The 72,089-nt window shown below is 37.7% G+C and overlaps 2 protein-coding genes and 1 pseudogene across 2 annotated transcripts; 1 reads left to right on the top strand and 2 right to left on the bottom strand.

Annotated features, from left to right (window-relative positions):
* Positions 1-33,960: 33,960 nt before the first annotated feature.
* Positions 33,961-34,783, bottom strand: LOC113283446 (the record flags this gene model as incomplete). Its single annotated transcript, XM_026532715.1, has 2 exons — positions 34,490-34,783; positions 33,961-34,077 (listed from the first exon to the last, which is right to left on the bottom strand). Coding segments are annotated over exons 1-2 (411 nt in total), but the record flags the coding sequence as incomplete, so codon positions are not given.
* A 5,899-nt stretch (positions 34,784-40,682) lies between these two features.
* On the top strand, positions 40,683-42,751 carry LOC113279291 (annotated as a pseudogene).
* A 3,585-nt stretch (positions 42,752-46,336) lies between these two features.
* On the bottom strand, positions 46,337-57,471 carry LOC113279290. The gene is made up of 11 exons (XM_026527991.1): positions 56,985-57,471; positions 56,617-56,799; positions 56,318-56,491; positions 55,826-56,217; positions 55,379-55,711; positions 54,959-55,009; positions 54,766-54,849; positions 47,222-47,861; positions 46,983-47,117; positions 46,632-46,922; positions 46,337-46,488 (listed from the first exon to the last, which is right to left on the bottom strand). Exons 1-11 carry the CDS (start codon positions 57,469-57,471, stop codon positions 46,337-46,339), a joined length of 2,922 nt encoding a protein of 973 aa, XP_026383776.1.
* Between the last annotated feature and the right edge of the window lie 14,618 nt (positions 57,472-72,089).

The following is a 72,089-nucleotide window of genomic DNA, read 5'->3' as shown; positions in this document are numbered from 1 at the left end:
ATTTTTTATTAAGTCTAAAAATTATTTCCTTCACAAGTCTGAAAAGAACCCAGTTTTTACCACAACTACAACATCATTTGAAAAATACATCATACATATGGAATACAAAAAAGATAAAGAAACCTTAGTAGCTCCTATTCCACATGTCTAATATTCAACATTCCTCGAAATCTTCATCACTTCCAAGTACTCCAATGATCCCAAAGGTTGTAAGTTTAGCATCACCGCTGTTGAAGATCCGTAGATATAACAATGAGAAAACATAGTTCTCGATCATTGTTATACGGTGTCATAGTATTATTACACAACGTCAAAGTTCAATTGTATCACAACTTCAACAATAATACTATGGTGATATGTATCACTCCCCCTTAGTCAATACTCCATCTCACATGGAAACCACTCCCCCTTACACAATGATCCGAAAACCATATGTATTTGTAGTGTGAACTACATATTAATTCTCCCCCCTTTTTGTCAATAAAATTGGCAAAGGTACAAGAACGGGATCATAATGAAATTTCCGAGAGAGACATTTCATGACTAAAAGAAAAAATTCATACCAACTAATTTAGATGCAATCATAAAGCTGAAGCTAAATGCATTCATCAAGGAGTTTAAAGATACAAGACAACCCATCTAAAATTCCACAGCCGCACACCCCCTCAAGATATGACCATTAAGCACAAGTTCAAAAGAACTCTCCCCCATTTGATGTCATTCCTGAAAGAACAACAAGAGCGACCTTAATTTCGAAAGAAAAGAATGACTTTTTATTGGACACCAAAAACCATAAGACTGGTTTCCTATATCCAAAAACTCAATCAAATTAATCACAAGTAAACCCATGATTAATTTAATCGGAATACACAATCAAATTAACCACAAAAAGTGATCAATTCAATTGATTATGCTTAACGTAAGAGAACTTATGGATACATGAAAAAACTCAACTAGATTAATTAATTACAAGAGAGCCCATAATTAATCTAATTGGAATATACAATCAAACTAATCACAAAAGTAATCAATTTAATTGTCATTTGTTTTGCTCGACATAAGAAAACCTAAGGAGCATAGCTAAATAACCAAACAAGATGATTAATTTAGTTCAATATGCTCGACATAAAATATCTCACGGAACAACAACTAAGATAAAAATAATCAACTTGGTTGTATAGGGCTCAACATAAGATACATTACGGAGCCTCAGTAATACATAGAATATGGATCAGGGATGATCAATACTGCGGAATACACAAGGATTCATTCTATTTTTCATCACTATTTGCATAACGATATTTAATAGACATAATCCTTGATAACAAAAGATTTTAACCTATCTTCCATCAAATATTGACAACATAGGCTTAACTTTTGTATTTTTCAAAAGTCCATTCATTCTTTTATCAATACGTGAATACCGATCACGAACGACTTTACTTTTGACAAAGTATGGGACAAATATAGTTCACGGTGTAAACCCCAATATCCCATGACAAGTTGTAATATAACAAATCATAAAGATTAATACTACAAAATATCATCCTCCAAATAGTTTTAGAATTTAAACCAATAAACCTAAAAAAGAAGATGAAAAATAATAGCTATGTGTAGTCACAACCATTGTTATTCAAAGCACTAGTTATTCTTCCAACTAAACCAAAAAGAAGACATACTAGGCACAAAAAAGAAAACAAATTACTCATCTTATTCCTCATCGGAGATACTCCAAGATGCTTGAATTGCGTTCAAATCTTCATTGAGCTCGGGAAACTTGGTCGCAATCAAAGACAATTGTTCTTGAACACACTTTACCCTTGAATCAACCTTACACACACCTTTATGAATTTTTTGAAGAAAGCTCACGGTGGTAGGGTTACTGAAATCAAGAGAAGCGATTCTTTGTCGTTTGCAAGCATTTTCCCTTATGCGCCTGAAGGTACAAGGACGAACCGGTTTGGGAACTCCAAGAGAGTTGCCAATTGTATCAACCCCACGGTAATGGAAAATTTGACTGATCAAGCAAGGGTAACCTAACATCTTGACGGGTGAAGTCATCGAAATCATTTGAAGGATAATAAAACCACAAATATCAAGACTTGGAATACCCGATTCAAGGAAATAAACCAATTCTGCAAACTCATAACTCCACCTATAATTTTCAATTGTGGAGGGACAAAGATTGGGGATACCAAGTTTTCCAAACGCCATCAAAGCAATACTAAGATCATTAGTAGGAAACTTTCCTTGACTCCAAACTACCTTTTTACCACAAAGTCCAATTGAGATATCATCACAAGAAGGACTTTCATCACTTGGTCTAGGAAGCCGTACGTTCCCCATCGGTATTTTGGTAATCCTTGAAATTAATTTTCTATCAACAAGAAACCTTTCTCTACTTATCATGGTTTTGAATTCCATCTTGTTGTAATCAACATCATGAATGTTGGCATAGAAAATTCTTGTAAGAGAATCAAACCCTTGACCAAGACCATCAAAAATTCTTCCAAGATTGTATTTTTTAAAGCAAACCAAATCCTCTTCATGTCTACTAGAGAAATCCAATTTCTTTTCTAGAATGAAACCTTTTGAAGCAATCTTATCAAACATTCTATCACAAGAATCATTCACAAACTTAATTCTAAGAGAATTTTGGTCACAGAGAGAGTTCAAGCTAGAGGATTTTGGGCTTATAGAACTCCTTTTTTTGCTTCTAGGATTCATCATAGACCTAGAAATATGAAAGGATCAAAAGAGATTTACTTACCTAGAGTGAATCTTGAACACCCTTTCCTCCAATTTCTTCAAGGAGGCTTCAATGGTGAAAACACACAAAACCCTAGAGGTTCACGTACGCGTACTGTTTAAGAAGATGAAGGCGTCCGCGAACTTCTTTTATATACCCTACATGGGCTTTGACTTGTGCACTAACCGTGACCCATTTGAGAAGTAGGATTTAAGAATACAAACAACAAGAAAAAATACTTTCAGACAAAGCTCTTATCATAAAAAAAAGTGATTAAAACAAAATCAACCTGTTACTTGCCCCATTTCAAGTTATGTACAAATGGGGTAGAGCCAATCCTGAAATCAGGTGTTGGAAACTGCATAGACTTTCTCATGCAATTTTTTTGGTTGATATTTGTACCCAGAGTCATGAGTATAATCATAATGATAATACTTAGAGTCATGTGGGTCCTTTTTCTTATGACACAGAGATGACTTTTTCTGACAAATGGTTCCTCTGCACAATTCAGATGATTCCTTTTTATCGGCTTCTCTTGAATCGGTGTTGAGAACAGTTTGTGCATCATTAGAGAATGATTTGACCGGCACATCACTCTTGTCAGAACAATTCAAAGTCTCTATGGAATTAAGCTTTTATAAGAATTGCAAAACACTTTCAAATGCTCTGAACAGCTCCTCGTCAATGGAACCTTTATGGTAGTATTCCTCAAAGAGATTAAGAGTAATTCTTGTGAGAGTCCATACCCTTGAGCGTTGACCAAGTTTTCTTTGACAATTCTTTTTATTATTTTCCTTAGATCGTTTCTTCACCTCTAGATTTTATGTCATGCTAGAAGGTATAGAATTATCATATGCACCCATATGAATGAACTGTGATAATCTATGAACAACCTTTAAGGAGATCTGGTGTGCGTTACAGATGCCACGAGCAAGTCTCCCGAAAACATTTCCCATAGAAAAAGACTTTTGAGGATCGAAAAAACACAAACTTATAAGGTTTGAGGTGTTTGCCTGCTCTGATACCAATTGAAAAAGCGGGGGTCTAACAACGCCACCCAATATTTCGGTTAGCAATCTGTATGGACAAACTCGAATATACTTTTAAGAGAACCAACAAGACTCAATCAATTAAAAGTATATCAACGAGTTAATATCTCTCTTATTGATTTGATTTACTCAAGCAAGGACTGCGAGTTCTAATCAAATACAAGGTATAACTTGGATGGTACCAAAGACCAATATCCAAGGATCAATCAACAACCAAAGGTCGGATTTCCAATTGATTGATTCAAACACACAACCTGTATTATTTCAATTATAAAAAAAATATAATGCGGAAATACAAATAACAGACACCAGAAATTTTGTTAACGAGGAAACCGCAAATGCAGAAAAACCCCGGGACCTAGTCCAGATTGAACACATATTGTATTAAGCTGCTACAGACACTAGCCTACTCCAAGCTAACTTCGGACTGAACTGTAGTTGAACCCCAATCAATCTCTCACTAATCCAAGGTACAATTGTACTCCCTACGCCTCTGATCCCAGCAGGATACTGCACACTTGATTCCCTTAGCTGATCTCACCCACAACTAAGAGTTGCTACGACCCAAAGTCGAAGACTTGACAATAAACAAATCTGTCTCGCACAAACAAGTCTATCAAATAATCAATATGTCTCCCACAGATAAACCCTAAAAGGTTTTGTTCTGTCTTTTTATTATCAAGGTGAACATGAACCAATTGATAACCCGGTCTTATATTCCCGAAGAACGGCCTTGAGTTATCAATCACCTCACAACAATCTTAATCGTATGGTAGCGAAACAAGATGTTGCGGAATCACAAACAATGAGACGAAGCTGTTTGTGATTACTTTTTATATCTTGCCTATCGGAGATATCAATCTCAAGCCAATAAATCTGATTGTACTCGTACGGTAGAAGATGCAAGATCATATCACACAACTACGATACAAGTAGTATCGGTCTGGCTTTACAATCCCAATGAAGTCTTTAAGTCGTTAACCTGGTTTTAGAAGAAGAAAACCAAAGTTTAAAGGAGAACCGACTCTAGTATGCAAACTAGTATCACACGTGACGTGTGAGGATTAGTCTTGCACAGATACTATAATTCCCCTTATACAGTCTTTCAAATCAGCGTTTGCATTTAAGTTACCTTGGGAACAAAGCAATCAATATTCATCGTTAGATGAAAACCTGATTTAGATTCAAGATAATATTTCTCAACCGTTAGATCGAAAACTTAGCTTGTTACACACAATTGACAATGCACGCTTCTAGGTTTGTTAATTGTACCCAAACGTATGCACTTTTTGGTTCAACAATAGTTAACCAAATGGTTAGCCATATGAGCATTCCATATCAACCATGTTCTTATTCACCATAACTAGTTCGAATGATTTCAAAAGAACTAGTTAGAGAGTTTTTCAATGGCAAGGAAATCTTATGTACTACAAAAGACACAATTAAAGCAAAGATAATTTGATTCACTCGAATCAGTTCATGAACTTTTATAGCCACGGTTTGCAAACTGTATTCCTTAGTCTTTTTAAGTTTAAGTTCAGGAATCATCTTCAGATATATAACCTTCTCAAGTTCGCAGACTAGGTTCGCGGACTTAAGTTACCAGTCAGAGTTTACAAACTCCAGCAGAAATTCTCGGGAATGAGAACTTCGCCGGTTCGCGGACTTAGTTTCATGCAGACAGTTTGTCAACTCCAGCAGAAATTCTCGGGTTTGAGAACTTCGGCAGTTCGCGGACTTGGCTCACGCCATTCTTCCGGTTCTCTTGATCAAAAAAGTTTGCAAACTTTGGTTCAAGGAATAGGACTTATACATAAATGTATTTACACAACAATGCTTATGTCCACCATTGGTTATGTAATCTAAACTCTCATTTCAATCATTGAAACATTCTTAGAGGACGTTATATAGTTGTTACACTATTTCTCGTCAAAGAAATTTTCAAGATGATTGAAACATATCATGACTTTCGTCACATGGCAAAGATAAACTTGGTTAAAGCGAAAAGCTTACCAACTCATATTTCGAGATATAGATAGGCGAGGTATACTCGGCTGGAAATACCAAATGTGTATATTCTAAGTCTATATATATAGCATACGACTTCTTGTCTCAAAGAGTAGGAGATAGAGTAGATAGACTTTTGAGTGATAGATAAGTTCAAGTCTTCACATACCTTTTTGTCGAGAAGTTCCACCGGTTCCTTGAGTAGTTCTTCTACTTGTATGATGAATCTCCATGAAGTCCTTGAGCTCAACTACACTTTTTATCCTAGTCCGAGACTTAGATATAGTTTTGATCACTAATATTGACAAACATGCTTGAGATAGCAACGCATGTGAGTTCGACCGAACAATGCTCTAACACAAATGCATTATTAGTCGTCAAGGTATTAGTTCCATAACCTGCCGACTAAAGTATAGTCTTCAAGGTATAAGATGAATATAGTGACGACCCTGTAAATGATAATTTCAGAGACGAAAAGTCGTCACGATATTCAACCTATACTGATAACGACTAATACTATTCGGCAAGGTCTACAAAAAAATACCCTGCCGACTAATACAAGTTGGTAAGGTCGACAAAAGGAAACCCTGCTGACTTTTGATAAAAACGAAGTCATACGGGATTTGAGGTTGGGTATGATTTTGCACCCAATCTCAAATACAAATTTTCTCTTCTCGTTTTTTTTTTTATTCATCATGTATAGTTAGAGTTTTGAAGAAAGATTTTGAAAATTATTTGGATAGGTTTTAGTCGGCATGTCTTTTTTTGGATAGTTTGGTCTTTTAACACCTTTTAGACACCCCTTAGCACACTAGCTTAGATGGGTTTAAATTTGGTAACTCCAATTAATCTGTGTTTTTTAACTTTCGTTTCTCCTTTTTACGTTCTTCTTATTTCTGTTTATCAGATTCATGATCAATATTTTTAAAATCAATGATGGATTTTTTTTTTCTGATTGAGATTGTCTAATTAAATTTTCTTAAGATTTAAATGAATAAATTTGAGAACCTTTAGTATGGTGACGTCAAATCCTACGTGATTAAAGCAAAAATATTATCAAACTCAGTATCACCTTGTGACCACAGCTTAATTATTCACTTTTTCTCAAAAAAAATATCAGGAGGTAGAAGAAACTATAGCTTAGTTTAATACTCCTTTCAAACTAATTTAGATGCCTAAATAGGATTTTGCATCTAGTACCCGTGGCTACAACAACGTCGATTTTTCCCCCAAAATGGAAGCAATTTGTCACAAAATGACATTTGATAACCCCATAACAACCAACAAGGAAGTACAGCAGCGCCATTAAAGCTGAACTAGTAGCCCATTTTTCTTCACCCCCAGCTCCGTATAAAAGGATTATCCCCGGAGCACTTTGTAAACCAACAAATGTTGGTGCAGTGGGTTGCCATGCGTTGTCGCCTTTGTTCAACCAGATAGGGCTTGCGTCAGTGGTAAGGTTTGATGGGTAGTCTTTATAGTTTTCCATTGTCTCCTTTTTCTTTCTTGCAAAACTAGAGAGAGCGAGTGAGACAGATTCGGTACAAAGCTGCTTGTCCAGCAATGAATTTAATGAAATGGTTCAGTATGCTAATAATCAATCGGTCATCAAGACTAGTTGTCAACATTTTTTTGTGTCTGTATCTTCATCTTTGGACTCTTCGCTTCAACCAGTGGTGGAGCCAACTCATGACAAGGGTAGGCAGTTGCCTACCCTGCCGGGCTGGCTCCCAGCCTAATTTTGCATATCCTAAGTCATTTTTTCGACGTCTCAAGCCTATGTTTTTCCTTTTATCTACCTCAACTATTTTTGCCTCCCCTTAGGCAAATTTCAGGCTCCGCCGCTGGCTTCAACAATGTTTAACTTTTTTGGCGGATGTTCCAAGTTCCAAAAACGGCTGTTCTAAGGTATCTATGGTGTTTTGTTCTACATGGACACTTCCTCTGGTGCTTAATGGTGTCCAAACCAAATGCGACAAGAAAAAATCTAGTGAAAAATATTGTAACCCCCTTCTATATGGGTTCAACATATAGAAGCACCACTAAATGGATCATACACTGTCAACTCTATACTTTTAGAAAATGATATTGCTAGGCCGAAAATATCGAATTTTAATAATGATAACACTACTCTTTAGAGCAATTCATATGGGATGAAAAAACTCAGAGTTGGTTCATTTTGCTCCCATTATGGAATGAACAAACACAGAAAATGAATGTTCAAATGAACAAATCTGTTCATTTGAACATCGAGTCGCAACATCAGATGCGCGATCCTAGGTAAATCGCGCGAGCCAAGAAAAAACGCGGGCGTCACTAGCACAATCGCGAGCGTTCCTTCCAAAATCTCTAATGTTTCTACCATGAACGCCCACTGCAAATTCGGATATTTTACTAATATTTTTCTCACTTTATCCTATTTTATCTCACTTTTATCCTATTTTATCTCACCAAAATATTGTATTTTATATTTTAACTCTATCCCACAAAGCATTTTATATTAAAAAGAAATACTAGTGGGGCCCTAGAAAACCAAATCTTTTCATTTTGCCTTGCTTTACTGTAACACCCCGTGTTTTTAGCATGGCGCATGCTAAAAGATGTGTCATTGCTCGAGAGGAAGCTTCATCCAAAGCTTCCGTTGCATGTGAGATGCATTTGGCCTAGGGCCAATATCCGGTGCCAAGTAAGGCACATCGCGTATGCATATTGGCTAAGGACAATATGGCATTAGTTGGAGGTTACATTGGCCAAGAGCCAGTCTTGCATCAAATGATGCATTAGGCCAGTTGGGTGGATGGCCTTGAATATGTGCAGCCAACATGGCTGGACATTGGGTGGAAAATGTACAACCAACATGGCTGGACATCGAGTTGGCAGTGGACAACCAACATGGCTGGAGATCGAGTTGGAAATGTACAACCATCACGACTGGGCGTAGGAGTGGCCTACGGGCCAAAAATATAATACATCCATCCTGGATGAACACCTACAGACCGTAGTTCATCCTCGAATGGACAGAAACTTAATCCAACTCGTTTGCTAGGTCATGGCCAAGCAATAGTGGTAATGGCCTAGTCCGTATAGGCTGTTCCGTCAAATACATCCAAGTGATGCATCATCGAGTCCGTGGAATGGCATAGTGATGCCTCAGCATCATATGCTCCATTCGTAAGGCTACGCAACTTAGAATGAGCCTTAGGCATCATTCATAGCGTTTCGGCTAAGCTGTGAAGCTTACTTGGTACATGGTCCGCATATGCACCTTCATCCAACTATCCCTCCCTATATATGTTAATTTGACATTTTTAGAACTCAAATTGGGGGAGGAAAAATCATTCATCAACTCCCCACTTTTACTATTCACGGCCGTTGCCATGTATTTTCCTGAATAACCGGCCAAGATGGTTGTACATTCAGTTCTGGCTCACATGCCAGTTCTTATGCCCGGCCAGGATGACTGAACACTTCTTGAGACAAACCCGATGAAGGGCCGTGATGGTTGTATTTCCGACTTTGGCCCATAGGACTCAAATGTAAACTCGGTGTTCACCCAGGATGGTTGTATTATAGCTTTGGCCCGTAGGCCACTCCTATGCCCAGGCGTGATGGTTGTACATTTCCAACTCGATGGCCAGCCATGTTGGATGTCCACTGCCAACTCAATGTCCAACCATGTTGGTTGTACATTTTCCACCCGATGTCCAGCCATGTTGGCTGTACATATTCAAGGCCATCCACCCAACTGGCATAATGCATCATTTGATGCAAGACTGGCTCTTGGCCAATGTATCCTCCAACTAATGTCATATTGGCCTTAGCCAATATGCATACGCGATGTGCCTTACTTGGCACCGGATATTGGCCCTGGGCCAAATGCATCTCACATGCAACGGAAGCTTGGATGAAGCTTCCTCTCGAGCAATGGCGCATCTTTTAGCATGCGCCATGCTAAAAATACGGGGTGTTACACTCTTCACCCCTTCAAAGAATTTCGTCCCCGAAATTCAAAACCAAAACTATTGTGGACAATCTCTTCGGTTTGGATTTCCTGAGCAAAATTCTCATGCCAGATGCTCAGAAATCACGGGTTTCTTCAAGTTGTTATGAACAAAAATTTAGACCTTCTGAGCACATGTCCCATACCTCCTGCCCAGGAATCCAAAAGTGCCCACAATAATACGAAGAATCGCAATTGGCCAGTGCCAAGAGGATATCTCGACCAGGTATCCTGAATGACGTCCCATTCCACCATCCAAGAATCCCTAAAGTTCACAAGGTTGAAGATATCATCGAAATGACAAGATTTTAGCGCAACACTGTGTGGAACAGTTTCCACTTGCCCACCGTCCCTGACGGTCACCCAGGTTGCCACTCGTAAGTGGGATGCTAGTCGGGCCTGACAACGCACACCATTGGCCAGTTGCCAATGTGTGGGGATGATCAGTCCCATTGTCTACCCACCGTCCCAGACGGCCTTCCGGATATCCACTGGTAAGTGAGGTGCCACTTAGGCCAGGCAAACTCACAACACTCGTCCAAGCTCCACTCGAATTGCATAGTAACTGGCAGTTCCAGTCACAAATTCTTTCCGCGCAAAAGTTGGCCTACTCTCCAACTTCAAATTTCCATTAAGGAAAATACTCGCCAATGAGTCCACTCCGCACAAGTCCCTAGAGTTTTCTCGGAACTTGCTTCGGTACCAACTGTGACGGACCGGAAAATTACGCCTTTGGCGCGTTGCCCCGCAGACCGTAACTCCCCCGGTGCGCCATGATGAAGCTACGATCCGGGCCTTAAGGTTGGGCAAATGCACGTTCATTTGCCCTTGCAGACATGCTCGACGAGCATGATGCAACTAACTTAGATTCCACATCGTTCCAAAGTCACCCTTGTCCGCAAAAGGGTATATGGCCATAAGGTCGTTGCCAAGAGTTCAAGCCATAGAGGATATGGCCAATGCGTATTACACGCATCATCGGATCTACCACAACGTAGGGAATTCATCACTGAATTTCCTATCTAGATGAGCAATCGTTAGCATCCGAGTCATATCCAGACTTAAGGCATAAGCCGTGGATTTAGGCATAGGCCGCTCTAAGCCTATTGCCATTCTCTTACTCCGCTTTACCGACTCTTCGTATCTTGATAGGAAGTATGAGCATCCACTTGCTGGCATGCAACATTCCTCATAAAGTCTGGCCGCAATCATCTCTTGCATCGAGCTACCGAGCTTAGATGATATGAGGGGCCAACGTGCTGGACCGGCAATGCTGCAAATCATTGCGGCTACCTACGTATCCTTCCCTACTCTAAAGGAATCAAGCACATACCGTAGTTCATCCTCGAAGGGACAGAAACTTATGCCAACTCGTTTGCATGGCTGTGGCCAAGCAATAGTGGTAATGTCCTAGTCCGTGTAGGCCGTTCCGTCAAATGCATCCAAGTGATGCATCATCGAGTATGTGGAATGGCATAGTGATGCCTCAGCATCATATGCTCCATTCGTAAGGCTACGCAACTTAGAATGATCCTTAGGAATCATTCATAGCGTTCTGGCTAAGCTGTGAAGCTTACTTAGTACATGGTCTGCTTATGCACCTTCAACCAACTATCCCTCCCTATATATGTTAACTTGACATTTTTACAAGTTGAATTGGGGGATGAAAAATTATTCATCAACTCCCCACTTTTACTATTCATGGTCGTTGCCATGTATTTTCCTGAAGAACCGGCCAAGATGGTTGTACATTCAGTTATGGCTCACATGCCAGTTCATATGCCCGGCCAGGATGGCTGAACACTTCCTGAGCCAAACCCGATGAAGGGTCTTGATGGCTGTATTTCCGACTTTGTCCCATAGTCCATTCAAATGGCAACTCGATGTTCATCCATGTTGGCTGTCCACTGCCAACTCGATGTTGCCTGTCCACTTCCATCCTGGCCGGGCATATGAACTGGCATGTGAGCCAGAACTGAATGTATAGCCATCTTGGCCGGTTATTCAGGAAAATACATGGCAATGGCCATGAATATTAAAAGTGGGGAGTTGATGAATGATTTTTCCTCCCCCAATTCAACTTGTAAAAATGTCAAGTTAACATATATATGGAGGGATAGTTGGTTGAAGGTGCATAAGCGGACCATGTACCAAGTAAGCTTCACAGCTTAGCCGGAACGCTATGAGTGATGCCTAAATCTCATTCTAAGTTGCCTAGCCTTACGAATGGAGCATATGATGCTGAGGCATCACTATGTCATTCCACATACTCGATGATGCATCACTTGGATGCATTTGACGGAACGACCTACACGGACTAGGCTATTACCACTATTGCTTGGCCACGACCATGCAAACGAGTTGTCATAAGTTTCTGTCCCTTCGAGGATGAACTACGGTCTGTGCTTGATTCCTTTAGAGTAGGGAAGGATACGTAGGCAGCCGCAATGAGTTGCAGCATTGCCGGTCCAGCACGTTGGCCCCTCATATCATCTAAGCTCGGTAGCTCGATGCAAGAGATGATTGCGGCTAGACTTGATGAGGAATGTTGCATGCCAGCAAGTGGATTCTCATACTTCCGATCAAGCTACGAAGAGTCGGTAAAGCGGAGTAAGAGAATGGAAATAGGCTTAGAGCGGCCTATGCCTAAATACACGGCTTATGCCTTAAGTCTGGATATGACTCGGATGCTGACGATTGCTCATCTAGATATGAAATTCAGTGATGAATTCCCTACGTTGTGGCAGAGCCAATGTTGCGTGCAATATGCATTGGCCATAGCCTCTATGGCTTGAACTCTTGGCAACGACCTTATGGTCATATACCCTTCTGCGGACAAGGGTGAATTTGGAACGGTGTGGAAGCTAAGTTAGCTGCATCATGCTCGTCGAGCATGCCTGCAAGGGAAAATGAACGTGCATTTTCCTAGCCTTAAGGCCCGGATCGTAGATTCATCAACGGCGCACCGGGGGAGTTACGGCCTGCGGGGCAACGTGCAAAGGCGTAATTTTCCGGTCCGTCACATTTACCATAGTAGAGAAACCCGCTTGATCATCCACGCGGCTCAACAAAATTTTGAGTTTGAACATTACCATAGGAACTGCTCTTAGTATATATACAAGAGGAGCATCATAATATATTTTCACTTTTCTATTTTCTTTCTCTCTCTTATCTTTATCTCTCTCTGTTGTAGAAAAATAGTGTCTAGGGTTTCTGAGATTCACTTTTCGTCGTCTTCATCCAAGTCTTCGACTGCAACAACAAATACCGATTGCATCTTCTCCTTCTATTCCTCTGTAATTTCAGTTTTATTTTCATTTTCATTTTTAATTTCACTTTCTCTCTTTGCTAGTGAAACATACAGAGAAATACAGTTTCTAATGGAATTTTTTTGCGGAAAGACTATCTCAAAACGTAATTCTAAGATCTACGAAACAAAGATCGGTTGATCTGAAGATCTCAAAACCTAATTTCAACATCAATGTCACTTGTTCTTGAAGATTCAATAGAAAAAAATGGAAAAGGTCTACGAGAATCAGCAAATAAATCTGAAGATTCACCTAGAAAGTTTAGTTGAAGAGATAAGTTTCATTATCTTTAATATTTCAATTCAATAAGTAAATTTAATTCTTCGATTTGAATTTTTACATTTGAAAGTTTGATTTAGGTTCAATTCTCTTATTTGAACTCATAATCATTAGATCTATTATAATCGCACTCTAATCCATGTGTCGTTGAAGATTTTTGGAGATTTGATGGAAAGAGTTTATGAGAATTATCATCAATGAATGAATCTAAAGATTTTGTAATGAAATGAAACTGAAAGATAACTCTAACCTTTTTTTTTGCTCTAATTCGATCACAGATGTTAACTTCTCTTACTCGATTTTAGATTTCAAAAAAATAGAATCAATTTCTAAAACCTAAAAATTGTGATTTCAGTTCAAAATTATGATCCGATTTACAATCAGAGTTCAGATTTGGGTTCATCTAATCTTTATCCTTGTTTTGAACTCAAAATTTAGGATAAATTTTACCAAATATGTGTTAGGGATTTTTTTTTGAAATTTGAATTATCTCTCTACCTTTAATCTCAATTAGAAATATAAGTTCGGATTTGAAATTTGTGTACCTAAATATGCATTACCCGTCAACTCGTTTGTAATTTGATATTTCTGACCTAACTTGAACTGATGTGAACTTGTGTTTGTTCTTTTAGAATGCGTTAAACAATAACTAGACTTATATTAGTTGTTCAAAATACAAAAAAATATATAATTTAACTTCAAGACCTTGACTATATATCTAATCAAAAATTTAATTCTAATTTCATTGTTAATTCATTCTACGGAATATTGGTTACTGGTGATTGTGTTTTCCGACTCACAACAAATGGGAGGCTAATTAAGAGGTTGTTAAATGGTTGCAGAGCAAGCTCCTTTTGTAGAAGATATTGTCGTGATCGACATTGAAAGGTCAAATAAGCTTACTTATGAACTCAAGGTAATCTATGCCAATCTCTTTCTTCTTATGAATTTGTAAGTTCTCTCTACCCAATTTTGGGGTGTCATTCAGTACTTTTCACTGCATCGATTTCTTTTTAGTATGTTTCAGTTCTTAAGGATTATCAAGTTGTTGTTTATTACATTAAGCCTGGAAATCTTATAGTTAGTGATTGCAGTGAGGATGCTACAGGTTAATGATTTTGTGATGTCTAACGTTTCAACCGTTTCTACTATAGAAGAGCGACTGTGGAGCATAGTCACGTCCAACTCATTAGACTTCAATGCTTGGACTGCACTAATTGAAGATACAGGTGGAAAAGGTATGTTTATTCTTAAATCAGACTCTAGAAATTAGCATGTGTAACTCTTAGTTACACAATTCAGATGCATGTGTAGCTGCAAGTTACATTGTATGGATGTGTAGCTGCAAGTTACACATGCTAAATGAATGTGTAGCTTATAGTTACACATTCTAATTTACACATGATACGCTAATTGAAATCAAGTAAATTAGTTATTAATATTGATTAGGATTAGTATTTGCTAATTACACAAGGAATATATTTATTGATTAGGATTAGTATTTATTTTGTGAATCAAGAGAAGGGACAAAGACCGATCTTAACTCATTCAAATTAAGGATTTCTCATCAACATCTTGAAGATAATTGAAAGATAAAAATAATGAGGTCATTCCGAGTTCGGAAGAAGAAGTTGTGACCAAAACAAGCTTTTATCGAATACCGAAGACGGTAAAGTATGCAAACGGGTGCGCACACTTAATTTCCAAAATTTTCTGCTGGAATTTGAGGTACGCATACCGGTACACATACTTAAGGAGTATAAAAACGTGTATGTATACTTGTGAAGGCCTAAGGGCATGTTTGCAGTCGTTATTTCGTGTTTTCGGGTCGGGTTCTTGAACCAGACTTAATACGTGAAAACCAAGCGATGTAAACCTATAAAAAGGTGTTAGGTTATGTAAAATGATATCATATCAAGGGATCACGAAATTGTAAGCTTGGAGAGGAGAAACATCACACGGATCGAAATCTAGGGTTTCAGAGCGATTCATCAATCGTAACGATATCTCTAAACTTTTCTCATATGTATATCATGGATGTTTCTACATCCATGAGTAGCTAAACACCTATTGATTGAGGATGAATTCTAAGTTTTAAACAAGATTTGAGTTATTATATTAATCTACTTTGAAGTTTCTCATATGATTATCATTTGTTTATACTATTACGAATATTTATGATTGATTGATAGATTGTTTAGGTGGCCAACTAAATTGATTTGTTGATTCAGTCTATTGCTAGTATTGAGTTAGGAGATACGTAATCGTCGAATAACTTGTACACAAGTAGAGAACACAAAACCTTGCAGAGGGATTCTGTAGAGCAATTGTGTGTATAAGCAACACTAAAAAGTGGACCTTGATCTAAGAGTCTAAATAGTAGGATCAACCTATAAATTCACAAAAGATAAATCTTTCGACTAAATTACACCTTGAGTGATCTACTACTAGGTGGTTTAGGTGAATATAATCTGGTAGGCGAGAACTTTGTATCCAGTGATATAAGGAATTTAGGGGATAACACTGATCTAGCTGTTATCCATGGTTGGTGATAATCTATGATTAACGACGAGTAGGCAACTATAATGACTCATTGACGGTCTATTAACGAAGAAGGATTCCTCGATCATATCTCTCTCTATTGATTACAATACAACTTTATTTGCTTTGATTATTTACTTTGCTCACAATCTAAAACAAAATCCCCCTTTGTGACACTTTGACAACTAAAACTCACTGCTCTTCGTGGGAACAATCCTTACTTCCATTATATTACCAGTTAATTGTGTGGAAATAAGATTATTAATTTGTTGCATTAACGACGCGCACCAAATTTTGGCGCCGCTGCCGGGAGCAGTCGGTAGCTTTAGTTGTTATTTTTCTTAGTTTTATTCTCAGTTTTTATATTTTCTTGTTAGTTTTTAATTTCGTTTTCTAGATTTTTGGTTTCAGGTACTTAATCTCTGGCACCGAAAGACTGGGATTATTTGAGGTGCGGTATTCAAACTCGTAAGGGAACGGTACTACAAGCACGCCATCAATTGCAACAAGAACCCTCTACAGAAAAGATGGTTAATACATACAACGAGAGAAATCCTCCACCACCTCCTCCTCCCAGGAGAATTCTCAAAGATCTAACATCTCCATCGTTTGATCAACAAAAGCTTTGCATCAACTTAGATGATTCGATTGAACTTAAATCTCAATTGATACATTGGTTACCGAAGTTTAAAGGGATACCTGGAGATGATCCTAATAAACACTTGCAACTATTTCAACATAGGTTGACAAGTTTGAAGCCAACTGGAACTGACAATGGCAGAGCTTTACTCACAGCTTTTCCATTTTCTTTGACAGATTCTGCAGAAGAATAGTTTTACAACCTTCCACAAGGAAGTATTACATCATGGAATGACACGCAGAAAGTGTTTTTATAAAAGTACTTTCCCTCTTCCAAAGCAGCAACTATTCGTAAAGCAATAAGTGAAATTGAGCAAGTTGTTGGTGAAACTCTTTAGGATTACTGGGAACGATACAAGAAATTATTGTCTAGCTGTCAACACCACCAAATCAGTGAGAAACTCATAGTGCAGTATTTTTATGATGGGATGCTTCAATCGGAGAGAAATCTCATAGATGCGGCTAGTGGTGGTGCATTAACTAAAAAAACCATTGATGAAGCCACGAAACTGATCGAGAACATGGATGCAAACACGCAACAATTTAATACAAGAGGTGCATCGATGGCTAGGAGGATAAACGAAGTTAGTTCTTCTTCACACTTAGAGGATAGAATGGGTAATATGGAGAAGATAATGCAACAAATGGCAGCTATGCTCATTCCTGCTTATGATGAAGAGGCCGAACATGTGAACGTTGTGTTTCCAAATCAGAGACAAAGGTATGATATCTACTCTAATACTCATAATCCTGGCTGGAAAGATCATCCTAATTTTAGTTATAAAAACAAGCAAGCTGCAGTTTCCAACCCCGTTTTCGGACAACAAGGTGGTTTTCAACAATCACAATTCCAACCACAACATCAAAAGCAAAATCAAAGCTTAAGTTTAGAAGAGATGATGAAAGCCATGATGCAGAAACAAGATACAATATTGCAACAGAACGCACATTATCAACAAAAGAACGATGCTACTGTCAAAGACCTATAATTACAAATGGGGCAAATGGCAACTTATGTGAATTTACTGAAGGCACAAGCTTCAAAAAAGTTGCCATCACAACCTTTCGTAAACCCAAGAGAGCACGTCAATGCAGTAACTTTAAGAAGTGGAAGGCAAGTAGATGATTTTAATCTAGATACATGAGCAGTACGTGTACCAAATGACGATATTGAAAAGGAAGTAGAGGCGGAAACCGTACCAAGGGAAAATCCAACCTCAACCGGCCACACGGTTCCCACTTTTACCATACCACCTCCTTTTCCTAGTCGTTTTTCCAAATCCAAGAAAGAAGCTCAAGACAAGGAAATCATGGATATTTTCAACAAGATACACATCAACATTCCATTTATTGAGGCCATCATAATCGTACCCAGGTATGCCAAGGTTTTGAAGGATTTATGTACAAGGAATGATAAGTTGATTGCTAATGAGATCACTCAAGTGGGCGAAAGTGATACAACTATGTTACTGAAGAAGATGCCTGCAAAGTGTGAAGATCCTGGCGGTTTCACAGTACCCGTTACTATTGGTAACCGACGATTCAAGCATGCTTTGCTTGATTTGGGAACATCCATAAGTGTTATGTCAGCCGATGTTTATGATTCTTTGAATCCGTACCTTTAAAAGAGGCAAAGATCACTATTCAATTGGCTAACAAGTCCAATATATATCCTAAGGGAGTCATGGAGGACGTGTTAGTTCAAGTGAATCAGTTAATCTGTCCGATTTATTTTTACATTGTGGATATGCACAATGGAGATAATTTTTCATCTACTTCGTTACTTCTTGGAAGACCGTTCATGAAAACTGCAAAGACGAAGATTGATGTTGATAGTGGTGCACTCCCTATGGAATTTGATAAGGACATCATACGGTTCAAGATTTTTGAAACCATGCGCTATCCTAGTGATGTTCACTCAGCTTTCTCCATTGATTTTATTGGTTCGTTAGCGCAACAAATGTTTGAGTTAAACAATGAAGATGAACTTGGAGTTGTGCTACGAAATAGCATTGATTTGGATGTTCATGGGAATCCGAACATGGACATTGATATATCCAAAGAACTGGTGGAGACGTGTGGTGCCCTAACAACACTACAAGAAGCTAAACAGGGTAATATTTCTTATATTTATTTACCCATAACTAATGAGGTTCCTTTACCTTCTATTGTGCAGGCACCGAAACTAGAATTGAAGCCGCTTTCAGACCACTTAAAGTACGCGTACTTAGGTGATAAAGAAGAACATCCGGTGATCATTTCAAAGAACCTCACCCCAATACAAGAAGAACATCTACTTAGGGTTCTGAAAGAGCACAAAAAGGCTATTGGTTGGACAATTGCTGATATTAAAGGAATTAGTCCATCCATGTGCATGCATAAAATCCTAAAGGAAGATGATTTTAAGCCTGTACGTGATGCTCAACGTAGGCTTAACCCCCCCAATGATGGAGGTCGTGAAGAAAGAGATCCTCAAATTACTAAGTGTGGGGGTGCTTTACCCAATTTCTGACAGCAAATGGGTTAGTCCGGTTCAGGTGGTACCTAAGAAAGCAGGTGTCACTTTTGTTAGAAATCAATATGATGAACTTGTTCCTATAAGAGTTCAAACAGGATGGAGAGTGTGCATAGACTACAGAAAGCTTAATGCTGCAACCCGAAAGGATCACTTTCCTTTCATTTTCATTGATCAGATATTAGAGAGGTTAGCGGGACATTCACAGTATTGCTTTTTAGACGGTTATTCGGGGTACAATCAGATTGTTAGTGCACCAGAGTATCAAGAGAAGACTACTTTCACTTGTCCTTTTGGTACGTTTGCCTATAGACAAATGCCCTTTGGTCTTTGCAATGCGCCTGCCACTTTTCAGAGGTGTATGGTTAGTATATTTTCTGACTACGTGGAGCGCATAATTGAGGTATTTATGGATGATTTTAGTGTTTATGGTGATTCATTTGATTTTTGTTTACAAAATCTTGAACTTGTGCTTAAAAGGTGCATAGACACTAATATTGTTTTAAATTGGGAGAAATGTCACTTTATGGTAAACCATGGTATAGTACTCGGTCACAATGTGTCCTCTCGAGGGCTCGAAGTTGACAAAGCAAAGATAGACTTAATAAGAAACTTACAATACCCCACTTCAGCGAGGGAGATTCGTTCTTTTCTTGGTCATGCAGGTTTTTACAGGAGGTTTATCAAGGATTTCTCCAAAATCTCAATGCCGATGTGCAAATTATTGCAAAAAGAGGTTATTTTTGACTTCAACAAGGAGTGCAAGGATGCATTTTGATAAATTGAAAGAATTGTTTACAACTGCACCAATTATCAAGTCACCGGGTTGAAGTTTACATTTGAATTAATGTGTGATGCAAGTGACTATGCAGTTGGAGGCGTTTTGGGTCAAAGAGTAGACAAGCTGTCTCATGTGATTTATTATGCATCTAGGACCTTAAACGATGCACAAATAAACTATTCCACCACCGAGAAAGAATTTTTGGCTATAGTGTTTGTACTAGAAAAATTTAGATCTTATTTGGTGGATTCAAAAGTGGTTGTGTATTCCGATCACGCAGCACTTAGGTACCTATTAAAGAAGAAAGAAGCTAAGCCAAGACTTATATGGTGGATACTACTATTGCAAGAATTTGATTATGAAATAAAGGATAAAAGAGGTGTTGAAAATACTGTTGCTGATCACCTTAGTAGACTTGTTGTTTCCGAATAAGAACTTCCTTTACAAGATCGTTTTCAAGGCGAACAACTTTTCTCAATTGAAGATTCAACACCTTGGTACACGGATATAGTGAACTACTTGGTTACAAGACAAGTACCTAGTACAATGTCTAATTTTCAAAAGCTTAAGCTTAAGAAAATAGCCAAGCAGTATGTGTGGGATGAGCCCTACTTGTGGAAATATGATTCTGATCAAATCATCCGCAGGTGCATACCTAATTCTGAATTTCAGTGTATTCTTACTTTTTGTCACACATATACATGTGGTGGTCACCTTGGTTCTAAACGTACCGCTTTCAAAGTACTTGAAAGTGTATTTTATTGGCCTACCCTATTTGAGGATGCATATATTTTTTGCAAATCTTGTGATAGATGTCAAAGAACGGGCAATCTAGGTGCTCGAAATCAAATGCCACTCCCACCAATTCTCGCTGTAAAAGTATTTGATGTGTGGAGAATTGATTTTATGGGTCCTTTTGTCAATTCTAACGGAAAATTTTATACAATTCTTGCTGTGGATTATGTTTCTAAATGGTGGAAGCTAAAGCCACCCCTACTAATGATTCTCAAGTTGTTTGTGAGTTTGTGAAGGAATATATTTTCTCTAGACATGGTACACCAAGAGTGGTTATCAGTGATGGATGTTCACATTTTCAGAAATCCTTTCATGCTCTACTCAAGAAGTACAACATAACACACAAGGTTGGTACACCATATCACCCACAAACTAGTGGCGAAGCCGAAATCTCAAACCGTGAGATTAAATCCATTCTTGAGAAAACCGTAAACACTACATGGAAAGATTGGAGTTATAGGCTTAACGATGCGCTTTGGGCATATAGAATGGCGTGCAAAAAACCGATTGGTATGTCTCTATATCGGTTGGTTTATGGAAAAGCTTGTCATCTTCCGGTTGAACTTGAACACAAGGCATATTGGGCGATAAATATGTGCAACATGGATTATGACAATGCGGGGAAACAAAGGAGGTTACAACTTAACGAGCTAGAGGAGATACGTAATGATGCTTATGAGAGTTCTCGTATTTACAAAGAAAAGACGAAACTTTTCCATGACAAGATGATTTCTCAAAAGAATTTTGATGTGGCTCAAAAAGTTATTTTATTTTATTCTCGTCTTAAACTATTTCCTGGTAAGCTAAGTTCCAAATGGATTGGACCATATGTTGTTACTAATGTTTATTCTCATGACGCAGTTGAAATTTCTAGTCTTAGAGATGGAACAAATTTAAAGGTGAACGACCATAGATTGAAGTCATATTATGAAATCATTGCTTATGTGGATATGGATGTGCAAGAATTTCGTGATTATCTCCCTCTGGAGGAGTAACTGAAAGGATGCCAAGTCGGGATGAGGACATTAAACTAAGCGCTAAATGGGAGGAAACCCATCGGTTTTGTATCTCCATCACTTTTGTTTTTATTTTTCTTAGTTTTTCATATCATATCTTGCATTCCCATCTTAGATTTTACAAGTCCTATATCTATAATAAAAGTTTTGACGAATTCTCGTCAGAAAATTTTGACTGCACACTTGTCATGAAAACAGCTCTCGAGACTTCATATGGAATATGATTTGAGTGGTTGACCCCAAATTTTAAAGAAAACAGAAATACCTTTCTTTTACAAAAAGAAAATCTGAATTCAGAATCTGTTCAGTTGGACCGATTGTCCTGGACATTTGAGTTTCAGAATTTTTCCAGAACTTTTTCAGATTGCATAACTATCAGTCTAGAGGCCATAAAAGTCAGACCATTTATCAAAACGATGTGCCCTTTTGACACGATATGGAAAATACATAGGCGAACAACTTTTGTTTAGGATGTTTTTCCTAGTTCCCTATTTGGTACAGTTTTGAGTTTTTCAGGGCTGTTATGTTAGAAATCAGAATTTTCGGTTTTGAACATTAAGGGCAATGTTGGGTTTAAGTGTGGGGGAGCATTTAGTATCATACTTTTTGTATATACATATAAAATAATAATACTCTTTGATTTCTTGCATTATTGAGACTTCATCTTTTGAAGTTAATTATGAGCTATTTAGGATGACATTCTAAACCATTTTAGGTTAAAACAGTTCTTACAACTGTAGATTAAGTTCCATTTTGTCATTATACAATTTTTAAATATATATGTTCATAATTGAATGCGAAACTCATCTATGGTAGTCGTTTGAAAGATTCATCCTCGCAATTAATTATTACTGAATCACTTTCTTTTTATTTTTGCAGTTATATGTTTCTCTAAAGTGATTTGGTGGGATCCTGATACTGTCGTGGATGTTGTAGCAAGGTAATCATTGGTTGAGTTTATATAAAATCCCCATAAGACAATTGTCTTACACTCATAAAGAGTGAGCCGAAAAAGAAAAAAAAACATATATATAATGCTCCTCTTCATTTATCGACACTAATAAATGATAGGTCCGGAATTGCGGACTAATCATGTAGTCGATGAAACAAAAACCATATCATCATTATATAGCAAGTAAAAAATACTATTGATGAGGTTCTCGACACTTGGATAACATTATGTGTGAAACGTTGTCCCTCTCTCCGTCGCCTAAACAAGCGTGGAACGCAGGATCCAATGCAACTATCACATACTTGCTGAAAAGGAACATGCGCTTAGAGTATCTAATCATGTGGTCGAGTTAAATGGGTGCCTCTCTCAACTATTATGCTATAAATAAGAATCCTTTCACTAGGACAAATATGGGCTTTGGTGACGGTTTGAGATTTTATACCATGACAGTTTTATAAAAAAGCGTCAGAATACATTGATGGTCATGCATAGATGATGGTTCCCTAGCATAACCGTCATTAAAAGTCTTTACAATCGTGATGGCTATCTAAACTGTCACAGCAAACATCTACTGTGACGTTATATTCTAGAAAGTGGCACAATAGAACTATCATACAATGACAGTTATGGACTGCCACGTATACATGATATTTAGTAACGCTTGAGCTAGTTCAATATATATAATGACGCTTGGTGATAACCGTTACACTAGCTCGTAAATATACTAACATTTTGTGGGTGGAATGTCACAAGAACTCACCATATCTAATAACGGTCCGATGATAAATAATCCCACCAGCTCATAATATAGAAAGAAAAGGTGTGGGTCATTTGATAAAACGTTAGCTGGGCTTGGACTTGGACATGGAATTACAAGCTGTCGTCCGCTAATCAAAACCACTGCAACATTAGTTTTTGTGGATCCAACCGCCAATATTGATGCAAATTTTTTTAATCCAAGGGTTTATAAGCAAAACCTAAAATATATAGTCTCTGGACTCTCCACCATCCCACTACTCACCGCCTCCCTTTATATTCCCTTTTTCTCGTCTTTTTCTCCTATCGACTACCATGTCGTCCTCTCTGTCTACTTAGGGTAATCATATCGTCAAACCCCTAAATCAGTTTGATTCTTCCAGTATTCTTGTTTTATTATATTCAAAAATTTAATAAAGGGTTGGCTTGTAATTGTAAGACAGATTTTATATACTCTCGATCGATTTAACACGAGTTTTTCTTTTGTGTAGATTTGATTTTTGGCATTATCGAGGGCGTCATTGACTGGAAATTATCTACGACAAGAATCCATGGGAAACCAAAGTGTTAGAGCATAGCTCGGTCAACCTCGCATGCGTTGCTATCTCAAGCATGTTTGTCAATGTTAGTGATCAAAACTATAAGTCTTGATTTCTAGCCTACATAGTTAAGTCTCGGAATAGGATAGAATAATGTAGTTGAGCTCAAGGACTTCATGACGATTCATCATACAACGACGAATATCTATACAAGGAACCGTGGAAATTCATCAACAAAAAGGTATGTGGAGACTTGAACTTATCTATCACTCAAAAGTCTATCTCTTATATCTCCTACTTCTTATGAGACAAAAGTTGTATGCTATATAAACTAGATCATACACATTTGACATTTCGAGCTGAGCATTCATTGCTTATATTTTATCTCGAAATCGTGTGTTATTAAAGCATTTTGCTTTGATCAAATTTATCTTCACCTAGTGACGAAAGTCATGAAAAGTTTCAATCACTTTGAGAATTGCTCTGACGTGAATCGGTCTGTGAATAACGGCTACATAGCGTCCTCTGAGAATGTCTCAATGATTGAAATGAGAGTTTAGATTACATAACCATGTATTACTTGAACCGAAGTTTTCAAACTTTGTTGATCAAGAGAAATCGGGAGGATTGTGGAATTGGCTTGCCAAGTCCGCGAAGCCAGTCCGCAGACTCGGTCCGCAAACTGTCGAAAGTTCTCGACCGAGAATTTCTGCTGGGATTTTCCGAAACTCGTTTGTGTGCTTAGTCCGCGAACTCAGTCCACGAACCCAGTCCGCGAACTGGCGGAAGTTCTCTTTCCGAGAATTTCTGCTAAGTTTGGAAAACTTAACCGATTAACTTAAGTCCGCGAAATTATTTGTGAACTTAAGAGGTTATGATCTAAAGATGTGTTCTGAACATGAAACATTAAATTACTAAGGAATGCTTTATGAAAACCGTGGCTATAATGTTCATGAGCCGATTCAATCGAATCGAATCATCTTTGTTTCAATTGTGTCTTGTGTAGTTACATAAGATCTCATAGCAATTGAAAAACTCTTTAACTAGTTCATTTGAGTCACTTGAACTAGTTATGGTGAAGAAGAACAAGGTTAGTATGAGATGCTCATATGGTTAAACTTTTGGGTTACTATGTTGAACCAACATACACGTACACGTTTGGGCATGGTTTTCACGAACCCAGTAAACGTCTACCCAAGTGTGTGTGACAAGCTAAGTTTTCGATCTAGAGGTTGAGAAATATTAGCTTGAATCTAAATCAAGTAATCATCTAACAGTGAAGGATTGCTTTGTAACTAAGGAAAAACCCTGATTTGATGGCTATATGAAGGAGACATCTAGCATTGTGCAAAACTAATCCCCACACGTCTGTGTGCTACTAGTGCGCTGATAAGCATGTAAATTCTACATTTTATACCCATATTTATATTAGCTAGAATTCAATATTTTAGTTACTAATACTATTTTAGTGCTTTTGTAGAAAGTACAAGTGAATTCGATCATCCAACGAATAAACAGCAAAATGTGAGACTTAATGGTGTTTGCGACGAAAATGGAAAATATGTTGGCATGGTATTTCTATATATCAGCAACACTTATTATGCTGGCCTGGTATTTCTATATATCAGCAGCACTTATTATGCTGGCCTGGTATTTCCATGTATCAGCAGCCGAGTTGGCCTGGTATCTCCATGTATCAGCAACGACAATGATCAAATATGCTGGCCTGGTATTTCTATATATCAGCAGCACAATGATAAATGAGGTTGGCCTGGTATCTCCATGTATCAGCAACCACCATGATGAAACGGGGTTGGCCTGGTATCTCCATGTATCAGCAACCACCATGATGAAACAGGGTTGGCCTGGTATTTCCATATATCAGCAACCAGTCTAGTTACCATGACAACAGAAGGGAGTCGAAATGGTGAATATGAAACTAAAACGGTGTTGGCGTAAATTTACGTATAGCATGAACAAAATTGAGTTTCCAAAGGTAGCCGCATTAATTCTTGAAGCACCTGCTACACTTCCAAATTCAATATCCAAGATTGTTTCCTTAGTTGCACACCTCCATCGGGTAATGACATGCAGAAGAAAAATATATGGGGATAATTAATTGGTGTTAATTTATTAATGAGAGAATATTGTGGTTGTCAAGAGGGAATCAGTATTCAATGTGAAAAGATTTTGCAAGATGTTATATGGCATGACAATATATTCATGAAGTATTATGGGATACACATACATGCAACTCTCACTCGGAAAAGAAAAGAAAATAAAGAAATGAAGTGGTATTATGGAAAATGGAAGAAAATAAATTAATGAAGTAATATTATTTTACTTACCATTATTAGTGGGAGTGAATTATATTAAACGTGGGCACGAGATTGTGAACATGCATTTTGGTTGGTGGTCAAAGATACATGCAAGGGAAATTAATTGTGATTGGAGAAAGAATTATACTTCTTACTTTAATTATTCACATGCAAAAATTTGATAAGGAAAGAATATATTATTCTTATGTACACTTTAATATGTCTGAAGTGGAGGAACCATAAAAGGATGGAGTGACGTCTGTGTTGGGGGGGGGGGGGGGGCTGCAGAGCCGTGAAGCGGAGAAACAAGGGTTTGCAGTTTTGATTTCATTTTTCTCCATGGTTTGCTAAGTTGTTTGTTAGGGTTGATATGGAAACCAATTTAATAATATATACTCAACAATGATATTTCTAATAGTAATTCATTGATTAGTAATTTCTCTTTATATAGCTTGGTATTTAATTGCTCATGTGATTTTCTATATTATTTATGCTTTTGAATTGATATTTCATGCTTCGGTTAAATCCCTAGACGTGGTATGCAAGGATAGATAGGTAATGCTTTAGAATCACTACCCTTGAAGCGAAGGAGATTACAACGGAGAAACTATATTTGAGAATTTAACATACAATCTTCCGAGACATGAGATTGGTTTCAAAATTGTCTTGAGTAATAAATAGAGATTAGTAGAGTTTTATATGATTGAATTGGTGAAAATCGAAAACCCTAACAACCCTTTCCCATTATTGTTTGAATTATTATTATTTCATTTTTGTCCTTAATTTCTGAAAAATCGTTAAAACATTATCTATTTGATTATTTTGTTTTGGTATTAGTTTGTAGAGTATTTCACACTCCCTGTGATAACAAATCGCATTTGCTATCTATATTATTATTGACCTGTACGCTTGCGGATATAACTGGGTTTCATTTAATCATTAATTTTGGTTATCTAAAATCTACATCATGCGCCCGCTAGAGTCGATCTTCATTAACCATTGATTTTCTTCTCTAAAATCAGGTTAATGACTTGAAAACTTCATTGGGATTGTGAAGCCAGACCGATACTACTTTATCGTAGTTGTGATCTTATGTTGCATCTTCTATCGTACGAGTACAATCGATTGATTGGCTTGAGATCATGAGAGTTCTCCGATAGGCAAGATAAAGAAGTCACAAACATCTTCTTCTCACTGTTTTTGATTCCTCGACAAACCGCCTGTGTAGTCAGGAAGGATTGTAGAGAGGTGATTGATTAATCTAGGTTGTTCTTCGGGAATATAAGACCGGATTATCAATTGGTTCCTGTTCACCTTGATTTTATATCAAAAGACGGAACAAAACCTAGGGTTTATCTGTGGGAGACAAATTTATCCTTTTATAGACTTTTCTGTGTGAGACAGATCTGTTTATTATCAAGTCTGTGATTTTGGGTTACAACAACTATTGGTTGTGGGTGAGACCAGCTAAGGGAATCAAGTGCGCAGTATCCTGCTGGGATCAGAGGCGTAGGAGTACAACTGTACCTTGGATCGGTGGGAGACTGATTGTGGTCAAACTATAGTCCAGTCTGAAGTTAGTTTGCAGTAGGCTAGTGTCTGTAGCGCCTTAATACAGTGTGTATTCAATATGGACTAGGTCCCGGGGTTTTTCTGCATTTGCGGTTTCCTCGTTAACAAAATTTCTGGTGTCTGTGTTATTTCTTTTCCGCATTATATTTTATATAATTGAAATAATATAGGTTGTGCGTTCGTGATTATCAATTGGAAATCCAACCTTTGGTTGTTGATTGATATTGATTGATCCTTGGACATTGGTCTTTGGTACCGTCCAAGTATTCCTTGTATTTGATAAAGACTCGCTATTGTTTTTAGCTTGAGTAAAAATCAAATCAAGAGAGAGATATTAACTCCTTGAGATACTTTTATCTAGATTGAGTCTGACTGTCTAGTTGATTCTCTAGCAAAGTATTTCGGAGTTAGTCCATACAGGATGCTAAGCGAAATATTGGGTGGTGTTGTTAGACCCCGCTTTTTCACAAAGCAACATCTCTAGCACTTTACGGACGGAGATCAACGTATGAACTTCTACTAGTATATGAAGTATGTTTGCAATTATTTATCGTAAAAAATCAATTCATACTTACACATGAACGAAAACTTGGGTAGATACCCCATTGATTAATTGATGGATATTGGAGTGATTGATTGTAAATTATAGTTGATTTTTGTGATGAGTTCAGATTAATTTCAATTAAAGGGATTGTAAATTTTAGTTTCAATGAAATGGAAATTACGATTGCGAATGAATATAAAAGTTTTATGATGCAAGAATTATTGGAGAATGCATTATTGTATGTTTACCTTATATCATACAGTTCACTGGATCAAGCATAAAGCATTATGGGAAATCCTTTAATCTTCACTTTACAGTGACAGTTTACCTCAAAATATGCCACGGTAGAATTCTGAAATATGACATTTATGGGATAATCCATTACCATGATACCTAATAGGTGACATTTACTTAAATGAAGTGTTACTGAAACAAAGAACATGATTATTTTGATTGAGATATTGCCTCTGATGTTTGTTATGGTGACATTTTTGGATACAATACAACACTTCCCAATGCTATTATACGACGGTTAAGTGACAGTTTAAAACTGTCACCTTAAGTAATACCTACCATGACACTGCCTTTGGCGACACGTTCAAATTTCACATGAACTGGCGTGAAATTGATACTGTGACAGTTTTGAAATGTCACCTATGTTGATTTTTGTACTAGTGTTTGACGACATTCATACAAGTATTGTGGGTAACATCTTTAACTTTAGTCAACATTTGCACACTTCACTTTTCTATTTCCATTCTCTTATCTATCCATGTGATTTTAGTATGACAGTGTTGCGGCAAACATTGCAACAAGTACGATGACTATCTTAGTAGAGTTTTGCAATCAGGTTGAATGTCACACGTAAGTAATTTCTTACATGTGATGATTGGAATGTATATGGGATGTTTGCAGCTAAAGAACTTATGCAAGCTAATTATTTGGCTTTCTACTTTGTGTCTATCATTAGTGGTTCTTCCAAGGAGAGAAATTGGAGTTGGTTTTGTGGGTATACCTCTTGTAAGCCCTCACGAGACTATAACTCGTCCACTAGGGACACCTAGGATTTTAAAGGCTTGTTATACATGCTAAGTATAACCGTTTTCTCAACGAGATGGAGTTGTTGTATTTAAGATTAGTTTTATTTAGTTTGCTTGAGGACTATAAAAAGCTAAGTGTGGGGGAGTTTGATAAGTGCATAATTCATATGATTTTAGTGTTCATTCCATACTTGTTTTAGCTATTATTCTTGCATATTTTCGTATTATTACTTTTGTTTTCTGTTATGTGTCTCTATTAGATAAATAATCCAAAAAGGAGCTAAAAAGTGCTGAAAAGAGATATGAGGAGAAGTATTCCAAGTATCCAAGTTCCCAAGTCCAAGAGAAGTTGAAGAAGTGCGACGAAAAGGAGCAAAACACTCAAAATCAAGAGAAGGGACAAAGACCGATCTTAACTCATTCAAATTAAGGATTTCTCATCAATATCTTGAAGATAATTGAAAGATAAAAAGAATGCAAAAAGAGTGAGGTCATTCCGAGTTCGGACGAAGAAGTTGTGGCCAAAACAAGCTTTTATCGAATACCGAAGACGGTAAAGTATGCAAACGAGTGCGCATACTTAATTTCCAAAATTTTCTGCTGGAATTTGAGGTACGCATACCGGTACGCATATTTAAGGAGTATAAAAACGTGTATGTATACTTGTGAAGGCCTAAGGGCACGTTTGCATTCATTATTTCGTGTTTCCAGGTCGGGTTCTTGAACCAGACTCAACACGTGGAGACCAAGCAATGTAAACCTATAAAAAGGTGTTAGGTTATGTAAAATGATATCACATCAAGGGATCACTAAATTGTAAGCTTGAAGAGGAGAAACATCACATGGATCAAAAGCTAAGGTTTCAGAGCGATTCATCAATCGTAACGATATCTCTAAACTTTTCTCATATGTATATCATGGATGTTTCTATATCCATGAGTAGCTAAACACCTATTTATTGAGGATGGATTCTAAGTTGTAAACAAGATTTGAGTTATTATATTAATCTACTTTGAAGTTCCTCATATGATTATCGTTTGTTAATACTATTGTGAATATTTATGATTGATAGATTGTTTAGGTGGCCAACTAAATTGATTTGTTTATTCAATCTATTGCTAGTATTGAGTTAGGAGATAAGTAATCGTCGAATAACTTGTACACAAATAGAGAACACAAAACCTTGAAGTGGGATTCTGTGGAGCGATTGTGTGTATAAGCAACACTAAAAAGTGGACATTGATCTAAGAGTCTAACTAGTAGGATCAACCTATAAATTCACAAAAGATAAAGCATTCGACTAAATTACACCTTGAGTGATCTACTACTAGGTGGTTTAGGTGAATAGAATCTGGTAGGCGAGAACTTCTGTATCCAGTGATATAAGGAATTTAGGGGATAACACTGATCTAGCTGTTATTCCATGGTTGGTGATAATATATGATTAACGACGAGTGGGCAACTATAATAACAAAGAAGGATTCCTCGATCATATCTCTCTCTATTGATTACAATACAACTTTATTTGCTTTGATTATTTACTTTGCTCACAATCTAAAACAAAACCCCCCCTTTGTGACACTTTGACAACTGAAACTCACTGCTCTTCGTGGGAACGATCCTTACTTCCATTATATTACCAGTTAATTATGTGGAAATAAGATTATTAATTTGTTGCATTAACGACGCGCATCGTATGTCACAGTTGCTTTCTTCACAACTCAATTAAGTGCGCCAACTGAGACCCAACTTCTGTTATGTTCAATACACACAATGAACCTGGGAGTTGGCCTTCATTCTAAGAACTAATTCAAAGGATTACATAGTTGATACAAAAGTTCTCAGCTGGTGCAATTCAAAATAACTCTAAACCGTAGTGGTATATAGAATAGTATAGTATAGGTCAAAAACTATATATGTTGGTGGATTTCATGTGTAATCTCTAGTTATGTGTAACTGCTAGTTACACATGCTAATTGGATGTGTAATTGCTAGTTACACATGCTAATTGGATGTGTAAAAATATGACTGAACCAAAATACTGCGTAGTTCTGTTTATTGGCTGTGTTGATGTTGGACTGATGGTTGTGGTGGTATTGTTCGAGTTGGTGGTTATCCTTTGATATTTCTTGGTAGTGGTAGTATTGTTGGAGTCTTAATATATATATATATATATTTTAAGACTCTTAAAAACCAATATGAATGAACTTCAAGATTTTTTTGTTTTTCTTTTCACATGTGTATTCAGTTTGATAAACTATCTTCTGTTTACATCAGGTTGAGGCCCCTGCACGTGTTGGCCTTGTTGCTCCTATTGATGTTATTGTACACCAGGAAACACATGATTGGATCCATCACAAATATCCTTCTTCCAGGTAATCTTTCAATTCGACCCTCATTACCACAGATGAATTCCCTTTCTAGCTCTGATTTTATATGGAAATTGATGTAATGGTAGTATGAAAATTACATACTATATGGTCAAGGTTATTACATTACATACACTACCTTTTTTTTGATGGTTCCCCAATCAAACAACTTATTCTCATGATGTTGATTTTACTTTTCTTAATTTTTAGTTAGTTTTGGAGTATTTACTTATTAGTTAAGACTGACTAAAGCAGATTATTTGCATTAGCATGTTCCTGAAGTATATATCTACGAACTAGTTTCCTTCACCAAGTACCAAAAGCATTTGACAACTAATTTTTTGGGGAAGCTGCCATATTTTAGTGGCTTATATTCACTTTTTTATTTTTATTTTGTAATTATTGTTGTTTTGATGTTCTTTGTTATTCACCTTGCAATTTTTCTTTAATTTATATGTACAAATGAATAAGACATTGTATGTTCTCAATTTTACATGCAAATATGTATGTGTAACAGTTGGTACACATATCAATATGAATGTGTAACTTTGAATTACACATGCTATATGCAATATAGCATGTGTAACTCTTAGTTACACAATTCAGATGCATGTGCAACTGCTAGCTACACTAGTCAGATATATGTGAAGCTGAATGTACATTGTTGTATGTATTGTTCATTTAAGCTTATAAAAACTGATTGCTTGTTGTGATATTTCAGGTTTTCCGATAACTTCATAAAAGCTAATTACTTATTTGTGGTATTGTTTTTGCTGGAATTGGAGTTGACCCTAAATACACAAGTCAGATGCATGTGAAACTCTCAATTACACTAGATAGATGCATATGTAACTTTCAATTACACTAGAAAGATGTGTGTGTAACTTCTAGTTACACATGCTAAGAAATTATTGTAAAGGAATATTAAAGTAATACATGTATTTTTTATGTTTTCTTTTTGATGTCTAATTTTTTTTTTTTGATGTGTAACTTCTCATTACACATGCCATATGGATGTGTAACTTCTGGATACACATGTGTAACTCCTGCATACACGTGTAACTGTTTCATGTTGTACACATGTTTAATTGTTTCATGTCATATGAATGTGTAACTTCTGTATACACATGCCATGTGCATGTGTAACTTCTGATTACACATCCATATGTTGTTGCTGGGAGGCGGTGGTTGTGGTGGCCCCCGCCGGCGATTGCTGGTGGTGGGCGGCGGTGGATGTCGTAGGTGGTGAGTGGTGGTGGTGGCTAGTGGTGGTGGTCGGAGGCTTGATGGTGGTGGTTGGATGTGTATGGCGGTGGTGGTCGGTGGTGGTTGGTGGCGTTGGTGGTCGGAGGTGGTTGGAACATCATCACACTATATTTTTTAAATTTTGAGTCTAAATTTAAATTTTATTTAATTGTGGGATTGATAATGTGCATAAGGATATCAATGTCTTTTAATATTTTGGGGCCTAGATTTAAACTTCTTTTGATTAAGGGCTTGATATTATGGGTACCCATGAGTCAGACCTTAGCTTAATTTTCCCTTCTTTTTTTTTAATGTTAATGTTCAAAGTTACGTCATGGCAGATTCTCATACTCCAGGTCAAGATAAAGCGAAACAAGGGTTGGGCAGCAGCCCCACTTGCAAACCCGACATCATAAGGCTATTTTTACAAGAAAATGTTGCCGGCTGGCGGCTATCACTGCCTGAGGTCAATAAATGACGGTCCGTACCACTTTTAACGGGCCCCCTAACTTGTTTTGAGTGAGCGAGTCTTTTCAGGCACTAAGCTACTAAACTTACAGGGGGTTAGTCCTCGAGTGATTTCGGGGGAGTTGAGTGTATTTTAAATCTCAGGGATTTTGAGAGAGTTTGAGAGAGTGTAGGGAGTTTGAGAGAGTTTTGTGTTTTTGAGTTCAGGGAGTTTGGGGGAGTGTAGGGAGTTTGAGAGAGTTTATTAGAGGGAGTTTGGGGGAGTTTGAGAGAGTTCGCTCCTAACTCATTCTCTTTTAAGAAACAATAAAACCTTATTTGCAAATAACATTGATCTTTAATCAAAAAAAAAATGAAAATGATCATATCTCTGTATCAATAGTATGTTATTTTGTGCAACGAGATAATTTTTTTTCCCTTCAATTTAACGGTCTCCATACAATTCTAACTCCCTTTGTTCACGAACATTTTCCCACATATTATCCGCTATACTCTTTCTCCATGCATTAGCTTCTTGACGTTGTTGTTCTTGAGTTTGTTGTGTCAAAATTTCATCGTCATTTACAAGCGTTGATGGATGTCTATCTTCCTCTTCCTCGACCGGAAACTCATCTGAACGGCATTCTTTTCGTAAGAAGTTGTGTAGGCCTGCACAAGCTGTCATTATCTCCGCTTGCACCTGATACGGAAATGGAGGTTGAGACTTAAAGATCAAGAAACGAGACTTCACAACACCGAACAATCTTTCAACTACATTCCTCAAAGAAGCATGACGCATGTTAAATAATTCTTCAGCCTTTTTCGCATGATTACCCGTACCAGAAAATTCTTTCAAATGATAACGTTGGCCACGAAATGGTGTTAAACAATATCGTCGGTTTGCAAACCCACCATCCCCCAAGTAATATTTACCTGAATAAAACACAAAAAAAAACTTCGTCAAGTAGAACCCGAATATAACTTAACCAAAAAACTCAAAACTTCACATTAGATAAAAGTAAAATTACCTGCGGTATTTTCAGTCCATTTCTTTTTGTCATTGCGTCGTTAAGTATTTTCGAATCATGAGCAGACCCTTCCCATCCACTGAGCACGTATATGAACTCCAAGTCGAAGTTGCAAACCGCTAACACATTTTGAGATGTAATTCCATGTCGATTCCGATAAACGGCTGCATTTCTTTTCTCTACCATTGCTGGGATATGTGTACCGTCCATAGCTCCAATGCAATCCTTAAAGTAAGGATAAAATCGTGTACTCTCACGAATTTTAAATGGAGTTGCACTTGTTGGCTTAGCCATCATCCTCGGAGCTATAGAATTTAAAGCTCGCAACATCCTGTTGAAGTTTTTACTAACTGTCCACCGAGAGCGACCAAATGTGTCACGTATTGCAATATCGTGAACTTTGGCCAACAACGAGTAAAAATGTACCAAGCATTTCTTCAATAGAAACACATCTTGTATCACATAGATGTAGTTTCTATAATGATACAACATAGTTTTAGAAAAATATCAGGGTACATCCTATAACTTCTTCGAAAGTCTTCTGGGTCTTGACGCAAAACTCTCCTTATATAGTTATATCCAAACAAAGTAACTGGGCGTCTCATTGGTCTTTCAATACGCTGACTTTGTATGTATTGCAATTGCTTGATTATATCCATCAACCATGAATGCACCGCTGAAAGTATATTCAAAAATATGGATAGTTCAAATTCATTATTGCTGCTTACCTCTTCATCATCACTGCTTTTCTTCTTCTGTATCAAAGGCTTCATCTTCACTATCAGTAGATAAATCCAAATCAGACATGTTCACCTAAAAAGATAAAAGTACTTTTTTTTATTAGAATCATCATTATTTCAAAAGCATAAAAGTATATGTATATAGAAAATAAGCATATAGAATATAAAGTTCATAAATTCAATCATAATAACCATAAAGATGTCAACCCATAAAAATTAGTAGCAATCAATCCATAACAATAAGTTCTCAACTAGGAGAAAGAAAAATTAAATACTAATAGTTATGAAGAAAAACGATCAAATGTTGTAACTCTAAAAGCCCATTAAACCTAATAGAAACTTGCAAAGATGACAGGTTTATGCTTTTAACTTTGAACCAATCCACAACTTTCTCTCTTCAGGAGTAAAACGTATGAATAAGTTCTTCTTGTGATTGTTGTCCAGCATTTCAATTACTTTCAGCTTATCTTCCAAAGAAATTTCATTCATGCCATAAACAAGATCCCATACTTGGTTATCTTTCTTATCCTTATCAATTCTGCGCATTTCTTTTTCAATTTTGCGGTCTTCTTTCTCTTTCGCAACAAGAGCATGCATTGAATCAATAGAAGAAGCAATCGATGAACTGTTGGCAATCAATTTCTCTAGATAATCAGACTGCCCAGTAGGATTAGTTGATGTAGAAGAGTCACCAATGTCACACCTTGGTCTTTTCTTTGGTGCCGTTTTTCTGACAGGAATTTTCTTTGTGTTCATATCTTGAGTTTCATCTTTATCTTGTTCATCACTTTCCTCTAAGCCATATCCCACGTATGATACGTTAAAAGCATTATCATATTGCTCTCGTTGAGTATAATCAACATCGAAGTAATCATCTTGTTCATCTTCCTTATCACAGGTTCTAGCACTTGTACCCTCATGGGTAAGATCAACTGTAACTTTTCCAGAAGCACATTTATTCCCAAAAACAATAAGCAAGTCACCATAGTCTTTACCATTATCTTCCCTTAAGTTAGTTTGGTTTGGATGGCTCTGTTAACATACAAAAAATAAATAAAGGATAAAGATGAATTAGACTGCACAAAATAGAAGAAAAAAATATCAAATTTAGTTTTCAGTAAGTAACACACACATACCTCAAAGTAATTGTTCCACATCTCGTCGGATCCAGTAATCATCTTGTTAGCATCATCCCAACCGAATCCAGAAGTACAAGATTTAAACAAATCCTGGTATTGACCAAATCTAGTCTTCAGCCATCTATGTTTCCCTTTATAGTTCTCAAAAGATTTGTCACAACCACATGCTTGGTTAAGTTTTGGAAGTATCTCCTCTTCCACTATTCTCTTAGTAAAACATCCACTAGTGTCTTTCTTCTTCTCAAGTGTAGCTTCTACCAACAGTTCCAATAATTTCTCAGTCTCTCGAGTTGTCCATTGTTTGTAATTCGTAGTCACTTCCGTTTCCGGTTCCGTATTCTTATTCTTCCTAACATTCTTTTTCTTCTTGTTGTTTTCAGCAGGTTGGCTGGATTTTTCCATTCTATGGTGTGAGATGTTAGCTACATTAGTACTTAGACTAATACTAGAACTTAACAAAGCAAGGATAGTAATAACACCAAACAGTCTAATGTAAACATGATAAAAAAATGTGATACTAGATTACACAGTACTAACACGCAGATCTACTTAGCCAAATTGTTAATCAAAGAAAATCCCTTAGCAACTCCTTGCAACAAAAGCACCGTATGAATTGGCTAAAACACACCAATACGGAATGAAGTACGCCACTGTATTGAACTTTGGCATATAGAATAGAAGAGAAGTATGTGTCTAAATAAGAGGACTTAACAAGTGATAGTGATTATCAATGACCCATGCAAAGTAGCAAGCCAATTAATGCATGATGACATAACAAATTATGAAGATAGCTGTAAAGGAATTCTGTTTCACCGAAACACAGTTTCAGATTGTCCAATATTTGTAGTACTAATACTTACCTGATCCTCTTGAAACTTTTATGGTACACTTATAACTCAATATTCCACAACATACTAAAAAATCATAGCATTCCAACGGTTCACTAAAAAGATACATTACTCAGAACCCGACTACTTTCAATGCGTGCATACAAAATTCAGTTCCGGATTTCTCACACTTTGGTGTACCTAAAGTGATCATAACTTCATGAAATTTCTAAAGTAGGAAACCTTCATATATACAAACATCATACTAAAATTTCATCTTTTTCCGATAAGCGTAGAATGAGATAAATAGGAATCAATCCCCTATTCGGGATTTAAACTCAGCAGACCATAGTCATATATTGTGCAAGCTTTGCAGTAGCAAACCTGACCTGATCCGCGTGAACATTTTACTGTACTTCTATAACAAGGTAAACTACGACATACTCAAATTTCATCATATTCTAACGGTTGAGTATAAAAATATCATTATAACAAAAGCACCGTATGAATTGGCTAAAACACGCCAATACAGAATGAAGTACGCCACTGTATTGAACTTTGACATATAGAATAGAAGAGAAGTATGTGTCTAAATAAGATGACTTAACAAGTGATAGTGATTCTCAATGACACCCATGCAAAGTAGCAAGCCAATTAATGCATGATGACATAACAAATTATGAAGATAGTTGTAAAGGAATTCTGTTTCACCGAAAAACAGTTTCAGATTGTCCAATATTTGCAGTACTAATACTTACCTGATCCTCTTAAATGTTTTATGGTACACTTACAACTCAATATTCTACAACACACTCAAAAATCATAGCATTCCAACGGTTCATTAAAAAGATACATTACTCAGAACCCGACTACTTTCAATACGTGCATACAGAATTCAGTTCCGGATTTCTCACACTTTGGTGTACCTAAAGTGATCAGAACTTCATGAAATTTCTACAGTAGGTAACCTTCATATATACAAACATCATACTAAAATTTCAGCTTTGTCTGATAAGCGGAGAATGAGATAAATAGGAATCAGTCCCCTATTCGGGATTTAAACTCAGCAGACCATAGTCATATATTGTGCAAGCTTTGCAGTAGAAAACGTGACCTGATCCGCGTGAAAATTTTACTGTACTTCTATAACAAGGTAAACTACGACATACTCAAATTTCATCATATTCCAACGGTTGAATTAAAAGATATCATTATAATCAAATCATGCAATTTCTGACCAAGATCTTTTGAACCACAAATTAGGGTTTTGACAGAGAGAGAGTACCCACAAAAAAAAGTTATACACACAATCAAAATAAACAATCATGGAGATCAAAGATATGAAAAACAATCAAAATAGTACACAAATCAAACTATTATAAACAATCATGGATATCAAAGAAAAAAAAAACATACCTGGGAAAAATGTTTCCTCTTCTTTCTCCTGTGGTTTTCTACGCACCAAACTCCTTCCCAAATCTCTACTCTTTTGAGAGATTTGTTGTGAGACCAAAGTACACTAAAAACTCCTTCGAACTCCCCAAAGCAACCAACTCCCTAGTATTGTAGGGTTTTATGACTAACAGGGAGTTCAAGAGCATTTTTTAAACTCTCCAGCGACTAACAGGTGTTTTCTAGAGAGTTTAGGAGACTCCTCTAAACTCCCCCACGACTAACGGAGATTTGGAGAGACTCCCTCAAACTCCCTCAGGACTAACAGGAGAAAACCTAAATACATTAAAATCTTTCGAACTCTCCCACGACTAACCCCCTGTTAGATTCTTTCCCGCCCTAAATATAAGAGTGTTTTTGTAAGCATTAAAATGGGGGGAAGTCTTTGTAAAGGCGAAGGCCAAGAGGCATGGAGAGTACTGGAATTCTACAGTGGTATTTGAGGGATGGTAAAGATTTTTTCCTAACATAAACCCTAATTTTTCTTTTTCATGCTTGCTTTTCTCTTAGGGTTTTGGTAATTATTTGCGGAGATAATCGATTATGGAAGCTGTAGTAGAAGCAACAATGCTGGAATCATTTGATATTAATGACAAAGAAAATGATGTTTATGAACATGATTTTGGTCATAGGCCTTATCAAGTATGAACTCATTCCTATTTTTGATTCCTCCTGTAATCTGCTTATAGCCTTATACATATGTAAACAATGAAATTAGATACTAGTAATCACTGCACGGGGTGTGCCGTGGTCACGTAAGTTTATAATTACTTACTTCTTGCTCTGGAGATATTAACCGGATGAATTTTAGTCACCACAAGAGGGCGCAGCTAATGACAAATTTTCCATTTTGTGAAATGATTAGTTCTCCACTTTGTTATCTTTTGGAGGTATATTTGCTCTTAATTATATGCATGTAATGTTCTGTGTAATCACTTCCCTGTTGCCAGTATAACCTGTAGTCACTTATTTCTTGCTTAGGCGACATTACTTTGCCACTGACAGGAATGAATTGTAGTCACCACAAGCGACGTAGCTAAAGATAAATTTTCCATTTTGTTATCTTTTGGAAGTATATATGTTCTTAATTACCTGCAATGTTTTGTGTGAGAGTAGGGAAATATTCAAAGTGTAACTGTTGCTGAGCTAGACAAATATGAGGCGAATGCATGGATGCTTACTCCTCCATGTCAACCTTATACACGACAAGGTCTAGCTTTCGAGTTATGTGTTCCATTTTTTGGGAGTTTCTAGTTGGAATTTCTTGTGTTTGTTTAATAATGTGTTTTTCATATGTTTGCAGAAGGATTCTGGTGATGCACGCGCATTCTCTTTTCTTAATATTCTTGAACTTATCCCGAAACTGTCAAGCCCTCCACTCATGCTATTCGTGGAGAATGTTGTTGGGTTTGAGGTACACAGTTTTAGCAATCTGGAGATTAATGATTATTGTCATTATTTTTCACTTCTCGACTCTGACTTAGATGTAGTAAGTTCTTTGGTGCATATTCTGACTACATAGTTTTTGTTTTCCAGACATCTGATACACGTAAGCAAATGGTCGAGATGTTGAAGAAGACTTCTTTTACTGCACAGGAATTTATTTTGAGCCCATTACAGTTTGGCGTGCCTTATTCTAGACCAAGATACTTTTGCCTGGTAACTTTCTTATCTTTTCCTCTTCCATATTCTTGTATTCTGCATATACTTCTCACTTTCTTCATTCCAGAAGATGAAGTAAGTGCTCTAGAAATATGGCATTAGTAAATTTAGCTTGTTAGAAAACCCACAGCTGGGATGCCTATTTTTCTTCTAGTATGTTAAAGTATATGCTGCCTCAGTTTTGGAACATTCTTAGCCGTTTATCTTGTTACAAATTCTTTTGGCACGGAACTTGATTGCACCAATCCAGCTATGTCGATATGCTGTAATACTGATCTGGGGAAGTCCTCGGGACGAATTAGGATACCTTACAGAAACTTACCCAGGATTGCAAACCTTTATTAGGATAACCCATATACTATGGCCTGACATTATGGCCCAGGAGCTCATGCTTGTCGAAAGTAAGGAAAAAGGGAAAACAAGAGGCTTTTGTTAGAAGTTTCACGGATGGAACATATCCTGAAGAGAACACATCACTAGATAATCCTTGCAAGCTTTTGTGATTTCAGTGCTTAATTGTTGAGGTGTCCTCACTCTTCAATGGATTAATTGTGTTTACAATCTTATGCATTTTCTTCCACATGGCAAATAGAGTGTGTGTGTGTGTGTGTATTCTTACTTTGTAGGAATGATTTGGTAATGCAGTACTAATAGATAACATGACACACAGGGAAATCATCTAGTGTATCTATTAAAAATAGATAAAATAGAAAAGAATGGTCTCAATGGGGATCTTGAAGGGGTGGTTAGTGGGATTTCTGTCGAATACTTATAATGTACGGAGAATTCCTCGTATTCTTCTTGATGCCCTGCGCAGGATTTCAGTGGCTTAGATATGTAAATCATTGCAATATTGTTTGAGGAGCTGCTTGTTTGTTTATAGGTAATCAGACGGTGAAGCACATTACTGGGAGTGGTTCTTTTTACCTATTATAGGACCTAGTGGATCATTTGCTTACATGATGCCGTACAGCATAAATTTGGGAGGAGGAGAGAGAGACAGGAATGATTCTTGGTTAAATAAATCTTGATTAGTGTAAGTTGGATTAAAATCACTGTTGCTTTATTTGCTCAGTAAGTGATATTCATATAGTTTTAAGCTTCTTTCATTTATCATCTGAGCCTGCGGAATTACTCTTGTTTGTTCTTACTATGGAATCAGTAAGAGTCTAAATTGTTGTGTTTGCTTGGAATCAGTAAGCCCCGCTCAGCCTCTGATGGCCTCCAACAGCTTCATTCACCGTTGCAATATATGTGGTGCAGCCGCACATCTAAGCTGCTCCTCAAAGGCCCAAAAGGATTGTGTGTTTCGATGACAGGGTATGAAAACATGATTCACCAGTGGGCTGTCAGGTGGACAGAGATTGCTGATCAACCAGATGAAACTTCCTCCTGTAGTGTTTGTGACAAGCCTTGTATTTCTAGGTGGTTCTCCAAACACCAAAGGGTTTGAATGGAAATGGTGAAAGTTGTAGTGGTAATACGAAGTTGCAGGTAACTCCTGACGGTGGTGAAATGAATAACAAGGTGGACCTGAAGCCAAATTACCAAAAGGTACTATCATCCAATCAGGGAGAGTCTCAGGTTTTAGGGATACGACAGAAATATGAGTTGATAGATTTGCCTCCAGATACAAGACCACTTCTTGTTTTCATAAACAAAAAGAGTGGGGACCAACGTGGGCAGTACACTCGGGCAACGTGTGAACATCCTTCTGAATCGCGTTCAGGTCTTCGAATTGGGGCGCCACACTAGGACCAGAGGTGGGCCTTTATTTATTTAGATGGGTACTTCATTTCAGGGTTCTAGTATGTGGAGGGGATGGTACAGTCGGTTGGGTTCATAATTTGCGGGAAGAGAATCCAGAGAAGTTCTATCACCAGTTTATGAACAAAGTACTTTATGCTCGTGAAGGGGCAAGGAGTATCATGGAAGACTTCCCTTGGAAAGTCGAGTAGAGGTGGATGGGGTAGACGTAGGGATCCCTGAGGATGTGCAAGGTGTACTTATTGCTAACATTGGTAGCTATATGGGAGGTGTGAATTTGTGGCAAAACAACGATGAAACTGATGATAATTTTGATCCTCAGTCCATGCATGACAAGATGCTAGAGGTTGTTAGCATATCAGGAATGTGGCATCTAGGAAAGCTTCAGGTGGACTTTCACGATCTAAAAGACTTGCACAAGGGCAATCTATCAAGATCCTTATCTGTGTTCCCTTGCCAGTTCAAGTTGACGGCGAGCCTTGGTTTCAAGAACCGTGCACATTGACTGTACCGCACCATGGCCAGGCATTCATGCTGAAAAGGGCTTCCGAGGAACCTCTTGGTCATGCAGCTGCCATAATAGCCGATCTACTCGAGAATGCTGAAAGCAATCGTGTCATTACATCCTCCCAAAAGGGAGTCCTGCTTCAAGAGATGGCATTAAGGTTATCTTAGAGACAAAGGAAGAACAGTATACTTCCCAAGCCGCTTCAGTTTTTGATTCATCTTTTATGGGTCTCCATTTTTCTTAGCTCTCACTGTATCCTATGGAAATTGTACATTTTTAAATCATGAAATAGTAGAGCACGGTACTGAGCGAAGTCCCTGATTTCTGGATTAGGAGACTCCGTTCTGTGTGTGATTGGTCATAAGAGATTCAAGTTGATTGTGTGCAGGTGTTTATTGAAGATCTAAGAAGATTTGAAGATAAAGAAGATTGCTTGTTTGAGTTCATAATCTTTGGTGTGCACAAAATTTGATCGGCTAGGGATCCAACTATAATCGGTTTATCTTTGTGATAATCCTGATTGATTAATTGAGTAGATCGGCATCAATATATTGTCTTTGTCACTAAGAAATATTGATTGCAAAATCTAGACAATTACTTTGGTAGTTGTTGAATAGATAGATCTAAGAACCTGACAAATGAGTTTATTGGGATAAACGGAAGAACCTTTTGTCAAACTCATATCACTTGTTTGAAAAGAGTTGTTACCGAACAGATTTGTTGTTCCTTTACTGTTTGGAATACGAACCAAAGGAATTGTTCCAAGTGCGTGACTTATTACAAGTTGGAGGCACAGGGATACAGACGGAACTAGGTGAACTATACGTTTAGTTACTTGGTCTCAACTATACGAAGTTGGTTTAGATTTTGTATAGCGGCTTAATCCTGAGAGTATTCAATTCTGGACAAGGTCCCGAGGTTTTTCTGCATTTGCGGTTTCCTCGTTAACAAAATCTTATTGTGTCTTTTACTTTTCTATTTCCGCAATTATAATTGTTTTTATTATAATTAGAAGTAAAATACACAAACGTTAATTCCTAATTACTTGATAGCAATCCTATTGTGTTTGGTTAAGTCCGAACCTTTTTATCAAGTAATCATACTTCGTTGTTGTATTGTCTCGATCTTGTATCCATAGTCAATCACACAAGTTATCTTGTTGACGTATTGTCTCGATCTCGTATCCATAGACGATCACACGAAGTGTGAACCGATTAGTTGTATTATCTTGACTCAGTCCATAGACAATCACTTTCGGAGAAAGGACTTATAGGTGGAAAAGTTTTAGATTGAGGTATATTTAGGCACCCTCGTCTTTTCACTCTCATATATTAGAAGCAAAAAATCAAGTGTAGAAATGCATTAATGGTAACTTTCGTAGGTCGCATATTACCATACACAGTGGTGGAGGATTCGCTCACAAAAACATGGGGCTTGAAGGGTGATTTTCATATGAAAATCCACGGTGACAATGTTTTTGTGTTTGAATTTGTGAATGAAGATGATAGACAGACAACTCTGTAATTTAGACATATATTTATTGCGAATAAATTATTCATCATTAGGACATGGAAACTTTTTCTTCAGTCTGAGTTTGTTAGAGTGTTGCTTGGTGGAACTTAGCAAGTGTTGGTATGTCAAGTTTAATTGTCATATTTTAGTCCCAAAACTCGAAGCTGTGATTTGATTACTAGAGTCAACTTTGTAAGGTTAGACTCTAGGAACATAGAAATGTTGAGACTCACTCTTGTTACATATAAAGAACCTGAAGACATATCGACATCAATAAACATATCATCCTTCAGTTCGATCGAGGTTAGCAACAACAATAACATACTTTACTTGTTCCACTTCTATCTTTATTCTTTCAAGTCAGTTTCCATTAAAACCATAATATATGAAGTACAGTTTGTTTACTTGTCTCTAGTATCAGTGATTTGGTTATTATACTATGATAAAAGTATTAAGGAAATATATAGTATTTGTTTAATACAACTTGAGTATATGAAGTTACGAAGTATAGTTTATCTGTAGGCTTTGTAAGTCGATGTTACATTAAGTGGTAACTTGTTATTATTTAGTGAGTTGAACTTCCGGAATGAATTCAAACCTTGGGATTACATATGAAGGAATATCAAGTAAACTCACAAATGTATGTTTGTAGTCTTTTTTTTTCTTTTCTAAATCATATAATTTTATTACTAAAAATTTTCCGAACAATTAACTAGCCAAGACACTCCAAGGCCTAATTTTATAACACTCAAAGGAACAAAAAGAAATACAAAAAATCTTTACATTTTCTTTTTCAGTAGAATCTAAAATAAGTGGCATTCTCATCTTCCATACTTCCCACAAAGTTTTATTTATTCTCATATCTCACAATTTCTCCCCTGCTCAAAGTAGCTCCTTTCTTAGCAATCTTATCTGCTGAAAAATTTGCTTCTCTATAAGCATGTCTGAAGGATAACCTTTTCAGATGAGATATTACTTTTTTCCATCTGTTGAGAATCATCCAAGGAATTTTATTACCTGTGAAAGCCTTTAAAAACATCCTGAGAATCCATACTGAAGCATACATTCAGGAATGACTTATATACAACCCATTCACCTGCCATTACCAAAGCCATCATCTCTGCTACAAAATTAGTTGCAATTCCCAGACCACCAGCCATTGCACCCACACATTCACTTTCACTGTTTCTCCCAATAAATCAAAAGCCTGCCACACCAAGATTGCCCTTAGCTGCTCTATCACCGCAAATAAGTATTTGATTGTTTTCTGGCAAACTGAAATGAATCTCCTTAACTCTTGTAGTTTTACTTCTTATCCCCTTCAGCCCAAAATATAAGATAATATTCAAATCATAACTACAATTATGCATCATCCCCTTAATCCTACTATTGCATACTTTAGTAAACCACAATATTTTGTGCTTAATATTCTCTGTATTTGGAGTCTCATCTTCATACAGTTTTCTATTCCTAGTCAACCATACTTCAACCATTAAAGTATAAGCAGCAATATACCAAAATACCGGATTTCTTTTACTACAGATCTTTTAGATTGCACCCAGCTAAGAACTTCATCAAAATTTGAGGGATTTAAGAAATGAAAAATACCTCTCATCCAGTGCCAAATCTTCTTACCGAAGAAGCATTCCCATAGCATATGTATCAGTGTATCCTGTCCACTGCCACATAAATAACATTTTGAAACTATAGAGAAACCCTTGTTTCTGACACTGTCTTCTGTTGCTACATAACCTCTCACAATTTTCCACATGTTCCAGGCCAAGTTAGGATGTAAGCAATATCTCCAAATTTTCTTAGCCCATGAACACTTAGGAAACTTTTTTCTTATATCTTGTACTGCATTTGCAATTGAAAATTTCCCTGTTAAGCTTGTTTCCCAAATTTTTCTATCAGCTCCATCCCCAATACATGGTAAGTCATTCGCATTGAAATAAGCATTCATCTCCACTGGTATTTGTCATTCACCATTTTTAATTCACTTTCATATCCTTATGTTGTAAGATAAAATCATCTTGTGGATGTATATCAAATAATGCTTGTGCCTTCACCCATTTATCTTTCCACACAGATATTGTTAGACCATCACCCACAATCCATCTAGTTTCTTCTGCAAAATCATTTAGTACCCACTTCAAACCAGGCCAAATTGAAGATTTTTTATATGTAGTAATTCATTCCCCTTTCTTTTTTTTATTTTTTTATTTTAAAAATCTAGTCCATTATGCATCCTCTGTTTCAATCCTCCATAGTAGTTTCATCAAGAGATCTTTATTGACTACTTCCAACCTTCTTATCCCAAGTCCTCCTTCTTCCATTGGAGCACATACTTCATCCCATTTAACTGTGATGAGTTTTTTAACTGCTGGGTCACCTGACCATAAGAAATTCCTTATTATCCTTTCACACTCTTTTAGAACTTCACTGCGCCATCTATATACAGACATATTATAAATTGGGATACTACACAATACAATTTTCACTAGTGTGAGTCTTTCAGAAAAGCTAGGATTTTACCCATCCAACCAGCTAGTAATTTTTGTAATATTTCTGCAATACTCCAAACTTGAGATTTCTTTACTCTTCCTGGTTTCAAAATTACTCCCAAGTATTTATCTGGGAAATCAGATAACTCCATTTGTAAAAAACCAGTTATTTCCCTTCTCCTACTTTCAGTGACACCCACAACAAAACATTTGCTCTTGCTTTTATTCACCATTTGCCCTGATGCTTGCTGGTACTTCATTAACAATTGCATTAATTGTTCCAATGACTTCTTGTGCCCATTATAGAAAACAAAAATGTCATCTACAAAGAGTAAGTCAGATGGTTGACAAACCATTTCTATTCACATTGATTTAATAGTACCTTCCTGAATCATTTTAGTTATGTTTCTACTCAGCACCTCCTCAGCTATTACAAAAAGTATTGGAGATAAGGGGTCTCCTTGTCTAAGACCCCTACCCACTTCAAAGAATCCACAAGGTCCTCCATTCACCAAAACTGAGATTTTTGCAGACATGAAGATTTTGTGTAGCCAATTAATACTGTTTTCTGAGAAACCAAAAAGTATTGGAGATAAGGGGTCTCCTTGTCTAAGACCCTACCTACTTCAAAGAATCCACAAGGTCCTCCATTCATCAAAACTGAGATTTTTGCAGACATGAAGATTTTGTGTAGCCAATGAATATTGTTTTCTGAGAAGCCAAAATGCCTCATTGTCTCAAAAAGGAAATTCCAATTTAGAGAGTCATAGGCCTGAGTTATATCTAACTTCAATCCCACATTTCCTCCTCTTCTTTTAATCTCCAGTTCATTTATTAATTCAGAGGCCAGAACTATCTTTTCGTGGATATCTCTTCCTTTAATGAAAGCTCCTTGTTGTTTGGAGACCACCTTTTCTATTACACCCTCCATTCTTGTAGTTATAATTCTAGTGATTATCTTGAAACAGAAATTAGCAAGACCAATTGGTCTAAACAGATCAGCCCTTCTTGCACCTTGCATCTTTGGCAACAAAAATAGGAAGTTTGAGTTCATTCCTTTAGGTATGAATTTGCAGTCCCAGCAAAATTGAATTTCTTTCACTAAATCTTGACAAATGATATTCCAGGCATACTTATAAAAGCTACCAGGAAAGCCATCAGGCCCAGGAGAGCTATTAGCATTCATACTAAAAACTGCAACTTTAATCTCCTTTGCTGAAGGAGTAGCATCCAAAATAATGTTATCCTCCTCAATAATCACCTAGGGAATCACTTCAAAGATCTTCTCATCAATGTTTACTGCATGTGCTTCAAATTTCTTTTGAAGGTGAGAAACCAAAATATCAGCTATTTGTTTTTGCTTTGTAATAACATTGCCATTACTATCTGATGTGATCTTTTCAATGATGTTGTAGTAGTGGTAAAAGAGTTGTCGTTCACTCAGACTTGTTGAAATTGTTTTTAGTATTAATAAAGGAAAAATACTAAAAATATACAAATTATGTCACAAGATGAAGAGACACTGAGACGTGGGTTCACTACTTTTCATATTGTTGTGGTTCAGTCATTAACTCTAGACAATATAGCTCAAACAAAAGGAGTTGTGACTCTAGTTCTTTGCCAAAAATAGATTTTGTAAAATATTATTTGTAAGTTAAAAGCATGACGCATCTAAAGTAATTAAAACTAAGCATGCGGCATCTAACAAAATAACAAGTAAATTAATAGAAATCATAAAGCAATTAAATCTATGAAAAAAGTCAATAAAAGAATTAATTCATTTACCACAATCATGAAAAGTTGCTTCCTCCGTTGTCCCAGTGATAGGGTTTAGCTCATCATGTTGGAAACACACTCAAAAGATTTTTTTCATTGCTCAAAAAGTGTTTACAATGGTGAAAATGAGGAAAAACAATTAAAACCGGATTTGTAACAGTTATTTCTGTTACAAACCTAATTGTTACAGAGAACGATATGAAGAAAGTGTCGCTGTCACTGTAGCATATAAGACTGTCGAGCGACTGTCGCATTCACTGTAGTATAAACGACTGCTTTCGTGGGTCAGTGTTCTTCGTCTTTTAGGGTTTCTGCAGTAGCAGAAACAACTCTGCAACTCGATCAAAACTCCTCTATTTTCTTCCCTTAACTTTCCACCCCCCTTCTACAACATCCCAGCAGCCTATTTATACATATTAACAACAAAATATCTCGTCTTGATTGCAAAATATTCTTCATTATTCTCCATGCAGGGTACGGATTTTCTTTCTCTGATTTTGATTTTCACACGCTTTGCAGCTGTAAAATCTCCATATTTATTTTATACATGCTCCAAATGGTTGCTTAACTCTATCGTACATGTTTAAAACTCACTACAACTCATAAAATCCCGTGATTGTCTCACTTTGTACACGTACTCTCTGTTTTCTTCTCTCCGATGATGTAGCCCAAATTCATCGGTTCTGATGGACTTAGCAGACTTGTTAATCTGAAACAGGCCCAATCCAACCAATTGTAGCGTTGTAATCTCCCTAGAAGTCGTCCAAAACCAAAACAACCATTAACGGGTTTATAAAATACGTAACTCCCTGAATTACGTAATCTGACTTTCCAGCCAATTCTAACCCAAGACATTGATCATACCATGCATGTTAAGATCAATCAAGTCGAACCATGAAGTTTCAACCATTGAGTCTACTTCTAGCACGCCCAAAAATCAAGCCCTAATCTGTTCTTCAACTGCAACAGTTTCCCGCCATATTTGAAATTCAAAATGTTGAGGATAAAGTGCCCTGATCCAAAATATGGGTGCCTTTAACAGCTGGGGTGCCTAGTGGTGCCCTTATCCAAAGTGATGGTGCCTTTAACAAATATCCTCCGGGGTGCCCCGAGCAACTTTTCAAGCCGATTTTTCCAAAAACGTTTATTTCTCAAAAATACCTACAAACACACAAAACACCACAATAAGTACAAAATCGAGTACCAACATAGAGAAAATTGAGGACAACTTAGACACAAAAATGTGTCTATCAAATACCCCCAACTTATTATTTGTTAGTCCTCGAGAAAAACTAATAAAAAATAAAACCGAGTTAATCTCGGGAGGGTTTACCAGAGGTGTACCCACAAAACCAAGACTTCTAATTGGTCACAAGTATCCAAAGAGCTATGAGGACATACGTATTATCAACCTATCGCCAAGTAACTAGAATGCCAGAGAAATTAAAGGTGCCAGCTCTAAAGCTGACTAAAGAAAAGGGGAGACACATCCGCAACACTGCTAGATAAAGAGATATCCGCTACACAGCTAGATAAACATTGTAAGATGGGTCCGCTGATTTACAACTGGATAAGATTAGGAGAGAGATAAAGATGAGAGGGACATATGCTACACAGCTGGACTAATTACGTGTGATGATTTGAACCAGTGCTAGAAAGATCTTGTGCCAGATGGAAAGCGGACTAACAAAGCAACCAAAATGCATCTTTCTTCGACTCTCTCATAGTGCCCAGCAGAAACAACGTCTTCTTCGGCTTCAACTGTTGATGATAAACTCTCGAACCTCGTAAAACCTTGACAATTTAACTTTTCTCCTTAATTTCATGCTTGAAACTTCCTTATAGATTTCTGCTTTCCCTATGGCCTTATTGAACAACACGTAACGATGATTTTTTCATTTTTTTTTTCTTTTTTCTTTTTTTTTCATTTTTTTTTCCTTTCATTTTTTTTTTCAACACAAAAATAACAAGACAAAAATTTTAATGGCCATGAGAGAAGGACTTTAGAACTTGGATCTTCGCAACTTGGTATCATGAACTTCAACAACTTATATCATTTGCTCTTATAACTTCTTGTAACTAAGTCTTCAACTTTGATTTTTAAACTATTCTTTTCTATTGTTGCTTCTAAACCTTAAACGTCTTCAACTTTCTTCATAGATTTTGATGTCGCTCCACTTGTTGATGATGATAAGTTTCTACTGAGAGAGTCATAATCCAGTAACTAAGAATACATTGTGAGGTTGCTTTGTCTTTCTGGCATTTCCTGACCTACTTGCCTTTCCATCATGGATGGCTAGGTCCATCACGGTTACCCTCTAAAAGGAACAAGTTCTCTCCTGAATTTCAAGGATCTCAATGTCTTTTTCTCTAATGTCTCAATAGATTGTTATCTCTAGCATTCCAATGTCTATCTTTTCGGTGAGAAACAGTATGTAAAGTTAGCTAACCGGATACCATGTGACGCTAGAAGTTTCAAAAATGCGGCTAAAATACCCCCAAACTTAAATCTAACATTGTCCTCAATGTTCTAAAGATAAAATTAAAAGCATGAACAAGGAGAAACTGTTACCACTTGAAGCAAAAGAGATAAGGAAACATATTACCGTGTCGCAAGAATATTGGGTTACCTCCCAAGAAGTGCTAAGTTTAAAGTCTTCAGCCAGACATTGGAAGAATTAGTCACCTCATAGAATCATATAGAAGTAGCCGGAATAACTGTGGGTCATCTGGATCAAAAAGTATTACCCACAAGAAGAGGAAACTGCAACAGACCAAAAAGATACCGAACATACCCTTGTTTAAGACAACTACATCTAGTTGTGGCTCAGGTTCAGTTTCTATAACTGGGTCTAGATAACAGGTTTTCATCGGTTGGATTTCCTCAAAGCTAAGATCCGGTTCAGGTATTAGAGTCTGGAAAAACTCAACTAAGAACTTAGAAGCACATAACAACAACCTGAATAATTGGGGATCCTCTAAGTCAATTAGATTTGACTCACAAAGTTGACCATAATAATGGTCATTCTTAAGAAAATGTGTCGACTCTAATATCCTAAAGTAATTAGGTTTAGTCTCAAAACTTAATAACCGACACATCTGAAAATCATATGTTCCCACAATTAGAAGAAAAGTTTTTGGTGGGAAAACAAAGTCAATCTTGGTATCATAGCCTGGGTTAACCACATCAACCAGAGGATGGGTTTCTAACAACTGAGCTTCTTTTTGGACATTACTAGGTTCGGGAAAACGTGTATGGAGATAATCTTGTAAGATGGTTGAGGCAAAAATGTCAAGTCTTACACGAGGGGACTTTATAAGAGTTAAAGGTAAAGCACAGGTAGAATGATAATCACCCCCAAACTTAGAGTTTTGGGTGTCTCTAGATAGACTAACTACAATTTCTAGATCATCGGAATCCTGAAAATGGCCAATTGCTTCTTTTAGGTTATACTCAGGTGATGCATCCTCACTCATATTTAACAGCTCTACGAGTTCATCTTCTTCGTCTAAGATTATTGTTTCTAAATCGCTAGACTCTAAAACATTATTCTCAGAATAAACTCGTTCCTCTAAATCATTATCGTCTTTGTAAACAGGAAATACTACATCGTCTAAAACGAGGGTATCTCTAGTCAAATCCTCGTCCTTTTGAATAGGTGAATAATTATTAAAATTATTTGGATTTGAACTAGAAATAATATTATCATTGTAAAGCTCAATTGGAGTAACCATTTCCTGATCACTATTTCTACATAAGTATGATTCTCCATCAACATTATCCTCATCATAATAACATGAAAAAGATTGAACCTCATCAAAACAAGTAGTGCTACCAATTCTAACCTCGTTATCTTGATTATGTAAATAACTATCTTCATTCTCAAGGGTATTATTGGATACAGTATATTGGCAATTCAAGTAATTTCGAGCAATTCTTTCGTTCGTCTCAGCCGCTTGAGGTGGTCTTCTAAAGAAGGTTCACTCATTATTGTAGTTCTTTCGCCTATAATTATATTATTCATCTCAGCTAACTTACGCGTCGACTAAGCTAACTTCCTGAGGGACTCTTCTAAAGGAGGAATAGGAACAGAGGGATCATAAAAACGACTACTTTTCAATAGTTTGATTGTATCCTCTAGAGACGAAGAACTAGTACTATAATCTTCTTGCTCGTAAGACTGATGCACGTGTGGATAGTAATTGGGCTCACCAGGGTATGACCCATATCCTTCCAAAGGTTGGCGTTCCCAACCACTATTCACACTATGGTAAGAGTAATGTCCATATTGTTCAGTTGGATAATCATATTCATTGTGATGGCTATTAGAATACCAGTTTGACATCCTAATAGCAAGGGAATTCTACACAAACACAAAGAAGGCTGACTCGACCACAACAAGCCTAATTTATCTAGCAAAAAAAAAGCATGATGGATCCACTTAGATTGTTTCTAGACCAGCTTCTAATCCTTCGAAAGGGAATTCGTTACAATTTAATCAAACCCCTCTGGAATCAATCCGAGTCAAAGTAAGTTGAATAGAGGCGAGGGAAGCTACGTGGAGCTTTGATACCCAAGGCCTCACTGCATTACAAGGCGGAGAAGTCACGCATTCAACTCACAGAAACCATCATGAACTTTGAAGTATGCTTAAAAGAGTAACCAATATTTTTCGAATGAGTTTTCGATTAAGCTCGTTACCCTATCGGTCTCGTTCTAGTCAAAATTTTAGGCTTAGGTTTGCGTAGGTTACGTGTTCCTAAGGCGGGCAAGAAGGAAACGGTGATGAAATCCGAGTCCTTATCTTGATTTGGCCAGTCCTTGCCCTTTACTAGAAAATTAAATCCGATTTCAGGTCCTCAACATATAGGCATACAAAATCATCCAGTAAACCCGCTGACAGGGGATTCGCGGGTGTTTAGAATTCTTACCTCCCGTTCCAGACGGGGGATGAACCGTTGAAGTCGACTCGGGACACAACTCCAATGTCGTGCACGAACCCGAGGGGCCGAGACGATATTGTAATCGTCGTCCTTCTCTGCACACAGTTTATATTTAAAACTACCCTTCCGTAGGGTTTAAAAGAAATAAAGTCCCAAAGTTCAATGTTCGAAAATAAAAAAATGTCCAAAAATAAAAACCTTAATTACAATTTCTAAAAAAAAAATAGAATATCTATATACAAAAAATTTCTTCTTCATTCCTTTTGGATTCCTCCTTTTTTTTTCTTTGGCTTCGCTTTTGTTTTCAGCACTTTCTCCCCTTTTCTTGAGCTCAGTTCCAAATCTGAAAGCAAACAAGAAATACCAAAAGGCGTAAAAAGTAACAAATAAAAAAAACTAAAAACAAATTTATAAACAAATTCGCGTCGGCGGCGCCAAAAACGATAGGATTTTCAATTGAGTTGTAGTAAGATGATTCTTTCACTCAGACTTGTTGAAATTGTTTTTAGTATTAATAAAGGAAAAATACTAAAAATATACAAATTATGTCACAAGATGAAGAGACACTGAGACGCGGGATTTCATTACTTTTCATATTGTTGTGGTTCAGTCATTAACTCTAGACAATATAGCTCAAACAAAAGGAGTTGTGACTCTAGTTCTTTGCCAAAAATAGATTTCGTAAAATATATTTGTAAGTTAAAAGCATGATGCATCTAAAGTAATTAAAACTAAGCATGCGGCATCTAACAAAATAACAAGTAATTAATAGAAATCATAAAGCAATTAAATCTATGCAAAAAGTTAATAAAAGAATTAATTCATTTACCACAATCATGAAAAGTTGCTTCCTCCGTTGTCCCAGTGATAGGGTTTAGCTCATCATGTTGGAAACACACTCAAAGGATTTTTTTCATTGCTCAAAAAGTGTTTACAATGGTGAAAATGAGGAAAAACAATTAAAATCGGATTTGTAACAATTATTTCTGTTACAAACCTAATTGTTACGGAGAACGATATGAAGAAAGTGTCGCTGTCACTGTAGCATATAAGACTGTCGAGCGACTGTCGCATTCACTATAGTATAAACGACTGCTTTCGTGTGTCAGTGTTCTTCGTCTTCTAGGGTTTCTGCAGCAGCAGAAACAACTCTGCAACTCGATCAAAACTCCTCTATTTTCTTCCCTTAACTCTCCATCCCCCTTCTAAAACATCCCAGCAGCCTATTTATACATATTAACAACAAAATATCTCGTCTTGATTGCAAAATATTCTTCATTATTCTCCATGCAGGGTTCGGATTTTCTTTCTCTGATTTTGATTTTCACACGCTCTGCAGTTGTAAAATCTCCATATTTATCTTATACATGATCCAAATGGTTGCTTAACTCTGTCGTACATGTTTAAGACTCACTACAGCTCATAAAATCTCGTGATTGTCTCACCTTGTACATGTACTCTTTGTTTTTTTCTCTCCGATGATGTAGCCCAAATTCATCGGTTCTGATGGACTTAGCAGACCTGTTAATCTGAAACAGGACCAATCCAACCAATTGTAGCGTTGTAATCTCCCTAGAAGTCGTCCAAAACCAAAACAACCATTGACGGGTTTATAAAATACGTAACTCCCTGAATTACGTAATCTGAGTTTCCAGCCAATTCTAACCCAAAACATTGATCGTACCATGCCTGTGAAGATCAATCAAGTCGAACCATGAAGTTTCAGCCATTGAGTATACTTCTAGCACGCCAAAAAATCAAGCCCTAATCTGTTCTTCAACTGCAACAGTTTCCCACCATATTTGAAATTCAAAATGTCGAGGATGAAGTTCCCTGATCCAAAATATGGGTGCCTTTAACAGCTGGGATGCCTAGTGGTGCCCTTATCCAAAGTGAGGGTGCCTTTAACAAATATCCTCCGGGGGTGCCCCGAGCAACTTTTCGAACCGATTTTTCCAAAAATGTTTATTTCTCAAAAATACCTACAAACACACAAAACACCACAATAAGTACAAAATCGAGTACCAACATAGAGAAAATTGAGGACAACTTAGACACAAAAATGTGTCTATCACTATCCTCCAGCTCTGTTATACTATTAGTAGCTTTTCTAATCTTCATTGTAGCATGGAAGAAGGCAGTATTAGCTCCTCCATATTGTACCCATTGTACTCTAGATTTAGCTCTTATCAATTCATTATACTGTTGAGCAGCCATTTCATGCTTCCCTCCAGTTGTGATAAGATTATTTAGCAAAATGATATTGTCAGGCTGAGCATCTGATAATAAAGAAGCAACCATTACTTCCACTTCAGTTTGTTTGATCTTTACTCTTAAATCACCAAAAACTTCCCAATTCCATAGCTTGACACAATTCTTAAATTTTTTCAACTTGGACATAAACACAAAAGCTAGATTGCCTTCACATTATGCTTCCCAAGATTCCTTAATTAATTGTAAGAATTCAGGATGAGTAGTATACACAATTTGATATCTAAAAGGTACATTAGATGGTTTTGGAATGTCATTTGTACTACCCATAAGAGGTCCATGATAAGATACTCCTCTTACTCCCACCTTATAGCTCCAACCTTCATACATATCTAACCATTTTAGATTAAAAATGGCTTTATCTAAATCACATAGAATTCTTTTCTTCCCAACTCCATTATTACACCATGAAAAATCAATGCCAAATCTATTTTCTTGAATAAGTTCACAAGATTCCAAACAATTTCTAAAATCTGTCATTGCTTGTTTTATAGGACTTCTACCTCCAAATTTTTCATCACAACTTAAGACCACATTAAAATCTCCAATTACTAGGCAAGGACAATTCAATGAACTAATTATTTTTAATTCCTCCCATAATTCCTTTTTATCAGTTGCAAGACAAGCTGCATGAATTCCAGTAATTAATGCTTCCCCCACTTTCACTTGTTGTTGAGATTACAGAAGGATGAAGCAAAGAAGACTGCCAAAATAACCAAATATTACCTTTGCAAGTAGTAGTAGAATTGTGAATCAACATTTGACTCATTACAGGTAACTTCAAATTCTTAATATTACTACCATTAACTCTTATTTTAGGTTCAACAACCCAAAGCAAAGAAGGATTAAATTGATTCACTAAACTATATAATTTGTCTCTGCCTCTTATTCTTTTCAAGCCTATGAGATTCCAATATAGGACTCCCATTGAGAAGGATTGGATTGAGAAGATGTAGGACTTCTCCCTCCTTTATTTTTTGCTAAAATTTTAGGAGCTTGCTTTCTAGTAGTGATAAGAGATATACCTGGTTTAGTTTTTGAAATTTCAGCCTCCTTTGAATTATTCACTTTACTAGCTTGTGGTTTCTTGACCATCTTCTCCTTGACAGGAAGCTCTGAACATTTTTCCACAACATCCACCAAAGTTTGAAATTTACTTGCAGAAGCAAAAGTACCCAGATCTTCTATATTATTATTCTTTGAATGCACTGCAGAAGAAATCTGAATAATATTCTCCAGAATTCCACAAAAGAACCAACATTACCAGTGAAATCTATTTCTCCTTCTTCCAAATTTTGGTGAACAGAATCTTGAACAACTTCATTATCATTTGAAAATCTCTCTATTGGAGGAAAATCATCTTGTATTAAATTTTATAGAATATAAAATTTACCTGAACTTCCACTTCCAGATCCTGTACCATTTTCATTAACTTTCTCCAAGGAAGGAATAATAGTATCTACTATCTTATATTCACTTAAAAGTTCATTCTCAAATCCCTTGTTCTTTTGTGTTGTTGGAGTGAAACATATATCAAAACCAATATGTTTTTGAGGGTTCCTCTTATTAAGTTTCCGTACCTTCCTTTGCACTACATTATGAACTTGACCATTTGCATCATTTTGCAAATTAATCTTTTTATGCACTCTACATTCAGTGACTACGTGTCCCACCTCTTTATAATGATTGCAGAAGCTACGAATTTTTGGTATTTGTACCTCTTGTTCAAAACTGCCATATTTGGTTTTAACTAAAACTTGATTAGGAATATTATTTGTTAAATCCACTTCAACTAAAACACTAGCATAATATCCTACTTCCCTTTTAAGACTTGTGTCATCAACTTTTATAGCTCTTCCAACGGCATCACTCGGAGACATAAGAATTTTTTCTTTCCAACACTCAATTGACAAACCTGGAAAATTTGCCCACACAAAAGTAGTAGTAGTTTACTGAGCAGCAGGATTAAAATTTGGTTCCCAAAGTCTCAATTTTGGAATTTGAGTATCTACCTTCCAAAATCCATTCCAAATATTTTTCATATGTATCTCATTTGCTAATTTAATGATGAAAAAAACTTTCCCAAGAGGAATTAGTTGATAATTACCTTATGTTTTCCATTGTTTCCTCAAGGATTCTTCTGCAACAGCAAATTTCAGCTTGATAAAATCGAGTCTCCCAATTAAACTAAAATTCCATTCACTGAGACTCTCATCAATATCTTCATCTGGTATGTATAAGGATGGAACTACACCATAAAATTCACTTTCAACTCTCTTCTCTCTTTGTTCAGAGAAAAAACTAAATTTAGGATTCTTCAAAATCGATCCCATAGATGATGAAAAACCAGATACTCTTTATTACAATCCACCAAAATAAATTTCAGATGATTTCCAGATTCAGACAGGAATCGAAGTAAAATTAACACCAATTATTGATATCGAAACCAGTGATTCACCTGAATTAATGAAGAAAGAGATCAAAATTTGGAAACAGAAAACGAAAATTTCACTGAGTTCGTCGCCCGATTTGCGAGCGTGACTCAGCCCGATCCTATCCAAAAAATTTCCAGCTCTAGATTGGTGATTCTTTGACTGGTTATTCTTTGTTATTCATAGGGTCCTGCTCAATTTATGTTTGTAGTCAAAAGAGAACACATGAGCGATCCCAATGTAGGCTCGATCCGTGGTAAGGACCGATCCCTGACCAACCATGTTTAGAGTTTTATCTATTTTTAAATGTTCGATATGTTTGGTGATCTTAGGGTTTGGAAAACACCGAGACGTACATGTATTCAACTTGGAATATTTATGCAATGTCAACATAGTAATTTGAGCATGTCATAAACTCTTATTACTTAATGTTCAAGTATTTTCCTTGATCCTCAAGGAGAGATCCGAAACCTAAATATTCAGATATCTTTTAGATATTCAAATTTATGTGCTTACCTTATCCCGTAGTTACATTTACTCGGGTTCTTATTTCATAAGACGACTTAATACAGTCAGCTGGTTAGACCACTGATGAGACCAGACGATTTATCATACGAGTCAGTTCTGATTCACGTATTTTTTTTCTTTTTTTAAAGTCATCTAAAAATTTATTGCAGAAGTGGGTCGAGCTCTAGACCTCTAGCGCACTTGGATAAAATCTAACAATTTGGCTATAAGCTCGTTGTTGTTGTAACTTCATATACTACTTATATATTCATTTTAATCATTTTATCAAGTGACCCAACAATAAAAAGTTTTTATATATAATTTGATATACGCTGAATTTTGTGCACCGAATTTATATCCCAAAAACGCATTATACAAGTACATATGCATTCTCAATTACCACTGTATCACGAACTGTTGACCGGATTATTGAACGAACTTGATTTTAAGAATCCGAATAATAGTCGTATGTATGATGTTCTGTACGTTTTCCATATCACGAATTGCTAACTATGGTACCAAGTACACCAATAAAATTTCAACAACTAGATAATTCTTGGACGATTCAAAATTCAACTTTGAGAGATTCTTGTTCTGAATCAGATAACAAGTTCATCTCAATATTCTCCAACTTATCTAGTTTTGCTTGAAGTACCTTCTCTCGTTCACGACCTTTAGAGATTTCTGAAAAAGTGGGGGTCTAACAGCCACACCCAATATTTCGTTTAGGCAATCTGTATGGACTAACTCCAATATATTTCCAAGAGAATCAACTAGACTGTCAGACTCAATCAAGAAAAATACATCCAAGATTTATATCTCAATTTCTCAAATCAATCTGCAATCGAACAAATAGAAATCTGTTAGCCGGATTAATATGAGAAATAACTTGGATGCTACCAAAGACCAATATCCAAGTGTCAATCAACAAAAGGTTGGATTCACCAATTGATTGAACTACACACAAACTGTGATATTTCAATTATATAAAAATCTAATGCGGAAAAGAAATAACATAGATACTAGAAATTTTGTTAACGAGGAAAACAGAAATGCAGAAAAACCCCGGAACCTAGTCTAGATTTGAACACCACAATGTATTAAGCTGCTACAGACTCTAGCCTACTACAAGTTAACTTCGGGCTGGAATGTAGTTGAGCCCTAACCAATCTCACACTGATTAAGGTACAGTCCCGTTCCTTACACCTCTTGAACCATGCCAGATTCTGCGCACTTGATTCCCTCAGCTGATCTCACCCACAACTAAGAGTTGTTACGATCCAAAGTCGAAGACTTTATAAACAAATATGTCTCACACAGAAAAGTTTATTTAATAGATAAATCTGTCTCCCATAGAAATACCTACGAGTTTTTGTTCCATCTTTTGATAAATAAAGGTGAACAAGAACCGATTGATACACTAGACTTATATCCCGAAGAACAGCCTAATAATATCAATCACCTCACAATAATCTTAATCGTATGGTAGCTGTTTATGGGTGAAAACTATTTCTACTGTTTTTGGTAAATTTGGGTGTGTGGATGAGAAACGAATCTAAACCCTAAACAAATGCACTGCACGGGAGTGCTTTTGATTCGAGAGATCAATCTATACAATTCTGGCCTAAACCAAGAAATTGCCGTTCCAGACTTGTTACGGTCACAAAGTGAAGGAGATGGGGTTGATCTTAGGGAGGGAAGCGAAGAAGGTGTTGAGATTGTGAAGGTGTTGGATGTTTATGACTTGCATCAGAATGATGAACTGGCTTGCACAATGTAAGCTATCAGTTCTGGGTGTTTTCTGAATACTATGACAACGCTTGGCTTTTCCGTCTGTGTGTTGTTTTAAAAATAGGTGAAGGACTTATTTATACAAGTCATTGAGCGCAACCCTCATCTCGTAGGAAGTGGAGGAGGTGAAGTGATGGAGTAGTGGGTCGTGTAGAAATGGTGATTGTCACACGATCACACCTTTTCCCACTTCCCTCATCATTGTTAACCGTCCACCTTTTCCTGACACGTTCTAGTAATGGCGCGTTGCACGCTGTAAACCACTAGACCAATATCCCAGTAAGTATCCCCCAGTTTGTGACATGCTTTATGTCTCGAATGAGTGGATCGTGGGACCCACTGCAGGAAGTAGCATACGGTGCTAAGTTAAATAACTAAGTTATTTAAGAAATCAACATTCATGAAATATCGTGTATGCTCGATGCATGTAATGCATCGAGAACAATCAATATGTATAAAGCATCGATGTTTTAAAACTTAACCAAATAAGTCGCGAATTATGCTTCTCAAAATAATATCACGTCCAACCATCTTCGAGTGATCGTGTGGAGGCTGCATGAGCAATCCATTCCCTGATCGATCACTCCCTGTGGAAGAGTGGAGGACGGTGATCATCGAGATGCTTCATTGGTCGTCTAGCTTTTAACCTAGGATGTCCGACCAAGCTGTCAAAGTTGGACGGACGAGATGGTTTACGACATAGATTTGCGACCGTTGATGGAATTTTAGGGTTTTAAGAGGTGCGCAAGTACCACTCTTTGGCTTGACCGAATTAAAGCATGGAAATTATTTCTGGTGGGACCGACCGGGCATGCGTGTAGATGTCCTGCCGGTGTGCATGTCTATACCACTTTGTATCATGAAGGCTGGATCTAGGCCACTCAATTTGACTGGCAAAGATGAGTGGTCGTGATCGATTTGCGACAGAAATCCATTGCCGCAAAAGATTTGGAATTCGCGTGACATGCCACATTTGGGTGTGCGTTTCGAGGTTGTCGAGTCCTGGTCTGCCTAGGCCGTCCGGTCACACACACAGGTGGGCCCAAGGTGATCATGTCTACATCCTTGGGACCTCTTGAGTCTATATCTACACCCTCCGTTTAGGATGGCGAAGATGGATGGACGAGATCGAACTACAACAGATATGCATTGCCGCAAACCCTAATTAGGGTTTTTAATAGTCATGCACGCATGACTTTGGTCAAACGGTTTGGCAAGCTAAGCTTCTCCTTTGGGGAGACCGACCGTGTGGGGCCCATGTTGGGCTGACGGTGAACATATGTGCACCTCCCTGATGGTCCTAAGCGCAATCCAAGCCATCCAAATATGCTGGCTAAGTTGGATGGTTGTGATCATTTTAAGACACTAGTGGAATTTCCGCGACCCTTTTAAAGCATCACGCCAGCCATGTTTCGATCAAACATTCATTGCTCCATGGCATTGTCGTGAGAAATCCGATCGGGTAGGGATAAAGTGGGCTCGCCAACGTGTGCGTTAGTGTTAACCTGATCATTCGCGGGATAATCTAATCCGTCCAACCAGGCTGGCGAAGTTGGACAGTTGGATGGTTTTAAGACTGTCCTGGACAGTCTATGTTCGATCGAACCTCTACAAAGCAGTACGGCCACCCTACTTAGGGTTGGCGTTTGACGTTGCTGGGAGGTGTTCGTGTGATGTTCGACCGGCTAGGGCGCAAGTGGGCCCGCCAGTGGTCATCACATCAATCGCCCATTCTTGCCAAGTTTTGGCTAGGATTGTTAAATTGCGCGGCCAACTTGTGTGTCTGCGATCGTTTCTGAGACTGATATTGACAGTCCAGATTTTCCTTAAGGAAATTAATTACGTTCGATCGAACTGAGAGCACATCGATTCGAAATTCTCTTTTGTCAGAGAGTGATGTAGCTTGTACGGGTATTTCGTACATGTCTCAAAATTGGCACTTGGAGATTCATGTTACTCTGCTGAGAGTGAACACTCAGTCGTCATGTCATGCTAACAATGAGAGTTCGGCGAGGAACAACACAGGAAATACTAGGCAAATCATGCATTAATTAATAATGCTAAAATTCACATAATATTTGGGATTGTTGCTACATGCACCATTCTGGGTGAATTTTGTATGTTTATTGAACTGCTTCGAATAAATAAAGTGAAGAGGTACTCATCACTTATCAAACGGCTTTACCCTTTGCAGGATGTCAGCACATTAAATACTGGTTTTACAATTTTATCCCTGAACTAAAATCCACCATCAACATTAAGTCCCATGCCTAGCAAGTAATGGTTGCATTATTGCGGGGTAGGCATTAGATGGTGACAGTAAAATAAATTCACATGAAAGGTTTCAGTTCATGTTACCCGGATGTAATCTGGTCCGTTTCTTGGACTGGATGCATTTCTTCTTATCGCACGGTAGCTGCCTTCAAATATTCAGGTTTGATAAGCATCCGTTGATTGCTATCCCGCATCTGTAGCCTCTATACACGGAAAGTAGAGACTCCTTTTCTTCCCGAGATCCCGTTAACTTGTGAAATATAAAGAAGGCTCTGAGACTCCTCCCATCGTAGAATTGCTTCCTTCTCTGTTCCAGGTATTTCCCCAAGCTTATTATACGACTTGATCTTCTGATTAATCATGATTTTTCTGTTGATATAATCATAATCTCTTCCTGCAGAATCTCATGGAGGCTGCTGGTGATGACTATTCTGGTACTTCTCCGGAAAGAAGCTTCGAAGTCAACAAACCTTAGGCTGATGCGTTTGAGGAGGTGATGGCTAAAATCGATCTTCCACTTCGCGAGGCTGGTTATTCTATACAGGGTATGTTGATTCTGCATCTGCGCATCGCTCAAAAGCACACTCAAAATCTTTTGGCTTCAATCGACAGGGAGGAAAAATGGAGATATGATGAAGCGTCGCAATCACCAGTAAGCGCGAGAGCTGAGAGGTTTGCGGCACGGATGAAAAGGCGAAGAGTTGAACATGAACGCACTCCGAGTGAAGATAAGTGTTATTATACAATCCACGATGGCGTGATAATCCTCGATTCCGATACGGATGAACCCGAGCGCCCAAAGGTTGTCAGCACAATCTCCACGGCTACATTGGCCCTTGAGAAAGATATGGAAGTTGTTCCTACTGAGGATGTTGAAGCGGAGAACGTTGTTAACGTCCCAGAAACATCCAAAAGGGAAGTCGAGGCAGGCCTAAAGGAAGAAGCAGTGGTGGCTTATGATGACGGTGTTGAAGTAGAATCCGGTGAAGACACGATTGATTTCCTTGATGAACAAATCTCCCAGTTCCTTTTCTTATCTTTTTTTTTGGACAAGTACTTTCTCGTAATTTGTGAACACTTCCTCCTTGTACTCAGTGGCGGCTGAGTTCAAGGTCTTCTTCTTTTTGCTTGCTTGTTTGAACAAGGGTTTCATATTGTTTTGAGATAAGTCTTCCAATATGTTTATATCAAAACCTTCTCAGGCAATGATCCGCCTTCATGTGATCGCATGTTATTCTTGTGATGAAAATGTAATGCCATAATGAAACACCACGAACCTGTCTGTGCTCCTGTCTTGAGGTTTTCCTGATTCTGTTGGAGTAGACTGCTCGAAACGTCTTCCCTATTTTCTTCTGCACATATTCTATTCTTCCAACGTTTTCCAAAGGATAGGAGATGTTTCTTTTAGGGTTTTCTTTATGGTTTAATCTGGTGGGTAGTGGCAATTTAGACTGACTTTTGTGTCACGTTTAAGGGGTAAATAAATTCCTAAAAGGAAATAATACTTTGATTAATTTGGAAATTTAAAACCTAATTATGAATGCAAGTGGTGCAATCATTTTGGAGGAATTTACAAATATTGCATGAAAGAGGAAATTGCTGGAAGAAATACTAAAGAAAACGCTGGAGGAGAAGATAGCACAACGCTTTAGGTATAGAGAACGCTGGAGGAAGTGGTAGCACAGCGTCTTAGGTACTGTAGGGTTCGAGCCATCGTGAGTGAATCGGCATGCCTTCCATTTTGTTGGCATTGGTGAGCTTGCAGTAACCTCCTAAGATAACATCTGCCACCAGGTATGGCTTATCTCCCCTTTCTGTAGGTGAATCAGAGTGAGCGGTCATTTTCACTGTCACATCTCCAACTTGAAATGTGGTCGCCTTTGTCACCAAATCTCCAATTTGAAATGGGTTTGGGCGTTGCACACCTACTTGGTCCTTGGATTCGTCATCTTTAATCGAGACAACTTATAAACTTTTGACAAAGCGTTTCAAAAGGACCAGCATCCCATTCACATCTCCTAGTGGAGGTTGGGTTGTTAATTGGAGCGAGTCCCCAAGACTTATCAGAAGGAGGAGTGACTGGTTGCAAAAAGGGTTGTTCGATAAGACTTACTTGGGTCCGGAATCTCCTAACATATGCTGGCAGGCTTTCTCCAGGTAATTGCGTCACATTTGTGAGTGATTGATACGAAAAATAGTCTTCGGGATTGGATGGCTTGTTGGAGATCCTTTCAGGTATTGAAATCTTCAAAGGACGTACTCCCAGCGTTACCTTGTTGTCGTGTACACATGGGCGTCCCAGTACCATATCATAATTCAGATATTCTTTGACTATGTAGAATTTTGCATGTGTCAGGGCATCACCCACTTTAACTTCAAGATCAATGTATCCATAGGAATCTCTAAATTCTCCCTATGAATTCTTGATTACGGTTGAGCAGCGAATAACTTCTTGTTTCGAAATCTTTGCTGCTTTCAAGGTCTTGACAGTAATGATTTGAATTCATAGGCTGCATCAATCAATGTGCTATCGAACTCGACATCCTTCAAACGAGTGACGGTCAAGAGTCCCCAGTTCCCCTTGCTAGTTGCATCTTCCAGGAAAGACTGAGGTTTCGAAATTGCTTCCTCTTCTGAACACAAACGCCTGCCTGACACAATGCGGTTGAGGGATGCAAATATATCTTGACTTTATGCCGTAGAGAAATACAAGATTTCACATAAATGCTCCATCGTAGACTGTATAGTCTTGCGAACAGAATCCCCAGAAATCATGCAGCTCCTGATAGGAAGAGGATCTCTATGAACACCTTCGTTTCCTAACTGAAGCTCTATTGCCTCTATCTTTTCTCTGAAAATGTTCTTCAATTTGTTGCAATCCTTGGTCGGGTGATGGACGAACCTATGGTAACGGCAATATTTGGGATTTTCCATCTCTTTCTCGGTCGGCGGACGTCTAAGAGGGGGGAGTTTGATCGCGTTATCTTGAATCCACGCCTCCAAGAGTTCTATGACTTCATTCATGTGAAATGGGAAGTCTGGAACCGCATCTTCGACTTCTTGTACATGAGTCTTGCCCGCTCCCTTTCGAGATGAATTTGTCTGCGCTGGAGCCGCACGCTTGGGTTGTTGTTCCGTTGTTGGAGCTTTCCTTTTTCCTCCTTCGCCTACCACGCTCACAGAAGGACCAGTGTTATATTTCTTGTTGATGAGACGCCTGCTTCCTCGACTCTCACGTGCATCTTCGTTTCGAACAATTCTGGTTCTTTCCAACAATGCCGGGGTCGTTTTGGCTGAGCGCTTAGCGTCTTCATGGAGCTCAGAAAATGTTTGAAAACCCAGATTTTCTAACAAAGCACGGTATATTGGCACCATTATGTTAATGCATAACTCCACCAACTGGCGTTCGGTGACATTCGGATCATGACAATCCAACGCTTGAATCCTGAATCTCTTAACGAAGTCGTTTGGATGCTTGTTTTTTCGTTGAAAGACTCTCCCAAGTATGAAAAGGTGATCAGCTCAGACACGAAGAAATACTTCCTGTAAAAAGCACTTACCATCTCACTCCAATTGGGTATGTTGTTAGGTGCGATGTTGTTGTACCAGGTGTACGCTCTTCCAGTAAGTGACTTTGAGAACTCTTTCAGGCGAAGAACATGATTATATTCGTGTTCCCCTAAAGATTCCAAAAACCGAGAGATGTGTTCACGAGCGTTACCCGTACCATCATAAAGGGAGAACTGAGGAGAGGTGTATCCCCTTGGAATAAGAACTCGTTGTACATCCTGAGGGTATGGAGGTTGATGCTGGTGCATGTCCATTGGATTTCCTTTGCCCCGGTTTTGGAGGAGTCTCTCCAGGTCCTCACGCGTAATGAAGTCGGATGGTTGGTCCATTTCCCTTGGACGTTCAGGAGCAGCACGAGCTTCTTCCTCCATGTAGGCCCGCGTCGTTGAAGTGCCTGCTCCGAGTGTATTGACTGTGCTCCTTGTTGGCTCCAGGGGTTGTCGTGACTCTCGTGGCAATCGCTCGGTTAATGTCTTGAGAAAAGTGAGTACCTCTTTCCGAGTCGTAGCCATGTCCGTTTGGGCTTTAGAAAGAACTTCTTGTCTTTCCATCAAATCCATCATTATAATAGGGGTTTGTCCTCCTCTAGCTCCCCCAGCTCCTCGTCCTGACGGAGGAGTGGTAGTTACTCTGGTGACGACTGGAGGCGTTACACCTGAAGAAATGTCGGGGTTTGCAGCTTCTCTGGCTCTGGTGATAGGAGGTGTCACGCCCAATGGAATATCTCCTGCTCCGCTGGTGTTGGTGGTATAAGACGTAATTCCACGAGATGCATTGATCGTATTGACGGGCAGTACAGTAACGCCATTGACCGGGATATCGATGCCGAGAGTGTTGTCAGCGGTAGTTCCGTCGGGATTGGTTGATGATCCAGACCTAAGATCCACCATTTTGAAATCAGTAAAATTGAACTGGGTATTGAAGAAATTGAATTCACAACCGAGAGATTAATCTCCCACTGTGGTCGCCAATTTTTTATGGGTGAAAACTATTTCTACTGTTTTTGGTATATTTGGGTGTGTGGATGAGAAACGAATCTAAACCCTAAACAAATGCACTGCACGGGAGTGCTTTTGATTCAAGAGATCAATCTATACAATTCTGGCCTAAACCAAGAAATGTCTGTTCCAGACTTGCTACGGTCACAAAGTGAAGGAGATGGGGTTGATCTTAGGGAGGGAAGCAAAGAAGGTGTTGAGATTGTGAAGGTGTTGATGTTTATGACTTGTATCAGAATGATGAACTGGCTTGCACAATGTAAGCTATCAGTTCTGGGTGTTTTCTGAATACTATGAAAACGCTTGGCTTTTCCGTCTGTGTGTTGTTTTAAAAATAGGTGAAGGACCTATTTATACAAGTCATTGAGCGCAACCCTCATCTCGTAGGAAGTGGAGGAGGTGAAGTGATGGAGTAGTGGGTCGTGTAGGAATGGTGATTGTCACACGATCACACCTTTTCCCACTTCCCTCATCATTGTTAACCGTCCACCTTTTCCTGACACGTTCTAGTAATGGCGCGTTGCACGTTGTAAACCGCTAGACCAATATCCCAGTAAGTATCCCCCAGTTTGTGACATGCTTGATGTCTCGAATGAGTGGATCGTGGGACCCACTGCAGGAAGTAGCATACGGTGCTAAGTTAAATAACTAAGTTATTTAAGAAATCGACATCATGAAATATCGTGTATGCTCGATGCATTACAATCAATATGTATAAAGCATCGATGTTTTAAAACTTAACCAAATAAGTCGCAAATTATGCGTCTTAAAATAATATCACGTCCAACCATCTTCGAGTGATCGTGTGGAGGCTGCATGAGCAAGCCATTCTCTGATCGATCACTCCCTGTGGAAGAGTGGCGGACGGTGATCATCGAGATGCTTCATTGGTCGTCTAGCTTTTAACCTAGGATGTCCGACCAAGCTGTCAAAGTTGGACGGACGAGATGGTTTACGACATAGATCTGCGACCGTTGATGGAATTTTAGGGTTTTAAGAGGTGCGCAAGTATAACTCTTTGGCTTGACCGAATTCAAGCATGGACATTATTTTTGGTGGGACCGACCGGCATGCGTGTAAACGGCCTGCCGGTGTGCATGTCTATACCACTTTGTCTCATGAAGGCTCGATCTAGGCCACTCAATTTGACTGGCAAAGATGAGTGGTCGTGATCGATTTGCGACAGAAATCCATTCCCTCAAAGGATTTAGAATCCGCGTGACATGCCACCTTTGGACGTGCGTTTCGAGGTTGCCGAGTCCTAGTCTGCCTAGGCCGGCCGGTCACACGCACAGGTGGGCCCATGGTGATCATGTCTACATCCTTGGGACCTCTTGAGTCTATATTTACACCCTCCGTTTAGGCCGGCGAAGATGGATGGACGAGATCGAACTACGACAGATATGCATTGACGTAAATCCTAATTAGGGTTTTTAATAGTCACGCACGCATGCCTTTGGTCAAACAGTTTGGCAAGCTAAGCTTCTCCTTTGGGGAGACCGACCGTGTGGAGCCCATATTGGGATGATGGTGAACATATGTGCACCTCCCTGATGGTCCTAAGCGCGATCTAAGCCATCCAAATATGCTGGCTAAGTTGGATGGTTGTGATCGTTTTAAGACACTAGTGGAATTTCCGCGACCCTTTTAAAGCATCACGCCAGCCATGTTTCGAGAAAACATTTATTGCTCCATGGAATTGCCGTGAGAAAGACGATCGGGTAGGGATAGAGCGGGCTCGCCAACGTATGCGTTAGCGTTTCCATGATCATTCGCGGGAAGATCTAATCCGTCCAACTAGGCTGGCGAATTTGGACGGTTGTGATGGTTTTAAGACTGCCCTGGACAGTCTATGTTCGATCGAACCTCTACAAATCAGTACGGCCACCCTACTTAGGGTTGGCGTTTGACGTTGCTGGGAGGTGTTCGTGTGATGTTCGACCGGCTAGGGCGCAAGTGGGCCCGCCGGTGGTCATCACGTCAATCGCCCATTCTTGCCAAGTTTTGGCTAGGCTTGTTAAATTGCGCGTCCAACTTGTGTGGATGCGATCGTTTCTGAGACTAATATACACAGTCCAGATTTTCCTTAAGGAAATTAAATACGTTCGATCGAGCTGAGAGCGCATCGATTCGAAATTCTCTTTTGTCAGAGAGTGATGTAGCCTGTACGGGTATTTCGTACATGTCTCAAAATTGGCACTTGGAGATTCATGTTACTCTGCTGAGAGGGAACACTCGGTCGTCATGCTAACAATGAGAGTTCGGGGAGGAACTGCATAGGAAATACTACGCAAATCATGCATTAATTAATAATGCTAAAATTCACAGAATATTTGGGATTGTTGGTACATGCACCATTCTGGGTGAATTTTGTATATTTATTGAATTGCTTCGAATAAATAAAGTGAAGAGGTACTCATCACTTATCAAACGGCTTTACCCTTTACAGGATGTCAGCACATTAAATACTGGTTTTACAATTTTAGCCTTGAACTAAAATCCACCATCAACAGTAGCGAAACAAGATATTGTGGAATCACAAACGATGAGACGAAGATGTTTGTGACTACTTTTTATCTTACCTATCAGAGATTAAATCTTGAGCAAATCTTAGAGAAGATAGTACTCAATACGATAGAACAAAGTAAGATCAGAACATGCAACTACAGAGAAAATAGTTGGGTATGGCTTCAGAATTCCAATGAAGTCTTTAAGTCGTTAACCTATAATGTTTTTAGGAAAAACCTAGGTTAAAGGAGAATCGACTCTAGTCGCAACTAGTATCACACATGAGGTGTGGGGATTAGGTTTCCCAGTTTCTAGAGTTCTCCCTTATATAGTCTTCAAATCAGGGTTTGCAATCAATGCTACCTTGGTAACAAAGCATTCAATATTCACCGTTATATGAAAACCTGATTAGAGTCAAGCTAATATCTTTCAACCGTTAGATCGAACTTAGCTTGTTATACACAAATGAAATGTGACTTCATTCAGGTATGAGTAACCGTACCCAAACGTGTGCACATGGTTGGCTCAACAATAGTTAACCGAAGTTAGCCATATGAACACTTTCATATCAACCTTGTTCATCTTAATCACAACTAGTTCAAATGACTCAAATGAAACTAGTTCTAAAGTTGTTCAATTGTTTATATTATCATAGAAGTATATAAGACACAATTGAAGAAAAATCGATTTTGATTCACTCGAACCGATTAATGAACATTATAGCCACTGTTTGCAAAATATTGCATTCCTTATTATATAAATATATTTGTTCATAAAAAAACCGATTTTAGAACTTAACCCACTCAAGTATGTAAACGGGTACTCATACCTAAGTAGTCGGGCTTGGTCTGGGTTCGCCAGTATGCGAACGGGTATGCATACTTTCGTACATGACCAAACTCAGTTGAATTCCCGGACTTGAACTTTTAAGCCGGCACGTATACGGGTATGCATACTAAGTTCCCAGACTTCAACTATCGAACCAGTACGCATACATGTATGCATACTATGGTTCTCGAACTTGGAATAACTTGCAACAGTTAGCATAAAAGTACGCATACTGTTAGAGCATTGCTCGGTCGAACTCGCATGCGTTGTTATCTCAAGCATATTTGTCAATGTTAGTGATCAAAACTTTAAGTCTTGATTTCTAGCCTACATAGCTAAAGGTCTCGGACTAGGATAGAAAGTGTAGTTGAGCTCAAGAACTCCATGGCAATCATCATACAAGACGAACGACTACTCAAGGAACTGGTGGATCTTCATCGACTAAAAGGTATGTGGAGACTTGAACTTATCTGTCACTCAAAAGTCTATCTATTTTATCTCCTACTCTTGAGACAAAAGTCGTTTTGATATATAGACTTTCATTATGCACATTTGTTATTTCGAGCCGAGTTTATCTCGCCTATCTATTTCTTGAAATATGTGTTGGTAAGCTTTTGCTTTAGCCGAATTCATCTTTACCTAGTGACGAAAGTCATGTTATGTTTCAATCACTTTGAAAATTGCTCTGATGAAAAATGGTCTGTGAATAACGGCTATATCCGTCCTCCGAGAATGTTTCAATGATTGAAATGAGAGTTTAAATTACATAACTATTGGTAGGATATAAACATTGTTGTGGAAACACATATATGTATAAGTCCTTATTCCTTGAACCAAAGTTTGTGAACTTTGTTAATCAAGAGAAATGGAAGTGGCGTGAGCCAAGTCCGCGAACTAAGTCCGCAAACTGGCGGAAGTTCTCGACCGAGAATTTCTGCTGGAGTTTTTGAACTCCTTCCATGAGCTTAAATCCGCGAACCCTATCCGCGAACTTAAGCAGGTTATATCTAAAACCGGTTATTCTTGAACTAATGTTTAAATAAACTAAGGGATGCTTTTGTAAACCGTGGCTATAAAGTTCATGAACCGATTCGAGTGAATCAAACGGATTTTCCTTCGATTGTGTCTTGTGTAGTTACATATGATCTAAGCAATTGAACAACTCTCTAACTAGTTCATTTGAGTCATTTGAACTAGTTATGGTGAAGAAGAATATGGTTGATATGAGAGTAATCATATGGCTAACCATTTGGTTGACTTGTTGAACCAACAAATGTTAATTTTTGGGAATGGTTCGTAAACCCAAAATTGGACATTTCATTTGTGTGTAACAAGATAAGTTTTCGATCCAACGATTGAGAAATATTAGCTTGAATCTAACCAGGTTTTCATCTAACGGTGAATATTGAATATTTTGTTACTATGCTAACATTGATTGCAAACCCTGATTTGAAAGTGTATATATGGGAGAACTCTAGCAACTAGGAAACCTAATCCCCACACATTCTGTGTGATACTAGTTGTGCTAAGCTAGAGTCGATTCTCCTTTAACCTTTGGTTTCTTCTTCTAAACCAGGTTAACGACTTGAA

This window comes from Papaver somniferum, chromosome 5 (assembly GCF_003573695.1).
Source record: "Papaver somniferum cultivar HN1 chromosome 5, ASM357369v1, whole genome shotgun sequence".
Taxonomy (NCBI): domain Eukaryota; kingdom Viridiplantae; phylum Streptophyta; class Magnoliopsida; order Ranunculales; family Papaveraceae; genus Papaver; species Papaver somniferum.
This window is presented reverse-complemented; position numbering and strand designations above follow the sequence as displayed.

Excerpts from the sequence above, each read along its gene's own strand:
- LOC113279290 (XM_026527991.1), bottom strand. The coding sequence starts at position 57,471 with ATGTCTCCGAGTGATGCCGTTGGAAGAGCTATAAAAGTTGATGACACA. Across the intron at positions 54,850-54,958 it reads TGGCTGGAAACTCAGATTAC|ATTAACAGGTCTGCTAAGTC; the intron begins GTAATTCAGGGA and ends GTCCTGTTTCAG. Across the intron at positions 47,118-47,221 it reads TTGTGGATTCTTTGAAGTAG|TTTTGGTGAATGGAGGACCT; the intron begins GTAGGGTCTTAG and ends CAAAAATCTCAG.